Source organism: Harpia harpyja, chromosome 11, assembly GCF_026419915.1.
Source record: "Harpia harpyja isolate bHarHar1 chromosome 11, bHarHar1 primary haplotype, whole genome shotgun sequence".
In the NCBI taxonomy this organism is placed as follows: domain Eukaryota; kingdom Metazoa; phylum Chordata; class Aves; order Accipitriformes; family Accipitridae; genus Harpia; species Harpia harpyja.
The window spans coordinates 19095198-19167286 of NC_068950.1; positions in this window are offsets into that span (position 1 = coordinate 19095198).

Sequence of the window (72089 nt, forward strand, 5' to 3'; positions counted from 1 at the left end):
GAAATAGGATGACTTTCTACATGTATCTCTTGCTTGCCTCAAATTTTTGTTTAGGCCTTGTCTGTTTCCTGTTTTTTCCCCTCTGACAAGTTGCTGTGTATATCTACTCCAATGTGTTCATTCTGGGGCAGTACAGTATTTACTTAAAGAGCACAGATTGGTTTCAGCACTTGAAGAAAATAACACTGTTAAATACAAGAAATTCTGATAATTTTTTTTTTTTTGCACTAAGAAGCAGAAACAATTGGAGACAGAAGTTATTTTGCTGTCCTGTCTCAGAAAAAATATGGTCTTCAGTCTCACTTGCATTATTATTTTTCTATTGCAGCCATTAATGTATGAAATGATACTAATGAAAATGTTACTTTTACGCCTACCTGCAGTATTAGTCTAAATCTTAATTCAGCCTTACCAGTGCTTGTCACTCCTTCCCCCTGACTGCCACCCCCCCCCCCCCCCCCCCCAGCATTGGGCAGGTGAGAATAAATAATGACTTACAGTACTGTGCCTGCATAGGAACTACTCATGATCTGAACTGTTCATGCTTATTGCAGCACGATTAGTCACTGTAGTGTCATGTTTTCATTGGCTCTGTTCTATTTTATAGTGCTTAATTTCTGAACAAAAATGGTTGTTTCTGTTCTAAAGACTTTAGGAAATTGAATGCTTGATTAAAGTTACTACCATGTATGATTTCCTTTTTATGGAAGATGTGCACTGTTGAGAAATACAGTATATTTCTCTATGTGTGCTTTCTTTCGTGATCTGCAGGAGAGATAAAAATTCCTAAATATGCAAGAGTTTGTTTATAGTTGTCTCTTGTATTTGTGTTGTGGAGTTCATACTGGCAGACTGAAACTGAGATTTGTCTTTATTGCCTTTTTAAAAGCCTTATGTTTTTTCTGACATCCATTTAACTCATTTTAAAACAAACTTATGTATGCAAGCCTAGTCCAAATGCCAGAAAAATTTTATAGATTAACCTTTCCAAGGTTAGCTTGTCTGTTGTGTTGCCAGCTAAGATGTCCATGAGTGCCATTTGTAAGAACAGCTTTTAAGAATGTCTACTAGAGCAGGGTTAAACTGACTTCAGCCTGTTACATAGTCTATTTGACTAATCGATTATGGTAAAATGTTCTAGGTTAGTTATGTGAACGATCACATCCTAGAAATGGGAAGTTCTAGAGTAAATCCTTCATTGTGTCTTAGCGCCATTCCACCTGTAGATTAGGGCACCTACTTCTAATGATATTTTCATTGATACAAAGTTCACGAGGCCTGAACAAATTAAGGTTATTTTTAAACTTTTTCATACCCTGAAGGCTCTTAGTATTTGCAGTCAGCAGCCACACCATATTTGTGACTCTGTTTAATTATGTGTGATTAATTGGGTCACAGCTCTGCATGTTAGAAATAATGTTCATAAAGAAAATCTAGTTAAGATATAAAGTGAGTTGTAATGTGTAAAAACACATTTTTATTGTGTTTAATTTCTGTTTCTAGCAGAACTGGGAGTACTTACTAGTTGAGAGTTGATGGATTTTTCATCGATGTTCTGCTTCTTAATTTCAAAAGATGACATACATTTATATCAACTTCAATTTGCCAAAGCAAATGTTTGTGTGCTTTAATTGAAAACAAATGCCCTTTTAAAATAAAGCAATAATAACTTTGTGTACTACTAAATATATGCCCCTTCTTCATTTATGGAAAAAACGTCAGGCCAAGGATGTGCTTTGTGAAGGATGTATGAAAACAACTCCCAAAACGTAACAACCAATCAAACAAAAATCCCTTCCAAAAATAAAAAGCTATAACAACAGTCATCTGGCTACTGTGGTTATGCAGTCATCAGTATTTTTATGTGAAAATTCAAAATGTTCATGTTTCAGAACTTAAACTTGATAAATGTAAATGAACTGGTTTTGAACATATACATACATAGCTGATAAGTTAAATTAGTGTCCTTTCCAGATTCTACCATCCAGAAAAAAGCAAGGAAATAAGCCAAATGCACCAGTTCAAGCCTAATGTTACTTCAGTATGAGCCATTTTGGTAGAAGTGAGGAAGTCAAAAGTATCTTTATTGGATAAAAGACAAACACTTTGGCAAAGTGGAGTCTAGTCTACTTGCTCATGGGGGTTAGAACATTATGATAAAGTACAGTTTAAAGTTTTATTTAGACTGTAGTAAACAAGGAGTTAAAACTTGACCTGAAAGCTCATGTGCTGCCCATCAAGGTTTATCAGCTTAATCTAATATATAAACAGATCTAGTTAGCTGTTAGCTAAAACTGTTCTTAATCTTAGTTTATGCAAGAAAACATTGATTCTTCCTACAAAGTTGGAATAAACTGAGAAGACAGTTTCTCTGTTATCAGTATTTCTGTGGTTTTACTTATTAATGATTATGATTATTTTATAATCCAAGCTTAGCATCTTACAATGAGATTTTGAAATTTTCTTTTTCTTGCCTTTTTCTTACTATAGAAACATAATTTCAAAGGTATGTAACAATGCTACAAATGTCAAAGGTGATTATCACTTCTGTGCAGTCAAAGAATATACAGTGTAGTATTGCTGTTGAAAATTCATGATCTTTAGCTACAAAATATTGAGTAATAAAATAATGAAACTTACCTACCGGTATCCTTGAAACAGATTGTTAATATTTCTGCCATTATTACAGTAAGACCAACAACCATCTTTTTATGAGTCAGAGTTTAATTTTTAAGGAGATGAGAAACTACAGTAGCCTACTGAACTGCAGTATAGTATATTCTCATTTTAGATGAGAAATGGCTGCTGTGAATGAAGTAAGTAGCTATGGTTTCAAATTTGGAGTAGTGCATGCAACTGGAATATAGTGAACCAGGTTAGAGAAGGTTAAGCAGTGCTCTCAAGAGGACAGTCATTCCTAAGAGTAGGAAAATAAACTTGAAAGGCTTTCTGGAAAGTATTTATCTACTGTTGCTAAGATTAGTGCCTAGGAATGGTGCAGGCACCTGGCTATGTTAAATGCTGACTATAAAGATTGAGTGTGTATTTAGCTACAGCTTACAGTCCAAAGTGAGTAAGTAATTTGATTGGAGTTTTAGCTGGAGTATTCAGGGCAGTGTCCTGGGTTGTCAGTTATTACTTAGTAATTTTTGTGTATACATCACTATTTGGCTTTTTTTTCCAATTGAGCATTTAAACAAGAAAGTGACAGGTTTAGAAATTTTTACTTCTTATGAAGGGTGGCTGTTATAAAAACTGGCATCAACCTCTGACAGTTCCTCTCAAGTGTATGTTTGGGGGGGGGGGGGGCGGGACAGACCTTGCTATCTTATTTTTGTTGCAAGAACCACCAAGATATTCAGACTCTGGGATGGGCTGTTTGGACAGCTGGTCCCTCTGTTTCATAACTGTCTCAAAACAGTGAACCAGATGGATTTAGTATCTGTAAAAGAGACCTTTGGGAGTCTGTGACAATGAGTTTGTAGTGGTACAGTCAAAGTCTTATGAGGACAAATGTTCATCTCTTAATCACTAAAAGGATCTGATGTGTAGCAGGGATCTTCTTTTTTTGGTATATACTCAGTATCTTGCAGAGTTTGGTGACTGGGAGTTGTAGCTGTAGCCTTAAGCCAAATAATAAAAATATTGTTATGGTATGAAATAAGAGTTCTTTTGGGGGTAATTTTGGATATATGTCCATGCAGGCAGCCTTTCAAATGTGTTTAGTGTTGAAAATAATTTTATTTGTATTTCTTGGTTAAGATAGCTGTTTTCTCTATCTGAGCTTGGAATCTTTGTGTATGCATATCTATTACATAAAATGTACTGTAAAGCTAGTATGTGTGAGTATATTTGTATATATTTACACATTTTCCGTTTACTTCACATATGCTGTGTAACAGGGCAATTAAACTTTATCTGTTTAAATGCCAAAAAGGGGCTTACTGAGAGCTCTAAGTTGTTATACCATAATAAATGCATCACATAAAACATTATTTTATTACACGTGCACGTAGGAGCTCTGTTAAAGATGGACTGGGAATCTGCACTATTTTTTGAGATCTTAAAATCTTATGCTTAATATACACTGAACAAGATGGTTACTAAGAATAAAAATCCATAAAGTATAGCTGTTTAAGAAACTGAACAGAACTTCAGAACAGCAAGACAGAAAGTGTAGCAGTACTTCTACCTAGGACTTCCTTAAAGAAAGGCATAGCTGTCTTATCTTTACAGCACTCTACCAAACCTCTAATTAAATCAAGTACCTTTTGGATTGTGCTCATCCAGCTTTCCAGCAGCTTCTTTGAATGAAAATCCTATAGTAATTTAAAAGATCACTTTTCTCTCTGTAAAGGAAAAATCAATATTAAAAAAAAATAAATCCATCCATCTATGCATTACTGTTGTTTTTCATCTTTCTATAATAATATTCTCCTAACATTAAAAAATTAACACTTTAATACTATTTGGTTTACACTGTACTGTTCCCAATATTTTGCAACAGTGGGCTGGTGTTTTTTTGCTGTTATTTTTTTTTAAAAATTGGATAACAAATGAATGGAACACAGAAAGGGTTCATAGAAGCTGGTTTGGAGAAGAGAAGCAGCATAGCTGTATTAATAAGTTTATGACCTGGGCTAATTAGTTCTTCCTGAGGGCTATTCTGGTTTTCTCAGGTAGTGCTATATGCTGCTGTGTACATGGCTGTATGTTGACAACAGCTGGTTAGTGCTCCGCAGAGTCTTGGTCTGGTGCATCTGGTACTCTGCAGTTATTACTGAGTAGTTCTTTCCTGTCTTTGGGTTTTCTGGATCATCTGTTGTAGGATTACTACTACTGAGTAGAAGCCCTGCGTTCAGAGTCTGCTCTTGTGAGCAAATGAAACTTAGCATGAATGATGACTTTGAATCAGGACCAATAATAAGAGGTGCTTCTAAGTGGGAGAAGTAAAACAGAGTAATTTAAACCTATCTAAGCCATGATTATTTTTACTCTTACTAATAGCTATGTGACATCTGTAGAACGTACAAATGGGGGAGTTATGAAAGATTCTACGTTAAATTCATGTTAGTACTTGCAGGAGTAATGACATTGAAATTATATGTTGATGTCTCTTGCAGTTTGAATATCTGGCAGTATGTTTGACACTGAATTACTATAGAACAAGACATAATGTCACATGTGAAGCAGAATGGCTTATTTAAGGTGTTTGCGCTCTTATTATTTCTCTTCCAAGAAAAGTGACTTAATTCATTAGTGATATCTTATCAGTGGAAAACAACCTATCAATGCGTTGAGATAACAGATCACGACTAGAGTTGTGTGTTCCAGAATATTGCCAAAGCAAAGCAGCAGCTGAAGTAAAGAATATCAGCATTTTCAAAGGAAAAACTGATTATTGGCCAAGAGTAAAGCAGAGAGGAAAAATAGTGAACTGTAGACTTCCTGTCAAGAATATAAAAAATGTGAATCAGAGAGGGTACTCAAACTGAAATTAGGTAAGTATTCTAAACATGTGCATGCTCATATGTACAGCCAAAGCATTAAAGATTTTAAACTTTATTCCTGATTTGGTTGTTGAAATTTTAAGTACTCACTAAAGCCCTTGGAGGTGAGAATTTAGTCTTGCCCATTGCTGGAAGTAGGAGTCTTGTTTATATGTTGGATAAAATATGTGGGAGGATTAATGACAGGAATGTAAACTTGTCTTTTTCACCCATTTGCTTCTAAACCATTATTGTGTCCCTCTTGGTGACTGGAAGCAGCTTGTGGCTAAATAATGTCTCTTTATGTGTTAGTTTGCTCTAATTTTGGATCTCGAAAAAGTTAAATTCGTAAGCAATTTTGCCTTAGATTACAGTACTTGGGAGGGGTTGTATTGACTTGCTGGCCTAGGTTACACTACTGTCTTGCTGATTTGTAGATTTTTAGAAAGATAATTGCAGGTGTGAAAAAAAAGATGTCATTGAATAGGGGCTAAAAGTGTAGTTCTTGTGTCTTGTAGCAAAAGGATAGGTTTGTAATGATTTCTTAGTGCTTATTTCTTCTTCAAATGATCAAGCAAATTAAAGCCTTGGTGAACCCGATCTAGTGTATTATGCAGCTATAAATATAGACAAATATTGCTGAAATGAATGGTTTAGCTGAATGCAAGTTGACCTTCATGTTAAATATTTTTATAACCAATATGATGGCGTATACATATGTTACTTCACTAGTGTAACCACTGCTGTGATAATTTGAAGGGATGCTCTAGTTCTTTATTACTTCAAATAAGAATAATAGATGTAGGGCTCAGATTTATATATATTAAAAGATTCATAGGTTATTACAGTAAGTTATCTACTTATGGCATCCAATGATAACCATCCTTTGAGTGTAGATTTCAATAATTTGAAAACAGTTCTTTTTTTTTTTTTTTTTTTTTTTTTAATTTGTCCTTAGAAGCCCCCCTTGGCTGAGCTCCTGGTATGTTGTATTTTTTTTTCAGCTAGGAAAGGAAATTCTGTATGTTGGGAGAAATATCCCAGGAGGCCGATAATTAGATGGTAGGATTCTGTGGAGAATGAGCTTGCGAACTGTTAATTTGTCCTGCACTAAACAGTCCTGCCACTATCTGTCAATCATAAACCTGTACATTACTGTAAGTGTGGAGGATGCAGGTTGCTTGAATTGTCCCCTGTTGCCAGTCCGGGCAATGCCGGTCTGCTGATCTGGAAATTGGAGGCTTAGAGGAAATTTTATTACTGATCTAGACAACTGAGAAATTTTATTACTGGGGGAAATAGAGTATACACTTCATGGCTCAATGTTTGTAATGGTTGGAGATTTCAATCCCTCTTTAGGATAGATGAAATAGAATGTAAGTATGAGATCCTAACTAATCGGAATCATTAACTCCATTAAAGTTACATTTATTATACACCTACTGACAGTGATTGAAGTGTCATTTAATAAATATGGCACTGATGCTACAGTGAAATCCATGATCAGATAGAGCTACTGAACAACTCATTTTTCATTCTTTACAAGTATCTTTCCTTTTTTTTTTTTTTTTACAGATAATACTTGTGGTAGATGGAGCTTAAAAGTAATAGTATTTATGTTAGTAGTTAAGTGATTACTGAGATATTGACTTGTAGCTTTCCGAAAAACATAGTCGAATATAGACAAGCTAAAGTTGCTTTGCTAGTGTGTGCTATGTAAAATCTCAGCTATCTTAAACTTGGAAACAAAACTGCAACTCTCACAAAAGGTAGTATTTTCAGTTTTTGGTATTGTACTCTGAGCAGCCTACATGCTTCTGTATAATCATAACAGTTATTAAAGATGACAGAAATTAATACCCTCCCACAGAGATCACAACAAAAACCAATCACATTTGTTTGCTGAGTCTATGAAATATTAGATGTTCATTAGAAAGCCACTGGGCAGCATAATTGTGTGGAAAACAGACTGCTAACATTTCAGAATTGAAATTTTTCACACAGATCTGAGTGGGAACTTTTGTAATATTAATGGCATGGGCACATTTCTAAAGAAATGCAGCTAATTTAGTCTTTGTGCATAATAGCACATACCCCACCCCCAACCTCTACACCCTCTGTTTGCTAAAATTCTGAGTTTTAGAAACAATTGGTGTATTTGAAAGTGTTTGACACATTGAAATATTTTTTTTAATAGCAGCAGGAGCTCAAAACATTTAAATAAGAATGACCCTTGACATTTTTAGGAGATGAAATTAATTATTTTTATATTTCAGGCATACTGCATTTTTCCTTATTTTTCTAAGTAGGGTCTTATTAAATCCATCCTTTCCTCCACTTCTTTTAACAGTATATCAAATCTAATCCTTGTCCCAGTGATGTCATTTAGAATTTTGCTATTAACAGGAACAGGCCTTTTAGAAAAGGCATTAGATGAACTGAACTGTAGAAACAATAATGACAAAGTTAGAAATGACATTTTTAGGTTATTGTGAAAAATTTGCTCCATTCAGCAAATATAATTTGAAAAAGAAATCAATTGTAAACACACATGGGAGGATCTTGTAAGTTTTTAAAAAACCTTAATTAATTCTGTGGACAAATTCTGCAGAGCTAGAGAATTTACATGGCAAGGACTTCAGCTATGCTCCTCATGTAGAAAATATAATATTTTGATGGAGAAACTTTTTTTTACAGGTTTTGCTAAACAAGTAGATTTTATTGAAGGGCATGTCTGTAGAAGGAATTATTATGTTCTGTTTAGCATATAGGAATGCTACAGTATCATTTGACAAAATGTGACTTAAGATGGGTACAAAGCACTTAGTTAGGACTACATGAGTTCAGATGAGACTTTGAAAATAAGATTTGTGTCAGACTTGTTGACTTTCAACAGGAACATGGCTACCTCTTCATTTCTCTGTGTTGTGTCATTGTAGGATTTTACTTGTAAGAAATAATGTTAACTTCTCTGTTTAAAAGCTGTGGTCTAGAAACTCAGCAACCTCAGCCTGCAACCTCATTTGTATCTAATCCTCTTAAAATACGTATATGTTAGTAACAGTATTGACTGGATATATGCAGTGGCTTAATTTTTGCAGGACAGCATGAGACTGTTAAATGTGTTTTCCCATAAGCTCTGATTTAATAAGAAAAAAACATTAAAATAAAAAATTAATCAAGTCTTGTGATGGAAATAAGGGTAACCACAATGTGAACAGGAACGATTGAAAAACTGATACAGGAAGCCTCAAATACAGAACTGCAAGCGGTGAACCACACATCTGTCACGGAGAAGCACACTTAGACTTGCTCATTTATTCAGATAGAAGTAGGAGGCTGAACATTATTCATAATTAGCAGGCTTTTCACATCTGCAGCAGGCTTGCACTCTGTGGTGCAAGTACTGATACACAAACATAGAAATTCAAACATGACGCAGGTGGAATGAAACATCAGTTTTGTCCCAGCAATATTGTAATATGTAAAGGAAATAAAAATCAGTTTGACTAGCTAAATGAAAGGGGAACTTTGGGAAGAACATAATTACCTGTGTTGCATTTTATCACGTCCTTGTGCACTGAGACCAAAACTTCTCTTAAAGGCACTATGAGATTAGAGTCAGTAACAAATGGTTAGGAACTTATCTTTGTCGTCTTCATTTCAGAAGAGTGACTACTGCTATTTACATTAATATATCTAAGTCTGTCATCCACGTGGGAATCTTTCAATAGGATAATGTTAAATACTACAGTATCTGAAAAGCCTGTTTCCTGTTTCCATAAGTATGCCTATTCTGAATGGTAACACAATGGCGATGACCTGATTAGAATTTGTGGATTTGTTTTGTGGCACAAGAGTTTGTATTAATAACATATAATAAATAGTGGGTTCTTTCAATGTTACTTATAGGTAGTGTAATGGTGGATCTTTAATCAGAAGAAAAGATTGTATGTATATTGAAAAGCATAGAACATTATAATTAGAAAGCTTTATTATAGTATTAAGTGTAACAACATCTTAAATACAAGAATTGATGGCTAATCAGATTATAAAGGGTACTCCTGTACTGGTGAAGAGCTTTTATCTAAATAAGATTCTATGTGCGAGACAAGCTAGTATCACAGATTCATTGTGTTTAATTGCAGGAAGATGAATCTCAAAAATGGTTTGGTTCAAGACTGGTGTTTCAGTACCCCATTCACAGCAGAGAAGTGAAAATAGGGAGGCTTTCTGTCCCTTTTCATCTTTGTTGGACTCAAATGACAGTGTTAAAGCCAAGAAGAGGAAAGAAATGTGAAGGCAATCTCAAATTTTGTTTTAAGGGAAGCATCATTAATCTACAGGAAGAGCTGGAAAAAAATTGGTTGATATTACTACTAAGAGTTAATGCAACAGACTAATCTTTCTTTAAACAGTTGACAGGCAATTTTCCTCATTATTTAGGAGGTGGTTTTGAGGGAGAATGGCTTGAATTTATCATATACAAAGAGGCCCAATATTAATTTGGGTAACACTGAGCTTGAGTGTTTGCCAATTCACAGATAATGAGGATACTGTATCTCGGGGGGGGGGGGGGGGGGGTATTTTATTTATAGAAAGAAAACAAAACCCCGTCAGAGATTTAACTTTGCATTTCCACTGGGAATTCCTGCCATAAATGTTGAATGTATTTATCCAACCTGAAATTTTTGGTAAACAAAAGCTAAATTGATAAAAATGAAGAAAGCTACAACTTACATCCGTTTTGTCAGGAAATGTTCAAAACTGGTTGATGAGAGCACTTAAAATCCAAAGGACTTTGAAGCCCAAACTTACCAAAATGAAATCGAAAACTCTTGTTGCATTTCATGGGCTTTGGATTAAAATCTAGTTCATCAGGACACTTGAAGCATGGGCTTAATTTTAAGTATATTGATGATTTGATTAATTTGAATGGTTCATGATGTTGAGTGCTTTCAGGGCTCTCTGCACAGATGTGAGGTTACTGCGTGGGTAGATTTCCACTGTAATGTAGAGGTCCAGATGACCAAGAACTGGGGCAAAACAGAAAAGGCAAGTAGAGAATTTGTTTCCAAAACTGCTAGGCATCCTGTTTCTTGCAGAACTTGTCTACTGTTGTTTCTCTTTTTCTGTAACAAAAGAAGTTACGTCCAGCAGTATAATTAGCTAAGTGAGACTGCCCCAAAATAAGATCCTATGCATTCATTTGTTACATAGAGCAGATGTATAATGTCTGTGTATAGCCTTGTTGTATTTAATCTGTATTAGTTATACTTGTTCCGCATAGTTGCATGTTTTAAACTTGGAATAAGGTGATAGTCTATTCATATGGGACGGGAATTCATGGCTGTTGCCTATGCATAATATATGCCCCATATGTTATAGAACAGCCCCTAACTGTATTATCAAAGACCTCTTTTTCCCAAGCTTGATAACCTTTATTCAGGTTATAGTTTTACAGTATTAAATAGAAGATAATTGTGTCCTTTTCATTATTTCTGTGACTTGTTGTCATGATGTGCTTCTGTAATCTTTTCTCTGCTATTAACAATGACAAAAGATGAAAGGTGTACAGATATGGCAACTGGATATTTTAGATATTTCTAAGGTCCTTTTTCATATTATAACACAAAAAAATAAGAATTTACTCTGAAAACAAACTTGCACAAGGAAATTTTATTCTGATCAGATTGTTTTTAGAAAATCCAGGGTAGTCAGATTTTTCTAGTCTAAGTGTTGAGAAATTTCTGATTTCCTTTCACGCTCATTCGTACATCATGTGTCCTTTGGGGTTTTTAACCATACTTAATTGACAGTTTGACTGTGAACAGTTACTGTCATTATGCATTTTCATGGGTATGTGGGCACATCTTTTCAATCTAATTCAAGTAGGACTTACTTTGCTATAATCTTTATAGGATGGCTGATGATAAATAAGCTGGCAAAGTTGAATAAATCTGGCCTGTAAAGTTTTACTTTAAAAATTATTTTCAGAAAAAGTACATACATAAAGCCAAAGACTTAAACCAGTTGATAAAAACTAGCACAGTGTAAAATCTGCAATTTTGGAGGTGTGCTGAGAACTTTTTTCACCCCAACAGTATATGAAATTAGGTTGCTATTGACTTTCACCTATAGCTATGAATGAAAAGTCCAAACCACTATTCAGTCATAATAGTGGTTTGTTTGCATTAATTTAGTGTGTACATGAGCAAAAAGCATATAAAGTAAAGCAAGTGGCACTCTTTCCTGTGAGCCTTTGACCTAGCCATAACACATCATCTTATTAGGGAGGGCAGCTTGAATAAATTTTCGGAGAAGCAGCTAATTGCTATCAACGTTACTGGTTACTAAAAAGAGTTCTATTTCTTGTCTGTATATTGTGTTTCTCTGAGCTATTTAACTATAGCGTAAGTTACTTTGCACTTGAGACTGTTTACTCATCTTAGGGAGTGAAATGTAGTACTTGCCCTTTTTCTCTTTTAAGAACCCCCTCTTATATTTCAGGTTTTGCTCTGCTTATTTCTGAAAAATCTTATTTTAAATAAAGGGAGAGGACTAAAGGTTATGGTTAAAAAAGCAATGCCCGCATCATGGAAATAATGTTCTAGTAGAAAATTGGGCTGTTTGTCCATAGTGTTGGATGCTGTGCTGCCTGTAGCTTTTTGAATGTTACATCAATGGTTGTAACATTATTTGACCAGAATCTTCAGATGTGTGAAAGGTGTATTTCTTCAAACTTGAGCAAAACCCATAGATTCCTACATACAAAATTGCTGGCTATTTATGATAAATATGTTTATCTAAAATTTAAAGACGTCTGTCTTCCTGAACGAGGGATTTCAACATAAATCCTTGATTTATTTGTCATTTGATTAAAATAAAATGAACAACTGATGGTATGTGGCAAACAACATCTAACAGACTGATGATGCTCGATGAGAGATTTTAATGAGATTTCTATCTAGCTATTCCAGTTACATTTTTTGAAGTACCCCACTGCCATCTACTATGGAGACTGAGGAACAACTTCTGTTACAGAAAACAAGATTGATTTAATAACGTTTAGTGAGCAATTGAAGCCTGACAGTGTAGTTTTAAAAAAAACAACTACAACCCCCCCTCCAAACAACCCAAAACAAACACACAACCAACAAGCAAAACCAAAAGTAGACTTTACATGAAAGATGAAGAACAATGTCTTTTCTCCAAAGAAAAGAGTTTCTTGGTCCCCTGATGGATATCTCTGATAAATTTTCAAAGTACATGGACAAAATAGGATTAGACTGTTTATATCCTTGATCCTCTTTTTCTGCATTCTCAGTAAAGGCTTAATTTATCTCCCAAGGTTAATACCTATTGTTGAAAGAATTTGGCAAAACATTCATAAACAAAAATAGACATGGAAGTTCCTGAAAATAGTAATGGCAAGTAATGGTGGAAATTACATGTCTCAAATGGGAATTTGAGCTGTTAAAAAAAAAACAAAAACATTATGTAGTTTGAAACTGTGAGTATCTCTGTTGTGTGTCTCTTTTAATGACCATTTCCATGGTATCTCCTCCTAATTTAATCCTGACTTCAGGTTTTTCTAAGTAATATGTTTATTAGATGACAAATAACTTGGGAACAATGGCAGAAACATGTTGATGTTGGTGGACTGAATTCAAACTAAGGTTTAAGAAAAGCACTCCAAGAATAAACCAGATTTTTTTTTTAGAGTTTAGTACCAGTGCATTTAGCATAGCAGCACAGCTCTGCTTTGACTGTGGAGTGGGGACGGGGGAGAGGAGGCATCTTTGCAGTGCTGCAGTATTTTTCAAATGTGTATATGACACTGGCATTCGAAACAGAGTTACTATCATAGCTATTAATACAGAAAGCTTAGAAATTAAGCCCTTAGTTTACATGAAGACACTAAAATTCTAGAATTGAATGTGAAATAGAAGGGCTCCTTTTGGCAGACTAACTAAAAAACAATTTCCTGTTTAGAAAGACCAACTCTTGGAAATATACAGCCTAAATAGAAAAGGTCTGCAGTGTGATTAAAGTTTAGGAATGAAAATATTCTTATAGAAGCATAGGCATATTTTTGATATTCAACTGCCCAAGAAATGTCTTAGTCTCAGAGTAAGAGTCATTTGAATTGCTAAGAAGGTCTGTTCCTGCTGGTAGTAGCTTCTAGCTTTGGAAAAAAATTATAAAATTTCCTTGCTGCTCTTGATTTAGTTGGAGTAGAAAGCAAGCAGGTTATGATCACTTGGGGAAAGAGCAACTGTATGGCCTATGGTCAATAAACTCAAAATTTTCCAGGCTTCAGGAACTACCCCTTTATATTTAACAAACTAAACAACCCTCTTGCAAAACTTTCATATAACAAATTTTATAAGGAAATGTACGAAGAAATTTATGTTAACTTCTCTGTGATGTAGGCTTCCATCAGCTAAATCTTACGGAAACTTACATGTGCTAAAACGTTATCTGCATATACTCATCTGTATGTTTGTAGTTGTGCCTTATGCCATGCAAACCCAAGAATTACTCAAATGTAGGTTCTTAAGAACCTGTGTTTTTCTCTTGTTAGTTCTCTACCCAGACCCTCCAAGGGTATGAAGCTCCTGTAACTTTGTTGTTAACTTGCTCTTTCCCTTCAGCAGACTAATTTCTGATTTTTGCATAAGTGGAATGCTAATACCTCTACTGCCAGGCTGACTGGTATTACTTTGTTGCTTTCTGTCTCTGCCAGCATCTGGGTGTGGTCTCACATGGTGCACCTTGTCTGTGCAAATACACACACAAAAAAGTAGACCAAATTAAAGTTTGGGCTCACTAGCACCGAATCCCATGAAACTCCCTTCAGCAATGCAGGATTAGATTTGATTTTTAGTAATAAGTTGAAACAAATATTCTTTCATTAATGAACACCCAATTCTGCAGCATCAGTAATGAGAACGTTTGTTGAACTCGTTATTTGACTACATAGGTTTTTAGTTGTTTATTCTATTTAACGTGAAACTGTGAAGGAATACATAGTGCTTATGAATCAAAAAAGAATGAATATATGTAATGCTATAGTTAATAACTGTTAATGATGTACACACTCATGTACAAGATTGGTGCTGCCAAGGTAAATGGGACTTTCACACCCTAAATTTAATTAACCAAGGGTGATTGAGGAGGCATATTCCACAACAAGCAGAGTTCTGCTACATCTAGATCTCGTAGACGCAATAGGTATTTAATCATTGTCATTGCCAGTGTGCAAGTGGTGCTTCGTTTTTTTGTAAATGCGTGTGAACACATGCATGCAGAATTTAATTTTTAGATCTAATATAAATTGTAGCAAATAGTGGAGCATGTGAGTAGAACTATGTAAATTTATGCTAGCCGAGCTCTAAGCAACAGAGAAATATCTTCATGGAAATGATAGCCTTTGTAAATTTTGAAGGAAAGACTGAAAAGTCATTTTGAGGAAGGAATTTCTGTCTAGTTAGTGTTCACAGAAAAAAAACCCCAACTTTTATATGACCTTTAGATAAAATCTACAAAGCATTGACCTTTAATTGCTAAATGCTTGATAAATTGAAATTTGGAGGAGGGGAATAGCACAAAAATTCAGCAAAAGGTGATACATCTTAAGTTTAGTGGTCTTTGCATTGTGTAATAACAAGGGACATATTCTTCTGGCAATTAAAACATAAACATGTTTTCTCAACAGTCAATAGGCCCTAATCTAAGTAATAAAATAAACTTTGTGAATATTCTGGCTGTTTTATTTTGATTAAAAGGCTCCTTTTATCACCTCCTTCAGGAACTATTTGGGAAATTGTAGCCTCGTATTTGACTGCTACTAGTTTTAGTCTGTCCTCGACACTCCTGCATTTGTACTTTTGTGTGTCTTTAATTATGAAAGAAAAATATTTTTATTTATCCAAGATGTTACCTGAACAAAACTAAATTTCCATAACTTGTTCAGCTGCTTTTTTCATGTCTTATTAAAAGCTCCCCTTTCAATATTCTGCCCGTGCATAAATTCAAGGACTCTGAAAAAAGAAGATAATCCTTTCTTGTCCAGTCTTGCAACTGGAAAATTAATATTTAAATTAAAACTTCCTCTTTCAACATTTAACCACAACATTATGAATAAAAATTGTCAGATCTTTTTCATGGACTTACTTTCTATGTTTAAGGCTGGAGGTTATCATTAGATCATCTAGTTTGAGTAATATACAGCAAGTAAATGATTTCGTGTCCTAGTTTCAGCTGGGATAGAGTTAACTGTCTTCCTAATAGCTGGTATGGTGCTATGTTTTGAGTTCAGTATGTGAAGAATGTTGATAACACTGATGTTTTCAGTTGTTGCTAAGTAGTGTTTAGACTAATGTCAAGGATTTTTTCAGCTTCTCATGCCCAGCCAGCAAGAAAGCTGGAGGGGCACAAGAAGTTGGCACAGGACAGAGCCAGGGCACCTGACCCAAACTGGCCAACGGGGTATTCCATACCACGTGATGTCCCATTTAGTATAGGAACAGGGAAGTGGGGGCAGGGAATTGCCGCTTGGGGACTAGCTGGGTGTCGGTTGGCAGGTAGTGAGCAATTGTACTGCGCATCATTTGTACATTCCAATCCTTTTATCATTACTGTTGTCATTTTATTAGTGTTATCATTATCATTATTAGTTTCTCCTTTTCTGTTCTATTAAACCGTTCTTATCTCAACCCATGGGTTTTGCTTCTTTTTTTCCTGATTTTCTCCCCCATCCCACTGGGTGGGGGGGAGTGAGTGAGCAGCTGTGTGGTGCTTAATTGCTGGCTGGGGTTAAACCACAACAGTCCTTTTTGGCGCCCAATGTGGGGCCCGAAGGGTTGAGATAAAGACAAACCTGACCAGAGCTCGTTAAAACAAATTTGTTATAAGCATTCATTATATTGGTCTAATAGTTGCTGGTCATTATGTTGATTTACGTGTTCTTAGAGTTGTTGCTCTGGTTTTTAAAGTTCTGTTATGTATCACCTCGCTTGCTGTATGTAGTCCCTCTTCTGCTGCTTATCATCCGTGGGAGGTGGATTAAGGTTTTCGCTTTGACTTATTGTATGACACTGGTTTATGGTATGATAAAGTCATCGGTTGTGGGATTAATCCAGTATTTGCACTCAGCATTGTCACCTTTATACTGCGGGAGCCATCTGTGGGAAACTATTAATAATTATACCATTTACCTTTCCTCCTTGGAAAGCCAGTCTATGGGTGGGGTACCTTTCTTCCCATCTCCTTTCTCCTTCAGTCCAGTTACAATGGTGTTTGAGAATTTTGAAAAATTTGAATACTCTTGGGATGTTGAGACCAGCATGGTCCTAGCCCTACAGCTAGGAATTAGCATGCTCCTGAATGTGGTTCAGCTCTTGTTTGAGGTTAAACAACTATTTAAGAAGATCACCCAGAGATCTGCCCTGAGGCTGGATAATTATGAGTGGCAGGATGTGTGGGGTAGTATGGGCAAGTACCTAGAAAAGTGGGCAACTCCAGTGTTTTGGAACTTCACCCCTGAACAAGTGCAGAATCTGGAAGATCTAGTAAAATATTTGGAAAAGGTATGCTGTCACCCCGGCAGCTCCAGAGAGATACAAATCACTGAAATGTGCTGGGGCCTGGCCCATGCATATCGAGCCCTGTTCGACACAACTCAGTACCCTGAAGGGGAAGAGAAGGTCTCTGGACCTAACAACAAAACGATGAGCATTGCGGCCACCCAGACCTTGGTGACAGCCACTGCAGCCCCTCCGGCCACAGCAACGAGCACAGCAGCTACCCAAACTTTGGCAACGGGCACTGCGGTCCCTCCAGCCCCAGTGATGTGTGCTGCTGCTACCCAAACCTTGGCGACAGATGCTGCGGTTATCCAAAACCTGGCGAGCGATACTGCAACTGAACCAGCGGACCAACCTGCACCAGTATCAGTTGCCCCCGTACAGAAGAAGAAATACGCAAAAAAAATCAGTTCGCTTAGCGAAGGAGGAAGATGAGCCAGGGTCATCACAGGAACAGGAGGAAGAGGCAGAACGAGAGGTAATAACCCGGTCCCTATCCTTGAGTGAGCTGCGGGATATGCGAAAAGATTTTGGCTGCCGTATAGGTGAGCATATTATCACCGGGCTCCTCCGCTGCTGGGACAATGGGGCTAATAGCTTGGAATTAGAAGGTAGGGAAGCCAAGCAGCTGGGATTGCTTGCCAGGGAAGGTGGCATTGACAAGGCAATTGGAAAAGGAACACAAGCCATCAGCCTCTGGAGGCGACTCCTGTCAAGTGTGAAGGAAAGGTACCCCTTTAAGGAAGATGTTATATGTCAATCAAGCAAGTGGACAACCATGGAAAGAGGTATCCAATACCTGAGGGAATTAGCTGTGCTAGAGACGATTCATCGTGACCCAGACAACCCACAATTACCCAAAGATCCAGACGAAGTCCAATGCACATGACCCATGTGGCCGAAGTTTGTACGGAGCGCACCATCGTCCTATGCCAACTCACTGGCAATAATGACCTGGGAAGACGAAGAGGCACCGACAGTGGATGAAGTGGCTCGCCAACTGTGTCAATACGAAGAAAATCTCCCCTCTTCCCTACAAGCCTGCATTTTGGCTGTGGAGAAGCTGTCTGAGGATTTCCAGCAATTCAAAGAGGATATGTCCTATTCCCCACCTGTAAGGAACAATGTCTCAGCTGTTAGGAGTGAGTGCTCCTCTGCCCAAGAGAGATACACACTGTGAGGTGCCCTGTGGTTTTACCTATGTGATCATGGAGAGGACATGAGGAAATGGGATGGAAAACCTCCCTCGGTCCTAAATGCACGGGTACGTGAGCTGCGTGGAAAAACCACCGCAAAAGGGGATTCTAGGAGGAAAAATGCCGCTCCAGTTTCCAAACAGAGTAGAAGGGCTGATCTTATTTCTGATCCTCTTGAAGTGACTTCTGAGCCAATTTTACGAGAAGTGAGTACTGGGTACTCTGACTAGAATTAGAGGGGCCCTGCCTCCAGCCAGGTGGGAGGAAAGGGATAACTGGGTCTATTGGGCTGTGTGGATTCGATGGCCTGGCACATTAGACCCACAGGAGTATAAGGCTCTAGCAGACACTGGCGCACAGTGTACTCTAATGCCATCAAGTTATAAAGGGGCAGAACCCATCTGTATCTCTGGTGTGACAGGGGGATCCCAAGAGTTAACTGTATTGGAAGCTGAGGTAAGCCTAACTGGGAATGAATGGCAGAAACACCCCATTGTGACTGGTCCGGAGGCTCTGTGTATCCTTAGCATAGACTATCTCAGGAGAGGGTATTTTAAGGACCCAAAGGGGTATCGATGAGCTTTTGGTATAGCTGCCTTGGAGATGGAGGGCACGGAACAGCTGTCTACCCTGCCCGGTCTCTCTCAAGACCCTTCAATTGTGGGGTTGCTGAGGGTTGAAGAACAACAAGTGCTAATTGCTACCACAACGGTGCACCGGTGGCAATATCGTACCAACCGAAGCTCTCTGATTCCCATCTATAAGTTGATTTGTCAACTGGAGAGCCAAGGAGTGATCAGCAAAACTCGCTCACCCTTTAATAGTCCCATATGGCCAGTGCGAAAGTCTAATGGGGAGTGGAGACTAACAGTTGACTATCGTGGCCTGAATGAAGTTATGCCACCCCTGAGTGCTGGCGTTCCAGATATGCTAGAACTTCAATACGAACTAGAGTCAAAGGCAGCCAAGTGGTATGCTAAAATTGACATTGCTAATGCGTTTTTCTCAATCCCTCTGGCAGCAGAGTGTCGTCCACAATTTGCCTTTACTTGGGGGGTGTCCAGTACACTTGGAATCGATTGCCCCAGGGGTGGAAACAGCCCCACCATTTGCCATGAACTAATCCAGACTGCACTGGAAAAAGGTGAAGCTCCGGAACACCTGCAATACATTGATGACATCATTGTATGGGGTGACATGGCAGAAGAAGTCTTTGAGAAAGGGAAGAAAATAATCCAAATCCTTCTGACAGCCGGTTTTGCCATAAAAGAAAGTAAGGTCAAGGGACCTGCACAGGAGGTCCAGTTTTCAGGAATAAAATGGCAAGATGGATGTTGTCAGATCCCAATGGATGTGATCAACAAAATAGCAGCTATGTCTCCACTGACTAATAAAAAGGAAACATAGGCCTTCTTAGGTGTTGTGGGTTTTTGGAGAATGCATATTCCAAATTACAGTCTGATTGTAAGCCCTCTCTACCAGGTGACCCGGAAGAAGAATGATTTTAAATGGGGCCCTGAGCAACAAGAAGCCTTTGAACACATTAAATGGGAGATTGTTCATGCAGTAGCCCTTGGGCCATTCCGGGCAGGACAAGATGTTAAAAATGTGCTCTATACTGCAGCCAGGGAGAATGGCCCTACCTGGAGCCTCTGGCAGAAAGTACATGGGGAGACCCGAGGCTGACCCCTGGGGTTTTGGAGTCGGGGATACAGAGGATCCGAGGCTCGCTATACTCCAACTGGAAAAGAGATATTGGCAGCATATGAAGGAGTTCGAGCTGCCTCAGAAGTGGTTGGTACTGAAACACAGCTCCTCTTAGCACCCCGACTGCCAGTGCTGGGCTGGATGTTCAAAGGGAGGGTCTCCGCTACACATCACACAACTGATGCCACGTGGAATAAGTTGATTGCACTGATCACACAATGGGCTTGCATAGGAAACCCCAGTCGCCCAGGAATTTTAAAAGTGATCACGGACTGGCCAGAAGGCAAAGATTTTGGAATGTCGCCAGAGGAGGAGGTGGCACGTGCTGTAGAAGCCCTGCTGTATAATAAACTGCCAGAAAATGAGAGGCAATATGTCCTGTTCACTGATGGGTCCTGTCGCATTGTGGGAAAACATCGGAGGTGGAAAGCTGCTGTATGGAGTCCTACATGACAAGTTGCAGAAACTGCTGAAGGAGAAGGTGAATCAAGTCAGTTTGCAGAAGTGAAAGCCATCCAGCTAGCGTTAGACATTGCTGAAAGAGAGAAGTGGCCAGTGCTCTATCTCTATACTGACTCATGGATGGTGGCAAATGCCCTGTGGGGGTGGTTACGGCAATAGAAGCAGAGCAACTGGCAGCGCAGAGGTAAACCCATTTGGGCTGCCGCACTGTGGCAAGATATTGCGTCCCGGCTAGAGAATCTGGTTGTAAAAGTACGTCATGTAGATGCTCACATACCCAAGAGTCGGGCCACTGAAGAACATCAAAATAACCAACAGGTGGATCAGGCTTGCCAAGATTGAAGTGGCTCAGGTGGACCTGGACTGGCAACATAAGGGTGAGCTATTTATGGCTCAGTGGGCCCATGATACCTCAGGCCATCAGGGAAGAGATGCAACATATAGATGGGCTTGTGATCGAGGGGTGGACTTGACCATGAACACTATTGCACAGGTTATCCATGAACGTGAACCATGTGCTGCAATTAAGCAAGCCAAGTGGTTAAAGCCCCTGTGGTATGGAGGGCGATGGCTGAAATATAAATATGGGGAAGCCTGGCAGATTGACTGTATCACACTCCCACAGACTCACCAAGGCAAGCGTTATGTGCTCAGAATGGTGGAACCAACCACCGGATGGCTGGAAACATATTCTGTGCCCCATGCCACCACCTGGAACACCATCCTGGGCCTTGAAAAGCAGGTCTTGTGGCGACATGGCACCCCAGAATGAATTGAGTCAGACAACGGGACTCATTTCCAAAACAACCTCATAGACACCTGGGCCAAAGAGCATGGCATTGAGTGGGTGTATCATATCTCCTATCATGCACCAGCCTCTGGGAAAATTGAGCGATACAATGGACTGTTAAAGACTACATTGAGAGCAATGGGGGGTGGAACTTTCAAACATTGGGATACACATTTAGCAAAAGCCACCTGGTTAGTCAACACCAGAGGATCTGCCAGTCGGGGTGGCCCTGCCCAGTCAGAATTTTTACATACTGTAGAAGGGGATAAAGTCCCTGTAGTGCACATAAAAAATATATTAGGGAAGACAGTCTGGGTTACTCCTGCCTCAGGCAAAGGTAAACCCATTCGTGGGATTGCTTTTGCTCAGGGGCCTGGGTGCACTTGGTGGGTGATGTGAAAAGATGGGGAAGTCCGATGTGTGCCTCAAGGGGATTTGATTTTAGGTGAGAATAGCCAGAATTAAACTGTATGATATTAGTTGCTATATAACCCTGCTACTGTATGTTATCCTTACTATAATTGTTATATGCTATATCCATAGTACTATAGTAAGAATCACTTAGATCAGGCAAGAAAGAACTGTGACAAAACTGAGTGAAGCGCAGTAGTGATGGAACCAGAACTGACTCCAGCATGCAACAATCCAACGGTGCACACCATCCTACTGCTGCATCAAATGTCACCTGCTCATCACACTGCACTGAAGTCCAATTCTGCTCTACCGACTGAGAGGACTTTGCACCATCCCTCCTGCCCAGAAAGACTGGTATGACAGATGGAGCCCAGAGTCGGTAACTAAATGAACTCAACGAACATTTAATGAACATAACCCATAAACTAAAGGATATGATATTTCTGTGTGTGTATACATATATATATATATCATTGTTCATATGTCTCAAAGGGATAGAAAAGTTGATGATGATTGACCAGGATGTAAGTAAAAGTACGGGAACTGAGCATGACGTCAATGGTACAGAATAAGGGGTGGATACTGTCTTAGTTTCAGCTGGGATAGAGTTAACTGTCTTCCTAGTAGCTGGTATGGTGCTATGTTTTGAGTTCAGTATGTGAAGAACGTTGATAACACTGATGTTTTCAGTTGTTGCTCAGTAGTGTTTAGACTAAAGTCAAGGATTTTTCAGCTTCTCATGCCCAGCCAGCAAGAAAGCTGGAGGGGCACAAGAAGTTGGCACAGGACAGAGCCAGGACACCTGACCCAAACTGGCCAACGGGGTATTCCATACCATGTGATGTCCCATTTAGTATAGGAACTGGGGAGTGGGGGCAGGGAATTGCCGCTTGGGGACTAGCTGGGTGTCAGTTGGCGGGTGGTGAGCAATTACACTGCGCATCATTTGTACATTCCAATCCTTTCATTGTTGCTGTTGTCTTTTTATTAGTGTTATCATTATCATTATTAGTTTCTCCTTTTCTGTTCTATTAAACCATTCTTTTCTCAACCCATGGGTTTTGCTTTTTTTTTCCTGATTTTTCTCCCCCATCCCACTGAGTGGGGGGAAGTGAGTGAGTGGCTGCGTGGTGCTTAGTTGCTGGCTGGGGTTAAACCATGACACTTTGTCAAACAAATTGTCTCTGGGCTATGGCTGAGAGTAAGAAATATTAGGAGTCAGGCAAATATAATTTGAGATTATTTGAAATAATTTTGAGATTAGAAGATGATTCTCCAGATCCTGGCAGATGGAATTTCCTTTCCTTTCTGTCGTCTCTCAGTTTATGTAGTATAAAGGACTGTTCCCATAAGAGGATACTGTTCATGTCTGGTGACTTGGATGTATTGATACCTATTTCTGTCTTTAAGAAAGAGAGGAGGAAAAAATACTGAAGTAAATGCAGATCAGTCCTGGGGTTTGTAATCTTTCACCTCCTTGTTTTGGGTTGAATGTACACTTGCAATTACCAGAGAAAATGCTGATGGTTTAACATTTGAGTTTTTAGAAAGTTTCACAGCTCATTTCCTAGATGATTTGTGAGCTGCTCTAGCTGTATTCGTGGTGCTCTTCAGGACTATATTCTAATTTTATGATTTGTAGTATGTATAACAATGTTATCCAGCAAAAAGTGTAGAAAAATGGAGACATAAATTGGGAATTACTGATGATATGTAAAAAGTGTTATAGTTGGGGGTTTTTTAGTGTAAGTAATGCACTTATGTCAACTTAAATTTTCTTTACACTGCTAAATCGTTTTAAACTCCAGAGAAAGTTAAGGTGGTTATTTATTAAAGATTTTTGGGTTTTAATGCCAGGAATGGTCCTTTAGCCATGAGATTCAATATTGTCTTGCTCTGGGAGCTGCTGACTGTAAACTACAGAGTCAGAACGTGTATTCACACACACTTGTTCCAATGCAGAGGGTTTACTTCAAAATCTGTAAAGAAAACTGAGCCTTCTGAAAGGTTACTATTCTTTGTCTGTAGAGCCATGACAGGGAGGGGGATTCTCTTTTATGTCAGATTTTTGTCTCTGCAGATATGAATGCTATTATCAATGCATGAGGGAGCAGCACTCATTTTCCTCTATTAGCTGAGCTGTGTACCATTGCTGCTAGTCAGACATGTGCACAGTTGCATTCCAAGGAATGCTCTGTGCAACCATTAGTGTGACTTTTTTTTTTTTTTCAGTAGCAGGTTGTTGTTGCGTGAGGTCTCTATCATCAATCTACTTCTGTGAATTTCCCTCTGCATCTATTCAGTCTACCAATACTGGTTACAATTTCTGTGTTACAAAGTAGCTGCTGTGGACTGCTATCAAGACGATATGTGAAGAGCTATGAAAAAATAGAGTAAGAAAACATGAAGTTGTGTTTAAGTTGGTTTGCAGCTTATTATCACTCAGAGATAAAACTCACTGAATTTTGCAGTCTGGGAGCCAAGGTGAGATGTGAGAGAAGTTGGACCCCTTCCCTTGTAATATCTTTTGGGACACCTCTTTGCTAATCCTTTAGTCTTCCTCATTCCATCCTTGATCTCCCAACCTGTTTTTGGAGGTAGTTGATAATCTATTTCTGTTCATTGCAGATGCTTCTGGGGAGATGAGCACACCCCTCCCCCACTTCCCCATACTGGCATGAGCATTTCAGTGAGAAAATAAGGTAAATCATCTTGTCTTCTCTCTATTTTTGCTATGTTTTGTGATTTGACATACCACTTCTCCTCTACTGATGTTGAACCAGTCATCTTCTTACTAAGCCCAAGTAACCTTCTTTGACTTTCCTCAGTCTGCTCAGGAAGTCCCTACTGCTGCTCACTTTTTATCTGCCTTTATGCTTTGCATGAACAGATGGTGGCTATTACAACTTTTCTTGTTGTGTACAACCAAAATTCAGCCTAGCATAGCACTGATTTACTTTGGACTAAAATATCCCTTCACACATCACAGTCTATGTAATTCAGTTGCCATCAGCCTTACATGTATTAAGTCACAGCTAGCCTTAGGAACTCATTAAGAGGCACTAGACTTTCTCGCAGTGATTCAATATTGCAGATTCATTATAGGATGCTCAACTCCCTCCACTTGTAAAAATGAAAAATTCTGCTTTGGGATAATAACATCCTCTAGCTGACTTTACTTTTATGCTCTATCAGGAATATGTTTTGATGTGGGGAAGAAAAAATCAGCAGAAAATTCTGTTTAAAAATATAACTTGCTTTCTTGACTGCACCAGCATGTCATTCTTTCTTTGTGCAGACTGTCTTGCTTTACTGCTACTGTGAAATAAGCAATTGTCTTTTGATCACATGGTTTTAAAAAAAAGTCTGATCACTGATGATGAGAGAGAACTGCCAAGACATCAGGGAATGATCTGGACACAATATTTTGCTATAACAAATTATTGTTTCTTTCCCACAGGTGATAAAAAAATTCTTCATTCTGTAGCTGGCTGGCTAGCAGCTGGAAATTAGCAGCTGAATGTCCTTTGTTCATCCTTTCATTGATCATGCCTTGTATTGCGCTTGCCATTTCCAGTCCTGGAACAGCCCAAAACCTTTGCTGTGGTACAGTAATTGCTGTCTGGCTGTGCTAAATGTCTGTCCCTGTTTAGGTAGTCAAGTTTACAGTTGTCTGTTGGGCAAGGAAACTGTTCTGTGACAACTGATCATTTCAGTATTAAATTTTAGAGATTAATTTTAATCCTGGTAAGGAGCAGCTGTTAAAGTAGTTCTTTGCAGACTTGTAAAGCCTCTGAACACTGACCATTTGTTTCCCTTAGTTCTATTCTAATTAAAGAAGAAGAATTTAGCATAAAACCTTTTCATTCCTTCTTGAACAGTTCATCACTAAGCAGTTAGCCCTGGCACAGGAAGCTAAGACTGAAAGGATGCTGTTTTGTCACGTAGCAGTTCTGGCTTGCAGAGTTCCCGTTCTTTTCTGTTTGTTTCTGCCTCTGTTGTGCAGTGTGCTGTTTTACAGGTATACTAAACCAAGTGTTTTGTGCAGATCTGGCAGGGACTGCATCAGGGCACCCATGTGGATAAAGAGTAGTCTCTTTTCTTTTTATTTTACCCAGACATCTGATTTGATTCTCAATTCAGTGTTACAAACAGTCTAATTGGCACAGGATGAGGAGGCACAGCACTGCAGAATCTGTAACTGCAGATAAGAAAAAGACAATTTCTTACACTGGCAAAGCTGCCAAAACCCTTGTTTTGTGAAACTTCTCCCTCTAGTTATCTTTTCATCAGCCAACTGATGGAATTGGATTGTAAGCCTTAAAAAGATAACAAATGAACAAACAAAATACTCCACAACTTTTTGTGTTGGTTTTGCGTAGTCTTAAGTCCAGAGCATCCTATTGGAATCACTCAAAACACTTTCAAGGCCAGGTTGCTTTGGCTGATAGGCTGCTAATTTCTGAAGTTCGTAATCTCTAATGATAAAAAAATTAGTCTGACAGAGTTTACATCCTGTCACAAAACAAAATGAAAACTATGAACTTCAGAGTTCAAATTTAGATTGATGCTAAGTGATTCTTAGGTAGTTGTCTTTCCTTGGAGGAACTTTAAAAAGATGTGTGTATTTATTTTTTTTAATATATCTGGAAAGCAACATAAAGATAAAAACTTAAGTCTAGGGCTAGAAAACTTGAGCAATTTTCAAACTTTATTCAGCATTTCTTATTCCTGGATTATAGAAACTAAATACCTACCCTTCTGACATGAGTTAGTCATTACTGTTGATACTAGTGCCAGCTGCTGACATTTGCTAGCTATATCACAACTATCTAGAGTACAGCAGATTATAACAGTGGGGAGGACTACCATAAAAATGCCTAACATAGTTTTAAATATTAATCACACCATCTGTATATTGAAGTAGCTGCTCTTGAAAAATATACTGTCCAGCTGCAACTTTTAATCAAAACATTCTCATTCTGGCATTACAGTAGTTTGAATAAAATAAAATACTAATGGAAGCCTTTTTTTTACAGTTATGGTGGGGTTTTTTTGAGGTGGTTTTTCCTTTTAACCTGATTCTTGGTGGTAGTTGAAAAGGAATATAGTGATACTTGTGAGAATCTCTTCTTGGTTTAAAAATTCTTGCATGGTATTGATGCATATTTTTAGATTGAAGAAATGAAAGGTCACTTAATCTCTGTGCAGTTCCTTTAGTTATATCTAGGATTTTAAATCCACTGCACCTTTTTTTTTACTAAAATTTTGAACAAGATACCCAATGACTACTTTGAAGGCATTCTAGTAATGTTATACTTGTTGGGACAGAATAGATTTAATGCTGCTTTAATGCATACAGGGTATCTCCAACCAATAATCTTTTTTTAAAGACATGAAGGGAGAAGCTTTGTTTACTTCTGTGGCCTACTCCTCAGCCCAAGCGCTGGGAAGGAGCAGAAAAGTGAGGTTCCAGACACGGTTGCCCAGACAGTATAGGCACTTACCCTTGCACATAGTTGTACATTTCTTAAATTGTTGCATTACCTTTAAAAAGAAATTTAAAACAATCTCCCTCTAAAATTTGCTGGCTTAAGTGCTGGGACAGTGGTGGGCAGATCAAGCAAGAGGAAGTGCTAATATGAGCAATGAAACAGAATATGTGGTATTACCATGTACCAAAACTGATCAACTTCTGTGGCATGTATATTACTTACCATAACAAAAAAAGGAGGTTTAACTTTTCTCAATTTGAGAGCAGCAATGTAAATTCACAGATCCATTCTAACTTCTTACTGTCATAAATAAATGTATTCTAAATGTGATTATTGCAAGGTGGGTTTAATTACCACTTATGTAATCACTGAACTTTTAAGAGATTTTAATTAACTCACAGGGACTATTAAACAAATTGAATTGCTGTTGTAAAGCTAGTTACAGTGAGAAGTTACAGTGACTTCAGAAGAAGTTAATATATACATATAGGTATGTGTGTTTGTAAAAGGGTACAAAATGCTGCTATTTCACTATGCAGGTCCAAGCAGATACCCAAGAAAGTACCAGAGCTGGAGTATCAGAAGGAAAGATAATGATTTATGTTAATTTATACATTATACTCAAGTCTTGAAGGAAAGAAAGAAAACCTGAAAATAAAGGACTGGGGCTATCATTACAATTATCAGCAGTGTTTGATGATTCAATATCTTTGTGTTCTTGTTGGCAAGCTAGATGATGTTTAGATTTCCTTGTTACAGCTCTGTTATCTTTAATTGAACTTTTTGTTTTGTTGTAAAATTCTGCCTGGGAGCTCCACCCAATTTCTAGTAAAGACAGTTAAATAACTATTCCTATCTGAGAAGAGCTTATAGTAGTAAAATAATTCTCCCCTGCTGCTTCAATTCCTGTGTGAGCACTGTTATGTCAATTTTGTTCTCCCAGTCTTGGAGCTGAATTACGTGTTCCAAAGACTATTGAGGAATAAGAGTAGGTGTTTCAATCTCTTCTGAAAAATGTTATGTTTAAGGTACAACAGCTGAGTGACCTGAACTTGAAAGTGCTGTGGTGCACGGCATGCTTTTGTTCTCAGCTGGTTCACTGTACGCTTTCAGACCTCACCATTCCTTAAGGCTCTTACTGGTAAATGAAAGATGCTAAAACAGCTTGTTCTTAGGCATATAGACCAGCTATATCTGTGCTGTACTTTGTTTCTAGTTATGTAAGCATTGCTCATCTTCCCTGTTTGTAACTAATGTATTCTATTACCTGGAACTCCCAGGCAGCTCTTTCATTGCAAACCCAACCAATTCATTATACCGGCTTATTTTACTCAGTGTGGTTCTTATTCAGAAAAATTTACAAGTAGTTAATTTGGAGTACAAATATGAGTAGATGATACAGATGATTCTTGGTTTCCTTTTTTCAGAAGTTCGGTGTACCTCTGCAGAAAGGGAAGGGAGCTTCTCAGATTGAAGGGATGTGTCGTTAGGGCTAAAAAAAAAATTAGTGCCTTTGTTTGTTTGAAAACAATGTCATGATTCTATGGGAAGAGCATCGTTGAAGCTATCAAGTTATCTAGCTGTATTTTGATAATGTCCACAATACAAATGACCATAAATGTTGAATAATTTTTGAATAGTGATATCTATTTCACTTGCTAGTTGGGCTATAGGACTTCTCATCTTCTGTGGTGTATTAAGATGAGAAGTGTTAGTTTCAGAGTAATTACCAAAGCTGTATATGTAGACTGTGACCAAGAAAAGCATCTTCATGATGCTACCTAGTGCAGAATTTGCTCTCTTTTTGCTGTAATGAGATGTGAAATAATTTCCTTTGTATTGGCAGGCCACTGTTTATGCTTTGCCTGCTTAAAGGCAGTAGGGTGTAAGTACTGTAGTTTGAACATTGCTGTTTGCATATTCCAAACTCTCATGTAAATGTTGGAAGAACTGTAGGGGAATATGAAGCTGGAGAACAGCTAACAAGTAGAAAAATGGAATAGGAGCCTTGTAATCATAGCATGTTGGTATTTGAAATGAACTCAAAAAGTGTGGTACATTTTTGGATATGGATATAGATTTTCTTTGTCTTAGAAACCAGCTATTCAGTTTAGTGTCCATCCCTAGATAAAACACCTTTTTATTTTCATTGAAACAAAAGTTATACCTGCTTATTGGAAACAATGTTCCTAGGAGAAAGAATTTTGCCCTGGCTGTCAGGAAAGGCCGTGAAAAATGCAGTTGCTTTCACTTTTGTACCTATACACTCATCCTGTCTCTCTGTCTTCAGTCTAATTCTCAGTGATGTTTTAAAATATCTCTAATTCTGGGACAGAATTTCCACATTTGTGAGAAGTTATTGGTTAGTATTGGGGGGAGGGGGGGGGCGGATAGTGAGAGGGAGAGAAGCAACAGCATATTCAGCTGCTAAACAAAGTTGGAATTTCTTATTGACTAGTGAAGGAACTCCAGGAAATGACCAGGTACCAAAGGAATCTGGTGAGGGTGATTCAGTTGCTTATATTGCTTGCCTAGGAAATGGTGCAATCGGTACTCTGCAATGATTACATTTTTGAGTGGCTTTGGAAATATGTATTACTAAAGACAGGTTTTCTGTGAGAACACTGTAGAATGCATCAGAATATAACTGCTGAAATTTCCATTTGAAAGAGGTTTCTAAACAGTGGCAGATTTTTTTTTGGTTAAAAACAAGCCAAAAATTACTTTATGCTATCCATCTGCCTTTTGTTTTAGGGGAGCCTAACCTATTGGCCTTTATGTATATGGGGAAATTTCCTTTTATTTTGATGAGGTCCAAAGGTACTTTTTCCACAGCTTGAAAACATTGGATTGATTTTTAAATTATTTTAGACCTTATTCAAGAGTGTACTCTTGGAAGCTCTCATTTCTGAGATAAGTTATAAAGTTTGGTTTAGATTTTCTGAAGTACTTGATTTTTTTTTTTTAATTTTTTTTTTTTAAAACATTAACAGATGAATGAATTTTGTCTTGTGTCCTGACTAATGTGAGCTTGGATAGAATTATGCTTACCTCATATCAATCTGGGTAAGATAGTCATACCCTGTTCCTGGCAATTTCCAAGTTTTACACAATACATTGTTAGCTAGACTGTTTTCATTCAGTGCAGGATGAATTGATCCCTGTGTATAGCTTGTAAAGCCACTAGGATTCTCTGGAATGAAAGGTGCTAGGTAAATATCAGACATTAAGGGCTAAAAATAAATTTTAGATAATCAACATCATTCTAAATTGAGTAGTTGAGATCTATTTGGCAAGAAACATTTCTAATTGTGTTTTGTGTTATGCGTTGTAGCATTTTTATTTTATATAAATGATCAAATGTAGGGCACAGTTCTTTCTAAATATTTGCTAAATATAAGAGTCATTTTTTATTAGATATGATACGTGATGACTTGCAGCCATTGGAAATAGGTGAAGAAGGGCTAAGGCCCTAAGAGATTTGTTAGTTACTTAAGGTATTATTAATCAATGTTATGCCCTGTGGGTGACACCTTTCTTTGGGAACAAAATGTGAGTAAGGAACATTGTGAAAAAGTACAGAGGAATAAAGATAGGAACTGCAGCAGAATGCTTGCTGAATTTCCACAGACTTGCAGGTTTTAAGTGTGTGCTAATTAAGTGCTTTGTGAATCGGAGCCTAAAGGTTATGTTCATTTGTTTTGGAAGAAATCAATAGAATTTGAAGAGTATAGATTCTTATGTGTTGGTAGTCAACTTCAGACATGGCAGCTAACAGATTAACTTTAGGTGAATTAGGACAGTAAATCTTGTTCTCAAAAAAAGCTTTGACAAAAGTTGCTGTTTCTAAAGCAACTTAATTTTGATATTAAACAAGAAAATCAAATATGTCAGACTTATTTACCTTTGAAAATATTGACTTTTTCCCACCTAAAACTTGGATCAATAAAGAAGGAAACTACCTTTTTTTTTTACAGCAATATGGAATTACCTGTTGTCCATTGCCTATTTCAAAATAGATTCTGCATTTTACAGAAAATGTAAAAAAGCAACAGCATACTTTTAAAATTGTATTTTCTTATTTTACAACATGTTTTTCCTCTACATGATAACCTTTGTCTCAAGTAGAGCATGTCTGTGGATTTCCTAATTTTCATAAAGGGCTATAATTGTTATACTACTTTGGGGACAGGAGTACTTGAATTGTTGATATGAAATGTCAAAAAACCCCAAAATCTTCAACTGCTTCGAACACTGAATTTGGTTCTGCTGACATTATATTCTACACGAGCACTTTGTGAATGGCAGCACAAGAATTAGGCTGAAATATTCTAAAATACTTCAGAGAAGTGAAAAGAGAAGCTTATGCTTTTTTGGTTCACATAACACTTCATTTTATGGAAAGAGGCGAGTCACACAGGTCTTCATCACAAAATGATTTTTCTGTAGATGGTTATGCACAGATAGTGTTACATATGAACAGGCAAATACAGACTCAAACCCCAACATTTTTCACATTTGTAGTGAAACAAGATGCTTAAAATTCAAGGTATACGCTTTTGCTGTTCTGCTAAAACATGGCTCAGTGTCAGTATGCTAAATAATAACAGGGTTTGCAGGTAGACATTTTAGGTTGTAGAATGACTACTCTTAAAATATTAAAATTAATGATCTTCACTGCTATCCCAACTCAGGACCAGGTCTGGATAATATGGAAGCTGTTAATGTTAAGGAAAATCTTTACAGGATTAATTTCTGAGAGGAGGAATGTTACTGAATGTCATCAAGTTGTCCCATGTACATGAACTGTATGAAATATATGTACTATATGATCTTGCCAAGAACATAAACAGGCTAGATGTGTGTAACTGGTTCTAAATTATTACATTTCTCTGTAATTTAATCCTGCTTTCTGACTTTTCCTAGGTAACTAGAATTAATAAGCAATCATATCTTGACTCGACCAATAATGTGGTTTCCTAAATGCTCAGTTTTCAATGTGATGATGTTCAGAAAGCTTTTGTATTAAAATCACATTATTTTTTGTAATTTAGTATTTCTACTCCGTATTTATCAAACAGTAGAGGAAGACAACTCAGAAGATATGATGACAATCTCTTTGTTATAACCTAATTAAAAAAAAAAAAAGCCAACTTATCTGTGTAGATTTTCTCTCTTACCCCAAAAATTTGAATTAGAAATTTTTTAAAGGAATGCTAGTGTCATAAAAAATACTTGTTGAATTTATTAAATGTATTTTGATTCAGGCTCATTAAATGATTGTTATACCTTACATTCTTTTCTGTTATTAACTGATATAAAGCTTAATCGATAAGTGGATGTTAATTTGTGTCACATCACACTGGACTTCCTGTGAGATTCTTTGCATCGTGTATTACAAACTCATACCAGTACCAGAAAAGCCATATGATTAACATTGTTCCATTTATCATTCATGATAGCTATCCAGCAATGACAAATGTTTCCACATTTAGCAGTAGAAAGGTACCATGACTGTTTGAACTGTCATAACTGGCACTTAACACAGAATTAGCTCTCTCTCAACTTGTTTCCCTTCAAATCCTGTTTCCCGTCAACACAAAGTATCTAGAGTCTAAAATTGATGGAAAGGTGGATGTTGCTTTGTTAACAACTATAGATAGGTGATTCAGGCCCTTTGATACTTTTTTTTTTAATTTATTTATTAAATAGTGTTTCTTCTATGCAAAATAATGCAAGGATTTTTTTCAGTGAGTGTGCTAAAGCTTTTTTTAAAAAAAAGCTTTTACACTGAAAACATTTTATACACAGTAAAGGAGCTTGGGGTGTTATTAGAGAATATCTTTGCTTAATGGTAAAAATAACTTGGGAAATACTGTAGATTGTTCCCTGGAAGTAATAATTTTATGTATTAAGCATCTTGTATGTTCCAATATGACAAGTTAACAAAAAGGCTGTGTACTGGAAACTATGGCCTGTACGGAACCTCTTATCTCTGTTTAGTCTGTGGTGAAGTGTTACAATGACGAATGACTTTCAATTCCCACATTTCCCCTTGTTAGTCCCTTTGGCACTAACAAATTTGCATTCAGTGCCAAACTTTCAAGTCAGACAGATTGTACTTTTCAAACTGAAAAGTCCCATTACGGGACTATTTGAATACTATGCTGACAGTAGTAAACCTGAATAGATCATTATTTGCAGTTTTTCCTCATCTTTTCCTTTATACTCTGACTCCTGTAATTAAGTCTTCTGCTATAAGCAAGTCAGCAATAGTTTTCTTGCTAGGTCATGAGTATGCATACATATCTGTACCTGTGATACACTCATGACATACTCTTGCACTAACCAATATATTTTCTGTTAGAGTAATCAACTTTAGGAATCTGCAGTGGTACTTCAACTTAAAAGCCATGACAGGCTATCATTATTGTGGAAGCCCAGCATCTCAAAGTACAGCTTTCACAACTTAAATACAAATTTAAACTGAACATCTGTTAAATAACAGCATAAAAATTATTTAGGATAGGAGAATAGAGTAAGAGAGAAAGTTAAGTCTTGCTAAACTTCTGGGTAAGTAGACTTTCTGTAACAAGGATGTTTGTGACTTCAAAAATTTTAATGTGAAGTGTTTAAAAAATGAAAAATTGGAATGTAAAGTTAATTATGCAACTATACATGAGATTTTTAAAAAAATCTGGAATCTCATGTCTGACTATTGTATAAAGGGCTGTACCATTTTTTTACAGCAAGAGATTCTTACCCTATTTCTTGAGTCATAAGTTATATTTTCTAAGTTCAAGTTATATTTTCTAAGTTCTCTTTTATTCCATCCAACCACTAGTTAGTGGTTGTTTTTCCTGCCTCTTCATACTGTTCAACAGGCAAGATGTAACTCTTTGTTGTGCTCTATCTGCTTGTGGGTATAGTATACAATTAAGTTCTATGGGGAAAAAAACCCAAACCTGTTTGTTGTTACCATTCCTTGACTGTATTTTTTTTGTTTCTCTTCCATAATAAAATCCTCAGAGCAGATGCAGTTGCTTTTTGAGGAGCCTCCCCATGTTGTCAGAATATAAGTAAATAAATGTTTTTTTGCTGGAAGCACAAATAGACCTTAGTGTTCTGATAAACCAGCCATGAAAACTAGAGTGCAACACAGGCTAGGCCACAGTGTGATAGCTGTTCTGCTTAATGTACTATGTTTAAAAGAAAATTAATAATGTTGCATAGTTAAGCACTTGAAAATTAAGAAATGCTAACAGTGTAGTTTTATGCAGTTTTAGTTTAGTCCTTTAACAGGTTTGTCTGTAGCATTATATGAAGCAGACCTTTGCATAAAAACCGGTGTCTAATCAGTTTAGGCTCAGTGAATACATATGTTTAAAGTTATGTGAGAGTTAATCAATCAGCCTTGTGTAAATTACTATTAGGGTAATGATCTGATTTTTTTGCTCTTCTCTAATGAAGTCTAATGAAATATTAAACTCTTCAATGCCTAAATTTTTTTTAGTTCCGTCAGAAGTGATGCTATCTCACATGATTTCCTTAACATAATTATGAAGGTATGAAAATATAAAATATTACCATAGAGATGTTTTGATGTTTCAGGTGCTATTGGGAGACCTGTAGGATACAAGTAATGATAGAGTCAGTAGATGCCCATGATTTCACTCATTCTGAGGCACATAAAACCAGTTTCTGTTTTCTCTGTTAAAACAGCTGCCTACTTTATTTTCCTGAGAATTGCTTTGGAGACTTCTATTCAGATAATTTACATTGCTCTCTTCTCCCAAGTTTTCTATTGCAATTGGCAAAGCCTGTGTATGTACCTAGTGAGGCTGCAATAGGTTTAGAGACCAGGGTGTTGGTCAAAAATCAGATTCAAGTTGAATAAAACCTCTTTTTTTTTTTTTCCCAGTTTTGTGAAAGGGGAATGGTATAGTAAAAATTTTTTTGTATCATTGAGTTTTGTTATGCAATTGAAAGCACTATGAATTCAAAGTAGGCTCAAATTATTAAATAACTTATCTTCGCTTCAAAAAAGAAAGATAAGTAGATCATAGATGAGTGATTTTTTTTATTTTTATTATTATTTTTTGGCCACCTTTTAAGTTGCAGGACTTGATGACTGTAGGAGATTTTTAACTGCCAAGAAATCTGTTGTTGAGGACATGAAACAGAACACAGTTCCCTAAATGTTTTCACAGAATATTTTCATGCAAAGAAGAAAGCAATTAGGCACAGGCTTTTGAAGATTTAATTATGACTGGTAAGAAGAAAAGTGTTAAAAATGTCAAGGTTGAAGGAATACTATGTGAGAGCAGCTGTCACCAGTGTAAGTCATGATCCCTGGGATAGGAAGGAGGAATAATAGCAAAATAAAACCAATAGATTTCGGTATGACAGGCTCTGTTAAACTCAGGGAATTGGTCAGTAAAATCTTCTGAGAAGTTCCTCAGAGGTACTAAAGAAAACCACAGTCTCTCCAATTAATTATATTAAGGGCATAAATGCATACTATCCCGTTATAGAAGGAAAAGCAGGAACAACATGAAGTCTCTTGGTAAAGCTGAAGACTTATGTTGGAGGGCTGCATCATTTGAAAAGCTATCTGCAGCTAAAGAAGAGGTTGGTCTCGTTACCACTCTGAGTCAGTTTCCTTGAACAGGTTCTGGTGCTTTGGAGCAGATAGTAAGCAGACTAGGAGAACTCAACTTGGTGAGAACTCTTGATTTTTCTGTGGACTTCTACTTTTTGCAGTAGCTAGCTGTTAAACAATTCATACATTACATGAAATCTCATTGTGACAAGTATGTGGTTATCAAACATGGCATAGAACTTTACAGCGAGTGGACACAAGGTCATCTTGTTAAAGATGGATAGAGAAGTCTAGGCTTAGTATGTGTAAGGAAAAAAAATCAACTAAATAAAATCAATATGGTACAGAACTGGTCAGAAAACTGTAAGAAGAAAGTCTAGTATTTTCATGAAAATTGCATGGAGATCCACTGGTGCTTCAGCCCATACTATTCTTCATTTTTGTAAATGCTTTGAGTAATGGTATAGACAGGCTTCAGACAAAACCAAGCTGAAAGAAACTATCAGAGTTGTAAATGTTGGAAGATATTCTGAGAATTCAAAATGATCTTGTTAAATGGTGAATATGTTTGGGGAGAGAAGTGAGATTGGAAATTGCTCAGTAGGAAAAAGTACAAGTTGTACTTCAGCCAGAAAGAAAAGCTACATGAAGATGAACAGATAAGTAGATAGTTGTTTTGCAAATAAAGGTTGTAGTTGACTCATCAGTGGTAAGATCCCTGAACTAGAGAAATAAGTTGTCTAGACTACATGTAAAATCAATTAACTTAACCGTCTTCAAGTATCTAACTGCTGCTGTTGTTGCCGAAATCCGGAATAAAACTCCTTAACAGCAATGAGAAGTTAAGAAGCAGGCACTCCTTTATTGCAGCGCTGGGCACACAGGGGATCACTCCACCTATCGTGTGCACCTGTCTAGTCTAACTGTGCAGGTTAAACACACACCTGTTATACATATTCACTAAATTTCTAGAAAATGTTATACATAATCATTAACTTTCCAATAAATCATTAGTATATGTAAATGTCTCTTCACACAGGCGCAGTGAAGGTCTCTGGTGGTCTTCAGAAGCCCTCTGGTGGTCTTCCATAGTCTTCCTCACTTGTCCGCTTCTTGACCTCTCTTAGGTGATTCTGCGCAGTACGATTCTCACCATCATCTATATTAGTTTACATAAAAATGCATACTATGTCTATTCTTAAATGTAACCTTTCTAATAATTGGTCCTTCAGTCACACCATCTTATTAATATTCTTATGTTAAAACAATCATTGGTTAATCTCACTTAACTCTACCGATCAGAATCCTCGATAATTAGATCGAGGTGGGAAGGGTAAGGGGTTTCCAAGCAGCAAACTGGTGTCCATAACGGTTTCCTTAGTTTCCTAAAACAAAACACTACAAATCAACAAAACTTTGTCAAAGTTTCTGTGGTTAACTGATTTTAGACAATACTTGAATTCTTATGGTTACACATAGTACATTTTCTAAAGTTCCTAAGTTCCTATGACTACATTTCAAACTTAACACTCCCATACCTATGCTTCACAATTTTCTACTTCTTAATCAAACCAAACTCTTTTATGTGATTAAATTTTTATTTCTTTACCAGAATATTTGCAACACTGTGAAGATGGAGGAGAAAACCTGGTCACCATGGTAGATAGCCTACTGTTCTTTTCTTCAGGTTTTAGCAAGGAAAAACTAGACTGCATTTTACAAAAAAATAATTTAAAAGTATGTGCTTTAGGGAAAAATTGCCAGAGGATCAAATAGTTAACTCCTCTATTGTCTTAAATACACTGAAGAAGCTTAAAAAATGTGAGTATATGAACGTGTATGTATGCATTTTAAACAAAGTGTGCTATTATGGGATTGTCTCCAATTTAGTGCTGTTTCAATCAAAGTAAGCACAGCTGCGTATGTTTCAGTTCTGATAGGAAATGTGAATGCTAACAGAGGAAATGCAGAAAGCAAATTCTCATCCATCACTTTCACACACTCTACTATGGACTGAACTGTGATAGGGGCTTCTTGTCACACTGCAATTTCCAGCTTTCCGAAATATTCCTTTGTACTCTGTCTTTTAGGGGGGTGATAGAGGGTGGGGGAAGCATAACATGAAGATTTGGAAACTTGAATGAAATTGCTGTGAAGTTGCCTCGGATGTAGCTCCTTGGACTGTATTTGATGTTTCATAAATGACAGGACAAGCTTAGTTTCAAACATGGCTTTTAAAAGTTTGCCCCCTCTATTTGATTTTTTCATTTGTTATTTGATTGGTGGAACCTTTTACATTTTCAGTGACTTTGTATCATTCTGCATGTAAAAGAGCTGTTTCAGGCTATTCATGCTCTATTATATGAAATGCTGCTTGCTGTTTACAAAAACTGTTAATAATAAGCCAAAAGCTTTGTTGTCCTTTTTTAGTAGTTGAGTATTTTATACTGCATTGTGGCAAGTGAAATTAGAGAACAGTATCTGAAAGACTTAATATCTATGTATATAGTGTGACTTTTTTTTTTTAACTGGTATTTTTTGTAAAAAGTAATTTGAGAATGTAATTGGATATTTGCATTCAGTTAGTGAGGGTGTTCTGTGCTTTGTAAATACCTGATAGTCATCCTGCTACTGTTCTGTATTAGAAAGTGAAACAAAACTTGCTCAACATTTATTTTGTATTAGCAATGCTTTATTTAATAACTGTAATTCTTCATTTAAGACAAGGCTAGGTTTAGCAAGGTATTGTGCTCAAGGTTAATCACCTCATTGGAAAGCCTTCTTCAGTAAGTAAGCTTCAGGTTATTCATAACAGGTTGCAAAGTATTTTAAAAAACAAAAATCATGCCTGAGAAAGAGATGTATTCCTCTTAAATAAAATTTCCCCGTTGTTTCAGTGTTGCATGTGTTCTCATAGTAAATATTGAATTTTGCAAAATGTTCAGGAGAAATATACTTCCCAGTAATGAGATATGATCATTAGAAAATACACATACATCATCCCTTTACTGTTAAAGTGAAGTTCTATTTTAAATATTCGTTAAGGATGGTCAAGTTTCTGTAATCACTGTTTTGATTAACATGAATATTTTTTCTTTTGGTTATAATATTTAGTTTACTCTCAGGAATACTTCTTTATTGCTCTTCAGCTGGATTTCAGAAATGCATTTCCTAGTAAAAGAAGTATTTTCTATACTAATACGGATTTCTTAACATCATGTGACACTAGGTATGCCTATTAAAAAAAAAAATCTTTTGTCAACCATATAACATCCGTAGGATGGAGAGTTGCTGTTGAAAAAAGTAGGCCACCATTATATAATGCTTATAGACAGCCTGTGATACATCTAGAAATAATATGTAATAAAAAATACAACTGTATTTCCCCGAATCCCAATTGTTATACCTTTCTCCAAAGCACTAAAAATTAGAAAACCTTTAATTAAAGTGCTGACTAAGCTTAGTATCTTATTAATGGATTCTTCAAAAGATTTGTTAATTTTCAGGAGGGGTTGGGTAGGTAATTCTTCACACGGACATTTGTAAATTTTTAGGAATTGACCATTTAAGGTGTCCAATTTAAGATCTCAAATTATTTGTGCCTGATGCATTCCAGCTGGAGATGGAATACACTTTGTATGCTAGAGCTGGTTCAGTGTGCAGAAATTGGGGAAAACACAACTGAAATGTATATAATGTGGTTATTTGATCTCAGAGCTAAGTGTTTTTCTCCTACAGGTATACTGAGCCACACTACTTGCTAATTAGATGTAAACTTTACATGCCAAGATACATGTAAGTGTGTATTCCAACAACGTATTTTTGAGTGTTTTAAATTGCTAACAAGAAGGACAGCCTATTCAAAATAATCTAGGGATTATTTGACCACACTAGTGGATGTTCACCTCTGCTGTCTGTCTCTATTTCTGTCATAGCAGATAATCTGAAGAAAGGACCTTGATTTATCTTTAGTTGCACTGCCATTGGTCCAATGTAATTTGGTAGCTTGTAGGATACTTCCTTGTTCCTTGTATAAAGTTTGTGCTTATGTGAGATGATTCATTAAAAGACCACACCTCTGGATCTTTTTTTTTTTTTTTTTTTTTTTTTCCTTCCCTCTCCTTTGAAACATGAATATTCTGGAACCACTGTTTAGGAAGAGCAAGTCTCTACCTCTAAAAGGCAGAGTTTCCAAACAGTGACTTTTTTCATGGCAATGAATTTGTTTAAAAAAGGCTAAGATACTGAGGTTACCAAGTTAATCGGTTATGGATAGACTGTATGTGGCTTTTTGTCCATGATGACAGGAAGCAGTTGATTTTTTGGGTTTTTTTTGTTTGGTTTTTTTGTTTGTTTTTCTCTTTGGACTTCTGACTTATTTCCTTCACGTAATATGTTATAGCAGGCGATTAGAGTGATCTGTTTGATGAATACAGCCTGAAGCCAAAGCATATTTTTAGATAATGGGCTAGAAGACTGAGAATGCAGGTATGTTGAGGCAAAGGCAATGTATGAACTCCCTAATGAAATGTACGTATGGTCTGTTTTTCTCTTGAGAACTCTTTTTTGGAGGACTTGGACTCTGCAGCATTTCATCACTTCTTTGTGTGTGTAGCTGTATTAATACATTTCACCATTCTTAGCCCAGAGCTCAAAGTGTGTTATTCCCCATGACTGAACTCTATCCTCATCGTGTTGCACCATGGACCAAGCTGTTGGGATGCAGTTAGCCATCCTGCAAGCACACAGACTATTCTAGCTGTGTGGTCTGCAAGTCCTTGAACAGAACATACTGGAAGAGGTGGGTTTAAATAATTTTCCACACCTTCACTTCTGCTCCTAATAAATCATTCAGAAATATACTGTATTTCCCTAGTTGCTCTAAAGCATCTGTCCTAGCATGGGAGGGCAGCTGATTTTGCAAAGTGCTAGCCTGGGATGTATGTGCTATTCCTTGATCAGTTCTTTGGTTTCTTTAGCTTCTATAGTATCTTCTTGGCTTCCAGCTAACGTAGAATCTACTTAAGTTATCTAACAGGATAATGGTATGCTTGAAATGCCTTCAAGTGTTCCACCCAAGCATGCATATATATATATGTATATATATAGTGCATATATATGATTTTTCTGGCTTTGGTTAGACTGCGTAATGTTCTGAATTAGTCTTAATCCTTCTTCCACATCACCGATCATACGCTTGTTAACTACATGGAACATACTGCCACTAAGTATTCTTGATAATTATGTTCCTAAAGTTCATTTCTATAGAAGAGCCATGTGGTATACATAGCACTATGACATGGTCTTCAGTTACCCATAAGTGAATAACAGTTTGAAATGAAAGCAACTTTATATTCATCCCTTATTAAAAATTTCTGGATTTGTAAAGAAATGAAAGGTGATAGAAAAAATTTTAATTTTTCTTATTTTCTGCAAAGAGAATACAAAATTTGCTCAACAGGCACCATGCAATGACAGGGAAGTACTTGGTGTTTAATAAAGCTGGATTGGAAGTAATCTACAGAAAAAGAAGCAAACCCATACTTTAAACCTCCACCAAAGCTGTCTAAATGTGGGGCTAGTTAGCAAAAGGCTGTCAGGACTAAGTGATAGACGAGCTCCTTGTGATGAGGAAAAAGTTGGGGTGTGAACTCATCTTGCTTGTTTGCTCCAACAGCTGAGGCAGCTGATATGCATGACTGATTTAACTTTGAATTCATAAAATTTTTGTTACTAGCAGATTTTCTTCTGTGTTTAGGAGCTGAGAGGGAATATTGCCTTTTTTGACAAGCTGGGGAGTGTGCAGATTTGCTGTCTCTGTTCACAGCAACATAGCTTCAATGCAAACACAATCAATGTAAATGGTGATTGACGTGTCTTCATGTAGTGTGTGTTATGCAAACAGAAATAAGCAAAAACCAAACCCACAACTCTGACTAGTCTTTCTTCATCCTTCTGATTTATTGTAATAGTAACTCATGACTATTGCCTGGATATTATTACTTATGGCAACATACACAGGAAGGAGATACTGCTATGAACTTCTCAGTTCAGTTCCTTTTCCTGCATTTCATTGTAATCTGTCTATCCTAATGTGATGTATTCCAGATGAACTGAACAGGAAAGTAATTCATTATTGCAAAAAAGGAGGGAGTTAAAAGCCTCATTTGTCAAGGAAATGAAAATTGTCTTTATTCTGATCACTTGCTATTTGTGAAATCCGGACAATTTCAGAATCCCTTTTAAAAAGAGAAGAAAAAAGTTTCACTTTTCCAATTGGAGCTCTTTGGGAAGCACTAATTATTATCTTTCACAGGAGAGGAAAAAGTAATGAGCACTTCCATATTGTCACCAGTAACCTTGATGAGTCCTTCAGATAAAACTTCAAGAAATGCTTCATACATTGGTTTCATACAATATTCATTATACTTCTAATTGGTAGAATTTAATAACTTAGAGCTGTTTAGTAGCTTTAATATTTTCTATATTCAAATATTACTGCCAATACTGTCTTGGGCTCAGAGAAGGTCCAATACAGGCATCTTTCCTTTACAGTCCAAGGGATACAGTGTTCTCCTGTTGCTGTTTGTAGTTGCTTGCCATAAAAGTATTTCAAGGAATTGGTTTTCCAGATTCAAGTTTTGAAATATGTGCTCTAATATGGGACTTACCTGTCTCATTGGGAATGCTCATCTGGATAGAAATAAAAAACAATCCTTCACAATATTCCTGTCATCTGGAACATAAGGGACAGATTTTGTTCTTCTTCTGTTGTATGTGAGTTTGCAGACCTAATTTAAACCTATTTGATTCCTTTAAGTACAACTGGAAGTGTTCTGTGAAAAACCTTGCAACAGAAAAGCCCAATACCAATTTGAAAGTACCCCATACCTAGCAAATAGGACACAATGATCAAAACAGAAATTACTTTTTTTTTTACAAGGTATAGCTCTAATTCAGTGAAGTTTGCAATGACTAAGAAAAATGTGGGCAATTTTGGTGCCCTTTCAGGAAGAAAATAAAATTTTTCTGGGCTTCAAAATGTGTTAGATCTTGTGATGCCTCTGTAATAACAGTGACTTTTGGCATATGTGTAGGTGCATAACTGCCATTATTATGATATAAACAAATGGCTATTGAAGTAAGATTCCTAAATTATTCTTAAAAACATTCAGAGAAAGAGAGAATGGTGAATAGAGAAACTTTATGCCCCACTGCATGCAACAAAAGCTTGCTTAAGTAAAACCAGCTAAACTAATCAATGCTGAACTTTAATTTAAGCAGCATAACAATAGTCTCAAGATTTCAGCCACACCTAGCCTGAAATTTGACAATGCTATCAAGATGCTTAAATTCAATACAAAAGTAATTAAGCACTCATTACCCAACTTTATTCAAAGTGTTACACTTTTTATGTGGTTTTGACTTGTTTAATAAGCTTCAGTTATCAGGTTGTTTTCCACTGAATGCTTTTTCTATTCCTATGCAAGTGACTGGCGTCTTTACATCCTCTTGTATTTGCTTTAGCAAGCAGACTCATTTAGAGTCTGTAAATGTAGTGTAAATATCCTCATCCTTTTTTGTTAACTATTATTAGATCTTACTAGAGAGAATAGAACCATTAAAGTATTTCTAAGGCATCATTTCTGTTCAAATAAATTGAATAAAGAGGGAGAGGGAGACTGAAAGATGGGCAGAAGCTGAAACCAGGGAGTTAAATGCTTCAGACGTTAAATTTTCAGATTTTTGGCTGCCAGCAAAAATCTTGAGCTTCAGTACTACCTTTACACTGATAAAGACAGCGATACCCATCAGCATCCTGTGAGTTAAAATGGTAGCCTCCGTTCCTATAAATGAGTGGGCTTGCCTTTGTTGTTTCCTTGTAGTTTCAAAGAAAAGTAAAAAACTGAGTAGTGCTACTAGGCTCTAAATTATCTTCTCACTATAAAGTGTTTTTATTTAAAACTTATGTGTGTCAGCATATCAAGGTAAATATATTTGTGCTAGTGTGCTTTCTAATGAATAACCTGCAACTTGAAGAATACTAGCTTAGAATATTTTGGAAACATAAAACGTTTTTCTAATACTTCCCACTGATGCATAAATTAAATATCACTAATTGATTACATAGTGGGAGGCTGTATTTCTTACTGTGGGAAATGAATGAAAAGTAAGCAATAGGTTAATGCTTGTAGCAGTGTGTCTGAGGACACTTTGTTTCTAAGTTTTACATCTTCATGACTTGGAAATCCGTGAACATAGTTTTTGCCTTAATTCCTGTTGTTTTTGGTTTTGTTTTGTTTTTTAAAAGGCAGCAAAGCCAACAACTACTTTGGGGAGATTCATTTGATGTGTTATCTGGAAACAGCCTTATACAGAAATACAACAAGAAACGGCCAGGTTGTGTATTTATATGTAGCACGGTATCCAGAAGTTCTATGGGGGGAAAAAGTATAAAAAATTCATATGGTCTCAGTGAGACTTGGCTTTTGTTTCTTTAGGTTTTGGGGATTATTTGGCATGTAAATATTTGTTGGGTTTTTTTCCTCTTGTTTTCCTTTTCCTTCAGTACACAAGATTCCTAACTAGTAACTGATTTTTTTCATTTTGTTGACGTGCGGAAAACAGACTCCACAATCGGTGAGATTGTAAAGTAGGTATGTTCATTCAGCGCTGGGCAGCACGGGGGGTAGTCCCACCAAAGTCGTGTGCACCTGATTTTGGCAGTTCACTTTAAATTTATACAGTCAAGTGTTACATATACATAGAGTTTCGCAATACGCCTATACATAGGCATTACCTATCCCCGCTTCATATTATAATTAGCTCTAGGAAGTCATTTCCATAGTTTCCTTTCAACTGCGCTTGCGCAGTGCTTCCTTATGGTGGTCGTCTGGTGGTCGTGAAGATGAAGGCTGTATGTCTTCTTCACAGTGAACTCTTAACCTTCTGTCCCTGCGCAGACTCAGTTGTCCCTTGGCATTTGTCCAAATCACAAGGTCGGTCTTGGCTGGTTCTTGGAGTCACTGCTGATTCTTATCAGGGACTATCTCCTGTCCCAGTCAGCCTCAACAATGGAAACGTTAAACATCACTTCTCATCCCCTTGGGCCATGTCTACCTCTATTGAAACTTCTTTAATTTCTTTATAAGCTAGATAATTATTAAACAATTCCTATCTATATTCATATATCTACTATATCTACTAAGGTTCCTTTGGTTCCCCGTCTCAGTCCCCCCTTTTCTAGAAAATAGTAAATTCTTTTACTATATCCAACTCTAGTATTTTAATGTATTATTTCCTTATTTAGCATTTTCTCAAAATATTTGTTGGACTCAAGTTTTCGTCGCAACTGATTCTTTTTCCATTCACTGTAAGAGTCCCCTGTATTCTTACAGCACCAAACGCCACATTGAACCATTATGTAAAGGACTACAGACAAAAGAATGATGATTATTACAGTGACAAACAATTGTTTCAACCATGTGAAATTTGGTAACCAGGAGGTTAATTTTTCCCATATCTCAGTGAATCCCCATGAAGTGTCATCTTGTGACATTAAATGTAAAAGTTGGGGTTTTTTCCAAATTTGAGAGAGATCTGTTTCTATTTGTTTCTTTTGGTTAACATAGGTGCAGTAGCGTTCATTAATTACAGTGTATAGGCCCCCTTGCTGAGTAAAGAGCATGTCTAGACCTAGTCGATTCTGGAGCACCATTTTTCCTAGGGAGGTGGTTTCTTCCTGGAGGGCCTTTATAGCATCGATTGTGACATTATTAATAATTTCTATAGTGGCAGAAAGATTTACCAGAGCTTTTTCTAATTCACTAACTCCCAATGATGGAATGAGTCATCGTACAAAACTATGAAAGCTAGTTGGTCTTTCCACTAGAGGATTGCTGGTGCGTTTTTGCCTTACTACTGGTTTCATATAAGTTCGTAAAAAGTTTTGGGAATCGTGATCCGTTAAATTTTTAATCGTAATGGTATTAGGAGCTATGGTTCCTACGGCACATTGGTCAGTCCAACCTAGAGGCAGTACTTTATATCCTGTCTGTCCACAAATCCAATACCATCCTAATCCTACTGGGGTGGGCCATCCCCTGGGTGTAATAGAATTATGTCCCCGGGTTCTTGCAACCCGGGTTTGATTGGAGTTCCACATGTTTGTGTCACCATACTTAATATATTCAGTACAATTAGGGTAACTTCCAACAAATAACTTAACTGATCCACATTTAGGGTCTGTGTTATTACCTCCAGAATTCTTAGTTGTGTTTTTCAGATGGCACCTTTGAACACATGGAACCTTTTGGGTTTCATTCCACAATTCGCTCAAATCTGTTTGCCATTGAAGGTTCTCAGGGGGTATTTCAGTGTACCTTGTGAGGGACATGTTATTAAAAGCTGCTACTATCACAGAGATGTTAGAAAAGACTGTAGCAATTACAGGGTAGCCCCGTCCGAGACCCTTAGGAAAACGTGAACATATCCAGTAATCAGTTTGATTTACTATTTTTGCAATACTCTCGTGGAGTTGAACAAACGTGTTCCCATCCCATGTTACGCTCCTTGTTACCAAGGTTGCCCATGTTACCGCGTAAAAACTAAGTGTCCATCGGGTTTTGTGGTGACTTTCCATGGAGTTTTGGGTGACTTTTTCACTCTGGTGTGATGAATCCAAGCGTTCTGTTCCTTGATTCTAATTGCAGTAAAGGAGGTGAGTAGTACTTGGAATGGTCCTTCCCACTGTGGTTCCAGGGTTTTTTCTGTAAGAGACTTTACATATACGTAATCTCCAGGTTGTATATTATGTACAGGTCCATCTAAACCTCTCCCTCGAGTCCCAGCTACATGTTTCCTGATTTTATTGAGCTGTTTACTTAATGTTATCATGTAAGAGGTCACAATTTCATCCCCAGCTTGTACAGACACCCCTTTTTGTATTTCATAGGGTCTCCCATATAACATTTCAAAGGGACTCAGTCCTTCCCTTGTCCTTGGTCTTGTTCGTATACGCAAAAGGGTTAAAGGGAGAGACTGAGGCCATGTTAGATTTGTTTCTTGTCCCAATTTTACAATTTGCTGTTTGATTAAGTGGTTCATTTTTTCTACTTGACCACTTGACTGGGGGTGATATGGAGTATGAAGTTGCCAATTTATACCCAAATGGCGGTTAATTTGTTGTACTATTCTTGAGACAAAATGTGGTCCTCTGTCAGAGGACATGGTTGCTGGAACCCCGAAACGTGGTATTATTTCTTGCACGAATATTTTAGTTACCTCCCGGGCTTTAGCCGTTCTTGTTGGGAATGCTTCTGGCCAACCTGAAAAGGTATCAGTTAATACTAGTAAATATCGATACCACCCTTTTCTTGGAAGTTTTGTGAAGTCAATTTGTCATTGCTGTCCAGGTCCATTGCCTTTCCCAATATGACCCATTTCTAGTTTGGGGGTATTCTTAGGATTAGTCTGAAGGCAAAGATCGCATTGTTGAGTCACTTGTCTCACTGTGGTATATAAATTTCTAGCTACAATTTCTTTTATTAAATGTTTATACAGAGTCTCTGTCCCCCAATGTCTTTTTCTATGCTCTTCCCGTATCAAATGCCACAGTAAGCAAGAGGGAATGATTAGTTTTCCCTGTGGGGTATAAGCCCACCCTTCTTCATTAAATGACCCTTCTAAATCTGTAATAAGTTTCTGATCTTCCTTGGTATATTCTGGCTTACCTTTTAGGGAGATTTGTCTATCAGGAATTAAAGCCCCTTCTATTTTTACCTTTATTCTGGCCACTTGTTTTGCCTCTCTGTCCGTCAGTTCATTTCCTTTTTCCAAATCTGAGCTCACTTTCTGGTGTGCCTTAATATGCATAATCGCTACTTTCTTAGGGAGCTGGACAGCTTCCAGTAACTTCAGAATTTTTTCTGCGTGTTTGATATTTTTCCCCTGGGAACTCAATAGTCCTCTCTCCTTCCAAATTGCTCCGTGTGCGTGTACAACTCCAAAGGCATATTTTGAGTCCGTATAAATGTTCACAACTTTGCCCTGGGCCAATTCCAGGGCGCGGGTCAGAGCAATTATTTCTGCCTTCTGTGTAGAGGTGTTCGTGGGGAAAGCCCCTGATTCTATTACCTCTTGACTGGTGGTGATGGCATATCCCGCATGTCGATTACCATTTAGGACATAACTGCTTCCGTCTGTGAACCAGGTTTCTCCGTTTTCCATGGGGCTGTCTTTCAGGTCTGGGCGACTTGCATATGTTGCTTCGATGGTTTCCAAACAGTAGTGATGTACTGGTTCTCCTGTGTTTCCGCTGAGCTTCTTCACTGTTTATCTTTGTGTATTTGTAGGAAACACCAGATGTTCTTCTGCAGCAGTTTGTTATCTTGTTTATTACGATTTCCCTCCTCTCTTTTTTGTAGAACAGTAAGATTATTAGGCATGCAGTGAGAACAACCAGGAGGACACTCAGCACAGCACCAACAGCCTGACTTCTCCTTGAAAGGCCTTTATGTACTTGGGCTTCCTGATCAGTCTGGTGTTCATTGCTTCCTGGATCATCGGTTAATATTAACGGACACACAGCAGATGTGTACCAGGTAAATAAATACTGGCAATCTGCTGTCTCATGAAGGAATTCAGGGATGCCTTCCTTTACTTGTGGACTGCAGTGGAAGAAAATGGTTGAAGACACAAACTTGGATTTATCTTTACCATATCCGGAGTCTGATGAAAATATGACATCCAAGTCATCATCCTCAACATAATATTTAGCTTTTCTAGCAGAACCAATTCTCCGAAAGCGACGTTCATTAGTTTTAACCTGGCAGATGTTTGCTCCAGAGCATTCTGGGAAACTTGAGTTTCTTATACCAGAAAGTTGAATTTCATACACATATTTATCACCATTTGTCCGTATGTCACCAGAAGCTGTGTACAACTTGTAATAAACATCCCCTAAAGAGAAGTTTTTCCCAGTTGCAGGATTAATAACTGTTCCATTCAGCACCTCCACCTCCTGCCTGGCTCGCCAAACTGACGTGCGGAAAACAGACTCCACAATCGGTGAGATTGTAAAGTAGGTATGTTCATTCAGCGCTGGACAACACAGGGGGTAGTCCCACCAAAGTCGTGTGCACCTGATTTTGACAGTTCACTTTAAATTTATACAGTCAAGTGTTACATATACATAGAGTTTCGCAATACGCCTATACATAGGCATTACCTATCCCCGCTTCATATTATAATTAGCTCTAGGAAGTCATTTCCATAGTTTCCTTTCAACTGCGCTTGTGCAGTGCTTCCTTATGGTGGTCGTCTGATAGTCGTGAAGATGAAGGCTGTATGTCTTCTTCACAGTGAACTCTTAACCTTCTATCCCTGCGCAGACTCAGTTGTCCCTTGGCATTTGTCCAAATCACAAGGTGGGTCTTGGCTGGTTCTTGGAGTCACTACTGATTCTTATCAGAGACTATCTCCTGTCTCAGTCAGCCTCAACAATAAAAACGTTAAACATCACTTCTCATCCCCTTAGGCCATGTCTACCTCTATTAAAACTTCTTTAATTTCATTATAAGCTAGATAATTATTAAACAATTCCTATCTACATTCATATATCTACTATATCTACTAAGGTTCCTTTGGTTCCCCGTCTCATTGTATCCTGAATTGATAGCGTATGTCCATACATTCTGTATGGTATGTCTAAATATTTTGATAGTTTTAATATTTTCTACCAGCTGTAGAAACTGGTTTGCTGCTAGATGACTGTAAAAGTGAGATTTGGTAAATAATTATTAGAATTCTTATACTAACACTATGATTGAAACTATGAAATAGAAAAAAGAATAGCTAAGCAATTAACTAGTAGAGGTAGTTAATCATAAGTTTTGCAGTTCTTTGCTCTTATGACTAGATGTTCCTGTATGCTAGCTGAGAACAATGTTGAAACTGACCACATGCGATTGAAACTGCGCTAAGCTTCAAGATGAACGAACAAGGACAAAAACAAAGACTTCAAGGACAGCCAACAGAATCTCAAATGGGTTGGTGGTTGTAAAAGCAGAGCTTCGACTTAAATGAATTCTTCATTGCGCATGATCGGATGTAGGCAGTACTATGATAATCAGTTACAATAATTTTTATGTATACTAATCTGATTAATATGTAATTGTTACTCCATATAACCTGTTTGTGCTGCAGCTGTGGCATGCACACTAGGTGGAATTATCCCCCATGCATCCAGCGCTGCAATAAAGAATGCTTGCTTTCTAATGACGTGTGGAAACAGACTCTACAATCAGTGAGATTGTAAAGTAGGTACGTTTATTCAGCGCTGGGCAGCACGGGGGGTAGTCCCACCAAAGTTGTGCGCGCCTGACACGGCAACTTACTTCAAATTTAAACAGTCAAGTGTTACATATATATAAGATTTTCTAATACGCCTATACATATGCATGACCTAACCCCGCTTCATATTAAAATTAGTTCCAAGAAGTAATTTCCCTAAGTCCCTCCTAACTGAGCCTGCGCAATGCCTCCTTGTGGTGGTTGTGAAGATGAAGGCTGTGTGTCTTCCTTGCGATGAACTCTTTACCTCATGCTCCTGCGCAGGCTCAGCCGCCCTTTGGCTTTTGTTCAAATGGCGTGGTCGGTCTTGGCTAGCTCTTGGGGTCGACTTCTACTTTTCATCAGGAACTATCTCTTGCTTCAGTTAGTTACAATAATGTATACATTAATCTTCGTTCCTCATCCCTTTGAACTATGTTTACTACCATTAAAACTCTATTACAAGTTAGATAATCATTAAACAGCTCCTACCTAAATCCATTCTTTACCATAATCATTAAACAACAACCCTTACCTAAATCTATAATAAATAACCACACTGATACATTTTCTCCTAAAATTTCTAGCCCCCCATCTCACTAAAACTCAAAAATGAGTCTTAGAATGTTTCTTTGACTGGCTTTTCACTATCAGAATCATAAATGTGTTAACTAACACACACAATTAAATGTATTTAATATTTCTCCATTTCAGGAAGGGAAAAAATAGCAGTTCAATATCCCTGCTGAGCTCACGTATTCACGTAATGTGTTGTTTGTGAGATTACTGTGGTGTAATGCCTGTGTTTCAGTTAACAGTTCTTGGAAATTCATAATTTCACCAGTTCTCATTTCTGATTTATCAGAACTCTTGGAATTTATGATTGAAGCTAATTACATTTCAGTGCTCAGACCTGATAAATGAGGGAGTATGAGGGTGTTAAAGGCATGCACAATCAAATCCAACAGGTATTAAAACTCAGTTTTATTCTTCAGTAAAAAGTTAGTTAGAACTCCGGTAACATTTGTAAACCACAGGCTCAATGATGTAAGTGGAGTTAGTACTACACAGCCAACGTAAGAATTCTTAAGATTTAAAAATGAAATGTGCATATCACTCACCTAAAAGATGAGGGCTCTCAACCTCGAGGAATTACCTAGGGCGGCATCCCGACCCAAGGGGAGAGTCCCTGACTGCAGACCTGCTGCTCCCAGGAGGACTGATTCCAACATGTTCTCCAGCAGGACCCCGTTTATACCCTTGTCAAATCTGATCTGTGGTCATTTTAATCCCCATTGGCCAAAAGGTCACTTCAGTGTACCTGGCACATCTCGATTGGTCTGTTCAACTTTCAACCTGCGGCTTCTAGGGTTTGGGTTTTTTTTCCTCTCCTCCCTGCCTGGAGAAGTTTTGTTTCCTGTTGGGGGTGTGTGTGGGTGTGTGTGTACCTGCCACAGAAGGAAAGGAAAAAGATTTCACCCACAGACTTGACCCATGTCAGAGATCCTGTCTAAAAACTGATCAGTCTTGATTTACATGGAGTACTTGGCTGTTTTAAAGATAGAGCAGCATGGGAAAACTTGAGATGCAACTTAGAGTTTTGGAAGAATTGGGAGACATTGCAGGACTTTGGCTTTTGAATAGCCTGAGGAAACAGAAAATTGTATGAGAATGTCAGATGAGGAGGATGGAAATATGTGTTGGGAGGGTGTAGGCTTTTGTACAGGGAGATGTGATGGTCTCTGTCGTGGTTTAACCCCAGCCAGCAACTAAACACCACGCAGCCGCTCACTCACTCCCCCCCCAACCAGTGGGATGGGGGAGAAAATCGGGAAAAGAAGCAAAACCCGTGGGTTGAGATAAGAACGGTTTAATAGAACAGAAAAGAAGAAACTAATAATGATAATGATAACACTAATAAAATGACAACAGTAATAATGAAAGGATCGGAATGTACAAATGATGCGCAGTGCAATTGCTCACCACCCGCCGACCGACACCCAGCTAGTCCCCCCGAGCGGCGATTCCCCGCCCCTACTTCCCCGTTCCTATACTAGATGGGACGTCACATGGTATGGAATACACCGTTGGCCAGTTTGGGTCAGGTGCCCTGGCTGTGTCCTGTGCCAACTTCTTGTGCCCCTCCAGCTTTCTTGCTGGCTGGGCATGAGAAGCTGAAAAATCCTTGACATTAGTCTAAACACTACTGAGCAACAACTGAAAACATCAGTGTTATCAACATTCTTCGCGTACTGAACTCAAAACATAACACTGTACCAGCTACTAGGAAGACAGTTAACTCTATCCCAGCTGAAACCAGGACAGCCTCATAGGGCATCTCGCATCTGGATGCCTTTAAGTTTAGCAAGACTTCTTACGTAATTTACTTTTCACAAGACTGTTCAACATGCCAGCCCCACTTCTAGACATATGGAATCCCTTGTCTTAAAGACAAGTAGGACATCTCTTCAATTCAGAAATGAACAGAAAAACTTTAGGAGCAACAAATTTATGGCTGGTACAGAACTGAGTCATTGAAGGTGAGAGAATTTTGACATAAATGTTAGTGTGGAAGTGGGCAGAGAGACCCTGATTTTATTCCTTGCTACATATATCCTGCTAGCAGCATGTTTTGATATAGCACAAAATATTTCTGTAACATTGCTTCATTATTATTAATGACAGAAATGACAAACTTAACAATCAGATACATTTTCATAAGATACAGAAACTGTTTGACTTTAAATATCCACAAACCTGTTATATCAGGCTTCTATCAGTTTGTCATTTTTTTTAAAATACTGCCTATAGGGTGAAAGCAGAAATCATGTTAGGGATGCTTGTGTATTATAATTAAACATAAAATTGATGCTAGAGCTGTAGAAAAACCTTTACTGGTAACAAGCTCTTTTGGAAAGGAATAAAGGCTATGGAAAATATAAGGGGAAAAGTTTTCTGGGATTTGATAGATTGTGAACATCCAGTGAAGAGGACAGAGCTCTCATTTCAGCCTCACAATCGTTAGTAATGGGTCAAGCACCCCCAGTATAATTTTCTCAATAGTGAGTTTTCATTGCCAACTCTGTGACCTACTTATTTGGGGGGTTTTGTTTTGTTTTGGGTTTTGTTTTGGGGGGGTTTTTTGGTTGTTTTTTTTTTTTTTAGTTTGCCATTTCATCAGTCCTAGTGTAATTGAAGGAAAAATTAGATGAAGACTGGAGAGCAGAAAGGAGGCTGCCTGTTTTGGTGGTGATAAACTCAATTAGTAGGAATAAAGTGTTTGTGACTTTCTTTGAATGCTTTTCATTGTCTTAAGATAACACCTAAATGGTCGCTTCAACAGACTAATGTTGTTTAAAAAAGAAAGAAAAAGGGACAAAAATCTGCAAATGCAAGATATAGATTCAGTCTATGATTAGATCCCTATATATTTCTCTTTGGTGAAAAAGACAAAATGGTTGGAAGAACAAATTATTCCTGTAATTCTTTATTTCTGTGCTATAGCCATGGCTAATGTAGTCAGTAAGGACAGCAAGTGGTATTTTGGTTTCATTTTTGAAGAGACAAAGTGTTCATATATGCAGAATAAAAAAAAAAATTCTTACTATTTTTCTAATTGTAAACCAGATTCATTTTAATACATGATTGTTACTTAAGAATCTGTCTTAAAACATACAATATACTAATCAAGGTAGGCAGTAGCTTTTTTTAGTCTGTTCTTTTTTAGTTAATTACACACACAGATGTGCAAACACCATCCAGTGTACAAGGCTTCAGGATTGTAAAAGTCAGGCGGTACAGGTGACATCTTTACACTTCAAACAGCTCAGAATGCATTCAATAGAGCATTCACAAAACCTGAATGCTCTGTTTAATGATGCTGAATGTCAGTTAAAATATAACTTGGGGAGGGACAAATAAAAGCAAGACTGCAATATGATAGTAAATATAATAGTTTTAGCCTCACTGTAGAAGATAAGCAGAGGAGGAGCAAAGTTTTTCAAGGTTTTTAAATAATTGACAGTGGGTTTTTGACAATTGCTGCTTCAACAGCTTTCTCAAGAATACCCGGTTTTATGGGTCTTTTGTCTCTCTAGACATACTGCTTTGCACTTTGCCACACTGAAATGAATTTGTTATAAAGGCCGATTTATTTCATTTAGTTGGGATCCTTCTAGAGTTCATCAGATAAAACACCACCAATGTCAAATACAATTCACTTAATACATATGGATAACATATCTTAAGTATGAGCACTTCTAAAAGTCTATTACACTAAAAACTGAGCTGAAAACTGTAAAATAGATCTATCATACTGGCTCTTCAAGTCTTAACACATTTACTTCAGGTTCAGATGAATATTAATGGCATTTATTCAGATAAACAAGTTTGTTATGGAGGAGCTGACAGTGCATGATTTATTCCAGTGATTCTTCACTCAGACATAAATGTATGAAGTTTCACAAGATGCTTGTACAGCCCAGTCTGCCTCTCTTCCTCCATTGCTCCTTGTACCAACTCTCATGCTGACTACACTTGCTCATGTTTGAGTTCCTTGCTGGGAGGTTAGTCACTAATGACAGCCAGCTTAAAAGGTGTAAGATCACTTTATGGCTCAGCAGTTTCACAAAATTACACCAAAAGTTTGTAATGTAACTGAGTTGTAAGCTGTGATGTGACACTGAAGGGGGGGCTGGCTTCAACAGGATTCATTTGAAGCATGCATTTTTCACTGCAAGGAAAAACTGTCCTGTGCATGCCATGTTAAAGCATTGAATTGTAAACAAGTAGTGTAATTTCAAAAACAATAGTGCATTTTCTTCATTTTTTTTCCCCCACTAATTCATTCCTAATTTGGTTTAATGATTTACATTTCAATTATGCAGATCTTCCCACTGGGGTTCAGTGATACCAAAAAGATCAAATTTGTCCTCATGACAAAAATGAACCCAATGCTAGAAACTGACAAAATAAATTTATATCAGTCTGGTTATTACATATTTTGTGACTTCATGACAAGTTTTCATTCACTTGTGTCATCCAATGGTAGGTCACTCAGAAAAGTCTGGGAAATCAGTAGCTGCTAAGCTGTTTCACTGTGGATGGATGTTTAGAAGATAGGTTGACTGAACACTATTGGACTGCTGTATGCTTTTGAATTTTAGTATTTTTGGTAACAAATGGACTCGCCATTGTTGAAGTACTTTTTCAGGACAGATTGAAGGAAAGAAACCTATAATTCAATCAATAGTTTATATTTAGTAGACAAAACAAAAATTCCATTGACATTATTTTTGAAGGATTAGAACAGAATATCAAAAATGTTCTTTGCAACAGGGACTGGTTATTTAGGCTTTTTGTGGAGTAAATTTAATGTTTAACAAAGAACTTTTTAAATAACTGTGAAGATGACTGATAGTTAGCAATTCTATTAATGTGTATTTTTAAGAAACACCTATACTCTTCATCTTAAGTGACCAGGGTAAGACCTGGACTTTTGTTACATCTATTGACATCAAAACAATCTTTGGCCTGATTTCTAAGACTAACAGCAATAGGTTTTTTTTGTGTTAACTCTAGTAAACTACTCACAGGGTTAAATCAGAAAACAGTATTAATAGTATTGCATTATAATTGTGTTGCATGCACAATTACAGATATTTTCATTGGTTATTGGAAGAACAGTAAAAACACAACTGGAAAGTAATTACTTTTAATAGAGTTAATCCCACAATGATGTCCTATTCTGAATGTGAAATCTGCAGGTCTGGGCATGCATTTCCACATGCCAAGGGAGTTGTCACTTGGAATTACATACAAGTAATTTATTTGCCAAAGTTATGAACCCTGACTAACAAGCATATTCAAGGCTTTGAGCTCATTCCCTGCTGTTTACTCCTTGGACTCACATCTGGCTTGCTTTGTACTCTTTTGTTGAGTTTCTGTGATTGCTACACTTGGGTATGAAAACAGGACACAGCTGCTGTGTCAACCCTGAGCTCTCTGATCTTGCTAGGCAGGTAAAATCAGCATGAGTTTGGTCTGTGTCATGGTTTAATCCCAGCCAGCAACTAAGCACCATGCAGCTGCTCGCTCACTCCCCCCCACACCCAGTGGGATGGGGGAGAGAATCAGAAGGAAAAAGGTAAAACTCATGGGTTGAGATAAGAACAGTTTAATAGAACAGAAAGTAAGGAACTAATAATGATAATAATAACACTAATAAAATGACAATAATAATAAAAGGATTGGAATATGTTACCGAAAAAGCTGGTCAAAGAAACTCTCTAAGACTTGATTTTGGAGTTTTAGAAAGCAGGCATTCTTTATTGCAGGGCTGGATGCACAGGGGATCGTTCTGCCTAATAAGACTTATATTGTTCTAGTCATATACATACTCATGTTATAATTTATACAGTGTCTGCCCTTTGGGCATACGCAGTGTGGGTCATCTCTTTTTCCTAGTTAGCTGGTCTTGGCAGGTTTTAATTACAAAAACTCAGCAGGACCCAAGGCTTATTATCAGGGCCCAAGGCTTCTTGTTTGTTGGTGCCTTTAGTGCATACCATTGACAAAGCTGAAGGTTTTCGTATCTTATTTCTTATCTTATTTCTACATACCAAAGTTTCACAGTTGTTCAAGCAAGCAATAGTTCATCACTACAGCGATACAGTGAAGTTTTCCTTCTCATGCCTTTATTCAAGGCATCCAATATACAAAACAAGTGATGCACAATGCAATTGCTTACCACTCGCCAACCAATGCCCAGTCAGTTCCTGAGTAGCAATCCCTCCCAGGCCAACTCCCTCCAGTTTATATACTGGGCATGACATCACATGGTATGGAATAGCCCTTTCGCCAGTTTGGGTCAGCTAATCTGGCTGTGTCCCTTCCCAACTTCTTGTGTTCCTCCAGCCTTCTTGCTGGCTGGGCATGAGAAGCTGAAAAAGCCTTGACTTTAGACTAAAGATTACTTAGCAACAACTGAAAACATCAGTGTTATCAACATTCTTCTTATACCGAACTCAAAAACGTAGCACTATACTAGCTACCAGGAAGACAATTAACTCTATCCTAGCCAAAACCAGGACAGTCTGCAAAGATAATAAGTAGAGAACAACTTTGTGTGTGTGTGTGCTTGAGCCTTACCTCTTGTTTTACCTTGAGGAAGATCATACTTTCATATAGGGCTCAGTGGTAGTATTTGAACATCAATTCATACAGCTTATATTAAGAAAATTCTTATTTATAGGAAATTAATGTCTGTATGAGACTGAACAGCAATAAATAGATCTAGAAAACCCTGGGATGACTTTTGCATTCAAATAAAAGGAAGCTGCAAGGTTACTTTTATTTTCCAAATGAAACTGAGCTTTACACAAAGCAAAGATATACCATGGAGGATGTCGTGACTGGTGGTTAGAATGGCTTCCTTGCAGTAGCTGAACTGAGTGTTCTAGGTGACTTCAAGTTGGATGGCAAGTCAAGAAGGGATGATACTCTAAGGCAGAGCTGCAAATGTTCAAGATTTTGAATTTTGATCTGTTACAGATAAAACTGAAGTGGGATTCCTTAAAATCCCTGATTCTCTGTTAGTATTTTGTTCATTTGCATTTTGTTAGTCTGGCAGTCCTAATGGCAAGTGTTAACATATGCTGCAATCTTCTGTTGAAGGACCATCCAGGTCACTTGTTATGGGGGGTGGGAATTATCTTGGATTTTGATTTCTGAAGGAAAAGTCTTGACTTATCCTAAGACTTAACAATAACATGTGTGTTGTGGTTTGCTTGGGGCTTCCCCCCCCCCCCCCCCCCATGGAGTTCACCATTGCTGTTGGTGGTAGATTTCAAATTTAAATGTTAAATTCTGTTTAAAACTGGTTTTTTTTCTGAATTCTCGTTAGGGGTTTGGACTTTGGGGTTAATTCATTTTTGTGGCAGAAAACTGAAAGGCACAACACAGTTTTCTAGTCTGTTTTAAACACTGTTCTATGTGGAACTGAGACTTTCAACAATATATAAAGTAATAGGACACTTCTGAAACCTAAACCTATTAGGTTGTGCAGATAAATTTAAAGTTATTGATATTTCTTGGACTTTGGAACACAAAATTCAGGTAAAATATCCTCAATTGAAGGAGATTGCATCTGTGCTTTTGATGTTCCTTTCATTCCCTGTGTAAATGAGTACAAAATGCCTCTTGGGCATAGGCATGTCGAGCAGAAATAAAAGGATCAAAAGGATCTCTAGCTCTCCGATGGCTAATTCTTTTTCTCTGCGTGAAAAATCTGTAAGAAATTCAAATTCCTGTGACAAGTACTTTTGCGTACTCCCATTCTTGAGTACACTTGTAATCTCCATAAGTTATCTATGTATCTGTATGTTATATATTTGTTTTGTGCCTTGATACTCAGCTTTTCTGAAAAATAAACTGTCAAGTTAAAGGGAAGGGTAAAGGAAGTGCCTGTTGTGTGCTTTATACACAATACAGGCTGTTCAGGAGAAAAATCAGATGTAGTTGAGAGCAAATACCACTCGAGAAATACTAGCCAGGAGATGTTTCATTTCTAATTCAGTTCTATTCCTAGAATTAATTTTGAAGTGATTATATCAAGGAATTGAAAGGATGATACTTAGAGAATTAATCAGAAATTCTCCTGTAAGGTATTGTTGGCAAATAAAGATTTCAGACATGGTGCTCAAGTGCCTAGTTGCATAGCTTTGAAAATGATAAATATGAAGATACTTGTACCTTTGCTCTATTCAGTCATGGTATTGCCTGTCAAGTGGAAAATAGTAGTCTTAACTTAGTAATATGTTTTTAACCTTATAGTACTATAAAAGTTAGTTTGAAAACGCGAATTTCAGGTATCATGTATTTGTGGAAAATCTGAGTATAGAGTAGTGCATGAACTGCTTAAACTGTTCTTTTGGCCTCTACTGGAAATAGATTGCTAGACTTGGATGGATATTTGGTTTGATGCAAATTTGTTTTGTGATGCCATAAGAGTCTGAAAGGAACAATTTTTTTTTTTTTATATACCTGTGATTTTTTTCATAGGGACTTTTAGGCATAAAACTCTTCAAAGGCACTCAGAAGATCTCCAGATATATTTCTACAGTCTTCACATCAGGCTTTCTTACAAAATAGAGTGAGTTTTAATTCTGTAGTTGAATTATGGAACCAAAAATATTGACTAAACCAAAACTACTCCTGTGAAACCTTAAAAGATTATATTTATTATGTTCTTACTAAAAAGTTAATTGCTGGAAATGCTTGTCTCTAATTGTGACCTTAATTCATGGCTTTCTACCATCCCCAATGTCTGTCTTTTAAATTATATTAAGAAGATTATATGCACCCATGATTAGAAAGTAGGAAGGATTTATAATGTAACTTCTAGGTACTTTTTCTGTTGTAAGAAAGCTAATCTCATCTGAATAGGAGCTGGACCTCTATAGAATATCTGAAAAATTCCATGGATCTTGAAATGAAACTTGTGATTTACTGTAAAGTGTAAGATATGTGACTACAAAGAGAGATCCTCCCAGCCACCTGACTGATTTGGGAAAAATAGGTCCCCCATCATCCGAAATAGCTAGTGGAATGAACCTATTTCTGTTGGTAACAGTACATACAGGAAAGGAAGCACAGCTTCTCTGTTTCAAACATGGGTAGGCTGTCAGTGCCCACTGTTACTATTTGACACCAAAGAGATATGCCACATGCAGTTCTGTTTTCTCTACTTATGCATGTTGATTTGAAAGCAGTGATGGCAATGAAACACTTAACTGCTTTTTCAGATTAATAAGAAATATATGTATATTTTAATGTATACAATACAAAATACATAGAAATGTATCTGCTAACACTAATACTTAATACATAGAGTACTGTATTTCTTCTTTCAGTACCTCTTTTCTAATGTCTATTTTGGTATTGATTTTTTCTTTGTAATTTCAATCTTTGCATCACAGAACTGACTTCAGTAATTCTGTTTAGATGATACACTTCTGGTAGAATTGTTGGAATCAAACTTATCAAATTGCTTTTTTAATGACAGTTTTCCTCTGGGGTGTGAGCTGGTGAGTTTGTGCAATATGTTTTAGAAACTACATTGCTTTCTCTGGGAAATGGTTTATTCATATAGCAATAACCCAAACACATTTTATTGTCAGAGATTGCATAAAATTCAGTTGTGGTGCCTCTGCAAATTTTCTTCTGTACAAAGAATGAAAATGTGTCTTGCTGAAAGATCATGACTCACTGACATTAGTAATTACACAGCTTTTGTGAGTTTAAGCATTAAAAATATGCTCTACTACCTAAAAATGACAATAATTTTCATTTTATCTCATTGTCACAGAGTATGTCAATAGATTGGGAAGATGATGATGAAGGAATTCTGCTGAATTGGTAGATGTTGAGAAAATTCATAAATTCTTTGTACTGTTATTGACCAGAGTGTGTTCATATCAGATAACAGCTGTTTCACTGAGAATATGAACAGGATAGAAGATCCAAAAACTTGTTTCAGTTATTAGTGCATACCAGCTTATGGTACTGCCATATATAATATTTCAAGATTATGTGATGTGCTATACCAATTATTGTGCCTCAGAATTTTTACAGATCCATTTGGAAAGGTCATTGGAAAAATCTGATTAGCTTGATAAATTGCCATTTCAATCAAGTACAGAGCTCATGTTATTACAGTATATATTATTTAGTTTCTTTTTCTTTCATGCTCCCTCTACATTCACAGAATCTAACTTAGCCTAATACCTTACAACAAACTTTTCTATTTTCAAATATAGCTGTTTCAATCTGAAAATGCCACTGGTGAATGAAATATTGTTGTCTTATATTATTTGAGTGTTTTATACTTGTAGTGATGTTCCAGTAATAATAACAACATTAATCTGGGACTATTCCATATGACTTTCTTACCTTGACGTATTCACTGGAATGCAAAATCAGTGCGTGATTGCTTCCCTTGATTGTGTGAAGACTTGCTAAGAGATTCCTACTGATTGTCTTTAATCTGCCCTTTTTTGGCTTTCTCACCAGCAGGTGGATTAGCAGGTTGCAGGGAGCAGCAGGGATACATGTAAAGCTGCAGCAACCACAGCTCCAACAGGAGATGTGTATGAATAGGGGAAACTGCACCTCTATAAGAGGTGTGGGGGGGTGCCTATAACTGCATATAACGTGAGGGGGTCAGTATTACAGCTTTTGGGGGTTAGTTATTGAAGTGTGCTTAGGAAATTAGTAGATGTATGTTAATACTTTGTAATTGTCTAATATTGTGGTTTATGTGTTGTATTGCTGATATTGATCCTGAACATGTACTTCATGCACTACTGATTAAGTGTTGCTAATAAATCACACTGCTTTGATAGTGAATTGATTTGTAGGTTTTGAATTGAGTAGTTTTTCCTTGAGACAAGGTATGTAATATTGATTAGAACACTCAAAAATTTTAGGAGTATTGCAGCAACAGTTGAAGTGTAGTTAAACCAGCTTGTTGATATTTCCCTATCATTCTCCCCTGTGACTACTCTTTTTTTTTTTTTTTTTTTTTTTAGATCATAGCTGCAAAAAAACCCAACCCTTACTTCATTAGTGTCCCCCATGGAATGCAATGTAAATTCCAGATCTTCATCATAAGCATTCATTTAAGCAATCTTTGTCCAGAAATCAGTTAAATGTTGTTGTATTTTATTTGTAGTTCTGTCATGAGGAATTGCTGTTTAAAAAACAAATTAACAACCGACCAACCAAAAAAACCCCAACCCAAACACACACCACTACCACCTTCCTGCCATTACTCAAAATATTTTCTAAGCAGAAAACTTTGGAGAATAACAAAACAAAACCCCACCTCAGTCTTACCTGTCATTTTCCAAATCCAGTTGCCTGCCTTGGGCAGCTGCTTCTCATTCTCACAATAATTGCTTGGCATTCTAGTTACCTCTCTCAGGACTTCAGTAAAATTGTATGCAGAAAGCCTGACTAAGTCGTCACAAGGGTCTATTCTGGCTTTAAAAAAATCTAAGAAATTACTGACTCCTGAAGGTTGCTAAACCCATTCAGTTTCTACTGAATGAACTGGAATTGAATGTACAAAGTCCTTTGCAAGGAAGCACTGTATAAAGAAGCCTTCAAAGATTTAATATGCTTTTAAAGGTGAGGTTGAATATACTCTGATTAGCACCTGTGAATGAGCTTGAACTGACTACAATGACCAGATGCTGACAGCCCCTTTCTGCATAAAAGTGAAGATAATCACCCAAGAAGAAGTAATTTCTTGGATGGGTTTAGGCTTTCAGAGTTTGTTCTTTCTGTATGTATCACTGGCTTCAGTGGAAGTTTCTGTCATGCTGAGACTCTAGAAATCAGCATTTCACATTGTCTGTTAATTTTGTACCTACAGAAGGCAGCATGAAAAATTTCAGTTGACTGCAGTGACTTTTGAGTTGGGATCTAAATCTGATTAAATAGTCTATGGTACTTTTTTTAACATTAATGGTGAGCAGAGCATGATTTTTCATGTCTGCGTGAAGGGTGGGGTATGGGGAAGAGAGCGCAGACAGTTTTAGTTTTTTAATCTGTTTAGAAAGTTTCAGGTTCAGGGTGTCCCGGAGCCCTTGTGATGTTTGCAGTTCATAAACAGAATTATAACTATTTTTCGATGACTTGTTCAGCCATACATTAACATGCAGTAGTTTGTGGTTATTTTCCAGTTGATGAACGAGTGCCAGAACCTCCATTGTGTATTTTTGAGTCTGTAACTTAACACAAAGGTACTTACAAAGAACTAGGAAAAAAATTTTAAGAAGCTTTATAATGGTTCTCTCCATTATAAGCCTCAAACTGATGATATAGAGCAGGTCAGCTTCCTGGAAATAATTCTCATGGAGTTTTGCTAGACAGCTACCTTCTTATAGGGGAAACATGCATCCTCCAGGTAGGGAACAGGTGAATCATGCCCACTATGTGATCTCTTAAAAGTCTGAAATCCTTTCTTAAACACAAGCTGCAATAAAATTGCAGCAACACAATTGCATGGAAAATTATATCCTCATAGCAATGATAGGTGTGATGTTAAACACAGGTTCTCAAGGGAATGGGCACCATAAGTCCTGGATTCTGATATAATGCAATAATGTCTTCACTGAAGACACCTATACCAAGAGCAAGCTGATCCATGGGTCTTATCTGTTAAGAAAAAAAAAAAATTGTGATTTTTTTTTTCTTTTTTTTTTTTTCCCAGATTATAATGTAGTTCGCATGTCCTGGTTGGAATGATGGCAACTTGAAGTGTATTGGTGTGCAGGGAACAAGAAGTAAGAAAGTTGATTTTTGCAGAACTGCTAGTTAACTAGGTTATCAGCTGAAATTAAGTGGCTATATGCACAGTTACTTCCTGATTTCAGGCAGCTGTGTGTTCTGAGGGTCTTCAATATTCTAGCCCAGTCAACCTCATGGAAGGGCTAACAGTTCTGGTTTGGCTGCTGCTGCTCTTTCAAAACAGTTTTTTAAGTATTTGTCTATTAAAATAAATGCCTACAACTGGGGACACCTGGGAAGTTCAAATTTAAAAAAGTTAGAATGAAATAAGTGTTAAATTGTGGTTTGTTAAAGCTATAATTTTTGCTTTGAAGTATATTTTTAAGGGTTGTCAGCCTTTTCATATAATACTTAATATGGAGGATGCATTTCTCAAATTAAATATTGTTGCTGTTTAAATATTTGAATGAATCTTAATTGAAGAGATATTTTACAGTATGTATTCATATTTGAATAAGATGTTTGAACATTAATTATGCATACACATATGTATACAGAATACATATATATGCAGAAAAATCTAGCATGAATATTATGGTTTTAAACAATTGTAAGTAATAAATGAATGGATGCTTTGGTTGGTCATTGAAGATCCACTAGATGAATGTCCTGCTAGTTCTGATTAACTGCTGTCTGGATGGGATATACCTTGACAATCAGACAAGAATTCATTATCCCATGGACACGTGTTAAGAATACTTTGATTCATAGCTTTGTTCTTGTAATGATTTACAAGCAATGCAGTAAACTTCAATTCAGATTTTTCCAGTGTTTTTTGTTTTGTTTTGTTTTAGAAAATGTAGAATTATTCAAGGCAGACTTTTTCAGGAATGCATATTGGTATCAAATAATGTTCAGTTTGTGGTTCTCAGCGACAAAGGGACAAAGACTTGAATCATAATCATCAGTATTCTGGGATATGTAAACTGTGTTCTTTCTCTTTTTTTTTTTTTTTTTGTAGGGGGAGTGCTTTGAGGGGAAGGAGTTGAGGAAAGTGAACTGTTTCTGGCCTATCTTCACATATCAAAAAGCTGTGGCTTCTCATAATTTCCAATATATCTGCACAAATTAGCGAGAAACATTTGCCCTCTGCTTACTTATCTTAAATTAGGTTTAGTATTGATTTTGATGGTGGATATAAGCTGTTTGGGCCTGAGCTATTTTCAGAAAATGTCTCTAACCAAATAATAAGCTTTACTGTTAGAAATGTGCTGGACCAAAAAATGCTTTAGAACTGGTCAAATAGTGTGTTTGATGAGAGTTGACGTTTCTATACTTGCATGTCTGTATCAGTCTCTTCTAAAATATATATTCTTGAAAACTTATAAGAACTAAAATATTTTTTTCTGAAGAAATGTCTCCCAGTAGTTTTTTTCTATTTGACAGCAGTTCTTCTAACTACATGATATTGAAATTCAAAATTATTTTGCTGTATACATTGAAAGAATTTGAAAATTGTTTCCTGATTATATGGAGACAACTTTCAAAAGCAAGTTTTATCTGATATTTGTTTTCCCTAATAATTGTGTAAAGTTATTGCTTCTTATTGAGTAAACTCTGTTACTAGAATAGCTTTGAAAAGTGTACCAAAAAAGAACTGCAATCTTGTCAAAGTACATTCTATCTAGAATTTAAATGAATCCAAATTTGACAGTCATCTATTTTTAATTGTCTTTCACTGTGGCAGAACAAACAACTGACTCTTGAATGTGATGCAGCTGCAGAAACTCTCAAAGCACAAAAAAGCCCTGGATAAAAAGCCCTGTGATGGTAAATCAGTCGCTTTTGATGGTTATCTGTGCTACTCTCAAAGTGAAGGGAAATAAGGTTTTATTTACAAAAAACAAAGTTAGGAAAAAAAAAAAAGTTAAAAGGTAGGTGCTCTCCTAAAGGGCAAGGCATGAGTTGAGTGGACACCATCTTTTTTATAAACCTGTTTCAAGTTAAGTGAAGAAACCTGTGAAGTTACGCTTGGATTTATTCTGATACCAAATGAGTTGCACTTTGTCTCACTTGTAGAGATAGTGGAGAGTATGTTTCAGTGGAGATGAGTTAGCTCAAGAGAAATAACACACTGAAGGATATGCTGCTTTGCTGATTTTAAGTCCATAAATTATAACTCTGACTCTAACAGATGCTGGCAGAAACAGGAATATTCAACTTTTTGTTGATATAGCACATCAGCTAAAATTTCTCTGGGAATGGAAGGAAAGGGTTTTTTGGGTTTGGTTTTTTTTTTCTGCCACAGGTACATGCAGGTACATTGTAATTACTGGACTGCTGTGTTCAGATAAATGGGAGATAAAGTACACTCGATTAATCATCTGAGAACAAGATGGTTCTTCCAAGTCCAGTGGTAATGCTTCATCGCTTTTTTCACCTGTTTTGAAAGCAGGGGGGTTTTGCAACAGTTTAGTTGTTTACTCTTTATATTGGGTAGTGTTGCAGGTTTCAGTAAAAGTTCAAGGCAGTGCAGTGGTGTATGTGCTTCAAACAGATGATTTTTGCTTTAAAAACCTTAGATCATAAAGAGATTTATCCAAGAATACTCTATATAAGAAAATACATGTATCCTCATGCTTTTCTTTGTTTCCTCACTCATACTAAAGCGTCCTTTATTCAAGCTTATTAATTCTTTTCTACTTGTTCCTCCATGTTGTACTTGTTTTGTAGGTTTTTTGCGTCTCCTGTTCTTTGGATATACAGCTGCCAAATAGACCATGGTTTCTCATCCTCTATTGGTAGCTGCTTTGATGCCCTAGTTTTCAAAGCTGAAACCTCTTTTCTGGATCCTGTGACCTTCAGAAAATATTTATCTGGACATAGAGAAGTATGCTTTTTTCTCCAGTCAATTGATAAGTAATTGTTCAAATAAAGTAATAATGTGCTGATAGATGAAAAAACAGTACAAAGCACTCCCTATGCTTTCACTCTATTTTCGCTGGGATTTTCATAGAAAATTGGGGAAGAAGCCTAAAACTATGTAATGAGAAAGCATCCTTTGGTCTTCCTTCCTGCACCTCTACTAGGTGAAATGAAGTTACAAAAATTTCACATGGGCTATATCTGTACCCTATAGCAGAATACGTGAATCACAACTTCTGTGTGTACAAAGATGCTGAAACTAGTAACTGACTTCTTTAGAGGCTTGTTTTACTCTGTTTCCAACTTTGGCATATGCATATGGTGATGGTGGACTTGTGTCCTTCTAAATTCTAATTTAAAGTCATTAAATTCCTGATGGTAATACAATAGGATCTTTTTTAGGGTCTAACTGTGATCAGGATTACTGGTATTAGGAGCTAGCAGACATACTGTCATTAAATAGAATAATTAATGGTCTCTAGAAGGTCTACTTTTTATCATAATTTGGATGACTGACCTAATTATGGGTTCAGGGAGATATTTGATAAGTTTATTCTTCCTGTTCAGATAAATTTTGCTAAGAGAAAGTTAAAGTGGAGCCAAGACTTTTTAAAAGTTTTAGGTTTGTATTGCACTTTCAATAATCTCTTCTTTTAATGCCAGGAGGCCATAATCCTATAACAGGAGAACAGTGAAAGCTGCCCTCAGGAGGGTGCTGATGTCCCCTGAAGGTAATGAAGCTAAGCTACCAGATCAGAGTCTCACTGACATGTTTTATCCGTTGTAAGGAATAAGGGAAAGCTGGCTTAAATAGCACCTAATGTGCTGGGAAAGATGAGAAAGCAAAGGGGTTTAAGGCAGCCATCTGAGACTTGCAAAGCATGCCCAAACAGGGGACGGAAATTTCAGCCAAAAGGTTAATTTAAAGCAACTGTGAAGTTTAATTTTACAGCCTGTCTTGCATTGTTAGTGGGAGAAATTAGTTTAGCAGTAGCTTCTTGGGGATGAAATGCAAGATCAGACCTTCTGCAGCTGACCTCTGTTGCAATCATTTTCAGCAGTACACAGTTTTATTAGAATCTAACAAGTAGTGATGTTTGTACGAACACTTGCATACATGTGGAGTTCTGGAGGAAATGTATTTTTGAAACAGACTATTACCCCTGTAAATGCGTGGGGAAGACAGATGACTTCAAGGTGAGAATAATCAAGGGGTCTGTGTATACTGCATCTTGTGCTTCTGTTGTCCAGTGTGCTGTGCAGCTCATGTGCTTTAAAGTGATGCTGAGCATTCATTTAATTGTGTTGGAGTTTTAAACTGTGATTTGTCTTCAGTATTAGAGTAGCTGAGCAGACATTGGAGAGGTGTTGACTGAAAGGGAAGTGTCACTTAGTAACAGGTGTACTAACAACAAATTAGGGTTAGGATGTGTCAGAGGAGATGCTAGTTTCAGTATGCACATCTTTGGTGACTAGTTATCATTACATATAGTTTCTCAAAGGGTATTGGTGAGAAAGCTGGGGAAGCATGTGTGACTGGCTGTGGTTTTTGCTGGTGTGTCACAAGAATAGTCTCCTTGTACCTTCTCTATTTCTTTTGTATCGTGTGCCATTCATAGGCCATAAATATGCCTCATTATTCCTTTCCCTTTCCTCTTGGGACAGCCTATTTGAAAGGGCACAGCTTCTAGACATTCAAGGTTCATAATTCCAAATTAGCACCAATCTTTATGCACACTATTTCTGTCACTAAGGGAAACTCGACTGATGATTATGTGAAGTGAAATCTCAGAGATTTGTACTGTAACAGACTTTGGATGTTATAGTTAATGCAAAGGAATCTATTATGTATGGATAGTACTTGCACTTTAATTTTAATCAAAAATTGCAAAACATGGCTATAATCACATCATTATTGTGGCAGAACCTTGGTTTACACATTTCTGTTAAATTGTTTTGTCTCATTCAAAACCCTAGTGCTTACATCAAGAATGACAACAATCTTTTTACTTGTAGGGGGACATTAATATTTACTAAAGATGGATGTGAGTCAAAATCCTGAATCAAAATCTCAAATTTGGGAAACTTCACAGAGGTTTTGGTTGTTGAACTATTTTAAATTTAAATGGTAGTAAATTAAACAGAGTAAGCAATCTGTACATGAAGTGTAGACTCCATGGCAACTAAGCATATTGCAAAAATCTAATGAGGACCAGCTACAGCATTAAAAAATACTTTAGACAAAATAGCCAAGCTGTTTTTAATGTAACACTAGAAATTCCAAAAGATGTCGAAGTCAGTCAGCCAAGCAGTAAAGCAGCATGAAATACATTTCTTCCCGCACCAGAAAAGGCACTCCAGTATGTACTTCAGTCAGGACCTGATTTTAAAGCATTGTGGCAAAAGTGTAGCCTCTAAATTTCTGTTTTCAAGCCTAATTTTTGTAAATTACTAGCTTTAGAAAGAGTTCATATGGGTCAAATATTTAGACACAACATATAAACATTAAAAGATGTTTGATAGGAGTCTTCTCTTAATAGTTCAGTTGCCAAAAAGCACAGTTAAACCAAATGTTTTAGACCATAAGACTCTCTAAGGCAAGTTTTCACCCAAAACGTTGGTGTTATGGTATTGTTTAGAGCAGTCCTAAGAATATTCTAAGTTATGCGTGGTGGAAGTGGTTGTGCTGCCTCCAGCTCATGGCTTACTGAGGACTGGCATTCTCTTGGTGACTCACCCCTGTGTAGGATGCTGTCTGCTCCTACAACATGTGACTGGAAGACCTTGACCTGTCTTGCAGGATAAGTTCAGGCCCCTTTACACTTCTAGTGTCCTCTGAAGTGATCAGACTCTGATCCCAAATCTTTCTAGCTTGAGTCTTGCAAATTGTGATGTGCTAAGTCAAAAGTAGCTGAGAAGATTGTCAATATTCAGTGCTTTAAGATAAATAATGGTTTGTTCTCTATTTTACTGAAAAGCATAGCTATTTATACTGTTTTCTGTCTCCCAGAAAATTAGGCTGGAAATAGCTGAATCTTCTAAGCAGTTATGCAAACTTGTGAGAGAGACTGGCTGGACTTACTAATGCTGATCAAGTAATGAAGCAAGACAAATATTATTTTCTTAGGCTTTTTCAGGTTTTAGAGACATTGTAGAAATACTAATCTGACCATCCTCCAGCAGTGTTTTTCAGTTCCATATAGCATAAGTTCTCTCAGGCAGAAATTTCTGAGAACAGCGAGAAGTCAAATTTATTTGGCTGAAGGGATGATGAGAGTGTGGCTGGGTCAGATGGGATGCATGGGGACTGAAACATACTGGAAACTGAGGAGCTGCTTGGTGGTGGCTCATGCTAGGACTGGAGCAGAAATTTGAGTCTTGCTGTTTCTCTGCTAAGTTCATCTGTACATCTCTGCTTCACTGATAAGGAATCTTTACATTAGATATGTAAGGCAAACATGAACTCCCATGTATTGTTCTGATGCTAAAAAGCACCGAATTGATATAATCACACCAGTCAGAGTTAAGGTAGGATCATGATTTACTTCAGATGATTCCATGAACCTTTTGTTCATCTGCACACATAAAATGACATTGTAAATGACATTTTAAAGAGTCTGACATTTAGTCAAGGTGACCACCAGCTGGTAACTTTTGAAGAATCAATAATGCAAACAGTGGTCTGTTAGGAGAAATACCACTGTGAGGTCATCTTTAAAATAAAGCTCATTTTACTCGCACTGTTGACCCCGCCCTCTTTGCAAAAAGGTAAGGGCTGTTATTTTGCTTTGTTAGTATAGGGGAACAAATAGTCTAATTTAAGCTTGCATACTTGTCTTTTGTTAGCAGTAAAACTGTCAGTATAATAAATGAAAGCAAGGGTGGTGACTTTGAAATGAATGGTCTGAATCATGTATCAGCAGGCATACTGTTAATATGGTTATGCTATTTAACAAGACGGTCTCCAGTCTAGCAAAGGAGGATATGTTGGTTTTGTTTCCAGAAGTTAAAGCCTACATAGAACCATATTCCATCAAGGAAAAAGATGTAACAAGGACTATACAGTCAATAAATAATTCTGGTTTTTTCCTGCTGAAAAATACTTGATCTTCAAATAGAAGTCATGTTTGAATTCCAGTTTGTATTGATTTTTCTAATAATTTATATGTTAATGCAACTACAATATTACACATAAGTTTGTTCTATACCACTCTTTATACATCTATAGGAAGCCCCTTCCTGAAAGGGAGGAAGTTTTTACAGGAGTTACATGGGAGAATGCATGTGTGTTAAATTCTTTAGCAGCATCTAAGTATTCTAGTTATGGTGAAGAAATATGGACCTGAGAATGACAGAATGCACTGAGGATGAGTGTAAGCCAAAAAGTAAAGAAATGTTGTCTATTTTGTCACTAAGGCTATGTTAAGAGGAGTACTGTAAAAAAATGAAATATCACATTTAACATATGTCCAGTTACAGTGTATGCAGCAACATAAGGATAGATTTTGTGCAGGAAGATGCCCCATAGTATTTCCCACCTTTACTGAGAGGTTAATAAAATGGAACTTTAACAAAAGCAGGACCCATCACAGGGCTTTCAGCAGGTTTTGAAAGCTGTGGAAGTTTTTATAGAGTATTGATGAACTTTCATTGGAATATAGTGCAGAGATGTCTGCCAAGAGTGAAAACATCATTGTTCATAATGAATCTGTTTTAACAGTTGTATTATGTATTATGTTAGTGTTCAAAAGTCTTTAAAAGATCCAATGTTAATGACTGATACTGTGCAACTAAGTACTTTTTGTTATACTGTTTATAGTCTAAAAGGTTAGGAAGAAGAGATTATATAGCTGTTATGGAGTGTGTGGGTGTTACAGATGCACGCACACTCAAATCCAACAGGTGTTAAAGCTCAGATTTATTCTTCAGTAGAAAAGTTAGTTAGAACTCCTATAACAATAGTGAACTACAGGCTCAATGATGTAAGGGGAATTAGTACTACACAGGCGACTTAAGAATCCTTGAGATTTAAAAGTGATGACTCAAAATGCGCATATCACTCACCTAAAAGATGAGGGCTCTCTCCCTCGAGGAGTTACCTCAGGCAGTGCCCCGACCCAAGGGGGAGTCCCTGACTGCAGACCCGCTGCTCCGAAGAGGACTGATTCCAACATGTCCTCCGGTGGGACCCTGTTTATACCCTTGTTGAATCTGACCTGTGGTCATTTAATCCCTATTGGCCAAGAAGGTCACCTCAGTGTACGTGACACATCTCAATTGGCCAGTTCAAATTTCAACCTGCGGCCTCCAGGGTTTAGGTTTTTTTCTTCTCCCTGCCTGGGGAAGTTTCATTTCCTGCTGGGCGGGGGAGGGGGGGAGTGTACTGCCACAGTGGGGAAAGACAGAAAGCAGCTAACAAAACATATGCATAGCACTGTCCTAATCACTGTGCCTCCTTGATATTGACTTCCTAGACTGTGTGTGTGTGGTGGGTTTTTTTGGTTTTGTGGGGTTTTTTTAAGATTTCTAAAACAGCGTAGATGCTCATGTGAGTGTTCAGATGCTTTGTTACAAAGGCCTTATTCAGTGAAGCTGTTAAACATCACTTTTTAAGTACCCAAGTAGCTTGTGGAACCCAAAGTTAGGCACATACTGCAGTAGCCTGGTCAGCTGGCTCTGGAGGGTGAGGAAAATATATAAGTACATTATATTAGGAGAATCAGTCTGTACTCCTATTTCTATATAAAATACTGGGTATCTCTATGTTAACATATTACTTCAAGTCAGGAGTGTG